Source organism: Telopea speciosissima, chromosome 1, assembly GCF_018873765.1.
Source record: "Telopea speciosissima isolate NSW1024214 ecotype Mountain lineage chromosome 1, Tspe_v1, whole genome shotgun sequence".
NCBI lineage: Eukaryota > Viridiplantae > Streptophyta > Magnoliopsida > Proteales > Proteaceae > Telopea > Telopea speciosissima.
In genome coordinates, this window is record NC_057916.1 from 40,875,392 (window position 1) to 40,947,480 (window position 72,089).

The 72,089-nt window shown below is 41.9% G+C and overlaps 1 protein-coding gene and 2 long non-coding RNA genes across 3 annotated transcripts in view; all 3 read right to left on the reverse strand.

Moving 5' to 3' along the window:
* Positions 1 to 29,195: 29,195 nt before the first annotated feature.
* LOC122648726 lies at positions 29,196 to 39,284 on the reverse strand. Its single transcript, XR_006331122.1, has 3 exons — positions 39,274 to 39,284; positions 34,869 to 34,873; positions 29,196 to 29,432 (listed from the first exon to the last, which is right to left on the reverse strand). It is a non-coding gene; the product is annotated as an uncharacterized LOC122648726 (long non-coding RNA).
* A 2,691-nt stretch (positions 39,285 to 41,975) lies between these two features.
* Positions 41,976 to 42,386, reverse strand: LOC122649570 (uncharacterized mitochondrial protein AtMg00810-like). The gene has a single exon (XM_043842773.1). It carries the CDS (start codon positions 42,384 to 42,386, stop codon positions 41,976 to 41,978), a length of 411 nt encoding a protein of 136 aa, XP_043698708.1.
* Positions 42,387 to 61,344: 18,958 nt separating this feature from the next.
* Positions 61,345 to 72,089, reverse strand: part of LOC122648864 — a 23,496-nt gene continuing 12,751 nt past the window's right edge. Inside the window, exons 2-3 of the long non-coding RNA XR_006331138.1 lie at positions 61,866 to 61,868; positions 61,345 to 61,356 (exon numbers count right to left, since the gene is read on the reverse strand). This is a non-coding gene — a long non-coding RNA (uncharacterized LOC122648864). The remainder of the gene's footprint in view (positions 61,357 to 61,865; positions 61,869 to 72,089) is intronic.

Genomic DNA, 72,089 nt, shown 5'->3' on the forward strand with positions numbered 1-72,089 from the left:
GAGAAAAAGAAAGGAGAAGAGGAGAAGAAGAGGAAGAAGGAAGGAGAAGGGAGAAGTATGGTGGAGCACAAACTATCATCATCAACCCTTGGTGAGTCTCTTTCTCTCTCTATCTCTCTCTCTCCATCTCTCTTTCCCTAATTCTATTACCTAGGGTTTGAATCGGTTGAGCACACCTTGAGTGCTCCATCTACTCAATTGGAAGGCCATTAATGGCTGGCCTTGTGTCTCGTGGGGGTAAATAACCTCACATTGAGCCTCTCTCCATCTACATCTATTCCTATTAACTAGGGTTTTGGGAATGAACTACCACTGATGGATCATTACTTACCTAAGTAAAGAAGCCATGAATGGATAGTATCATTCTTAAGTAATGAGAGCCAATGAACCCTTATGATTTCTATTTCACCTTAAACCCTTCCCCATTGATAAGCCCTAAGTGGGGTTTTACCTCCATTTATGGGTTTCACCAATCATTTATGGAAAACCCTAGGTGTGAGGTAGAAATCGATGAGTTTTCTTAACAAGGAAACCCATCTAAGCGTTGGATTCATGAACCCATGTGGGGGATGGCACCTTTAATGGAGTGGAACTCATAGCCAAGAACCCCTAAATAACCCTAAGAATACCCCATTTTACCCCAAGGTAAAACCATTCTCAGAATGGCATGAACAGCAAGACTGGCACATGGACAGGCACATGCAAGTGCTGGTCCTTGAGAAACTAGATCTGCCGGTGGGAAGTCCAAGAGGGACAGGCACATGGACAGGCACATGCAAGTGCCAGTCCCTGAGAAACTAGATCTGCCGGTGGGAAGTCCGAGAGGGACAGGCACATGGACAGGCACATGCAAGTGCCAGTCCCTGAGAAACAAGATCTGTCGTCCCTGAGAGGGACAGACACATGGACAGGCACATGCAAGTGCCAGTCCCTGAGAACCTAGATCTGCCGGTGGAGAGGGACAGGCACATGGACAGGCATATGATATAGCCTTGCTGTATGTGTCGGTCCTCTATTTTAGCCTTGTTTGATAACTTATGGGGCCCAACTCTTCTAGCCCTAAGGCACTAATCTCTCCCCACATTGTATACTCTCTTTAGGTTGACTGACCTGGCTCAAGGGCGTATTAGTACGTGGGACAGTGTACTTGGCATCGAACGCAGATTTAAAGAACTCCGTACTGACGATTGACTGAGAATCAAGATGAGTGAGTTAAGCAAACGTCTTAATTTATGGAATGTTTGTGTGTTGTGTCTTGCAAATGCCATTCATGCATGTGTGCTGTAATATATAATTATTGGTAAGATATAGGACGATAAGATATAGGACGATATAAATGTTTAGATGTTGATAGGACTTTACATTCTTGTCTTGCGATATTATTTATTTTATTACACTATGGTGCAAATGGTATTGGATTTAGTTATGGGACTCGGGTGCCAGTTGGTGCTGGACCTGGGGATTCCATAATATGGACTCACTCATGGCATGTAGATCTAGGGCTTCGGAAGCGGGATCCAAGTGTCGGTGGGTGTTGGGCTTGAGATTATAGTACTTGAAATTGCATTAGAGTTGTCCATTGCATTAGGTGGAAAAGGGATGGTGACCGACCGACTGCCTTCGGTATTCACATCTCGTACTTATATGGGCTAGAGGGGAGAGAGGATAGCCGGCCGATCGTATTTCGATATCTATGGACTCGGCCTCTGGCCTATTCACATGCGTACCTCACTCATACAATAGGTGAATGCTGGCTAGGATAAATGTTTACCCAGTACTATGACCCTTATCGACAGGGGGTTAGGTATTGGTCAAATCCGTGGGTTTCGACCGTTATTCGGGTATACCCACCTGAGAAGTTCGGGCACCGACCGTGTTTTGGGCCGAACGCCAGGATGGGATTTGACTTGGGGGTTTGCGTATATCTCTTGGTGGAGACCGGTACGGCAGGCTTCCAGCTCAACTTGGGTTTATCATTGCCGGTATACCATCCGTTTATGGTACCGATGTTGGGGATACTACCTAAGGTGTTGCTATAGTACTATACCTGACTTAGTTGTGTGTTAGGTGGATAACAATAAAACTATACATCATCATTCATTCATGTAGCATGATTGTAAATTGTATGCGATGTATGGCCTACCTTGGTGGTATAGGACACCTTGGTATCCGTCCATCATGTATGGTTTGCAGTCAACCCCATTCATTATTACTATTGTGTATGCTTGTGTGGCTTAGCCACTCATTAGGCTCAGTTGGAGCTCACTCCTTGAGGAAACATATTTTTAGTTGATGCAGGTACATTCGAGCGGGACGGCGTAGAGTTTAAGACTCCTGAAGAAGGTCATGAAGAGTGGTGGACTCTGGAGTATGAGGATCATGGACCGGAGTGCTACTGTGAGATGTGTCCACAAGGGAACAATGATTCTTAGCTGGTGGTCATCTTTTGTTACACTTTGATAAACTATCTTTTGTTTCAAAGGTGTATTCCTTTTATTCCTTTCTTGATAGGTGTATTTATTATACAGTGATAATACATAGATCCTATTTAGAACGAATTGTACTTGAATGGGTAAACTTGAATAGATAATATTTTATATGTTATCACCTAGCTTCTGCTAACTCTGATGTTATTAATATTAATCCTTTCCTTTTACCTATTATTTGTCATTGTGAATGAGTTAGTCTTGGATACTGCATCAGTGATTCTGGTGGTTGGAGAGCGTAGTTGTATGCTCCGGTTGCATTTCCCATGGTTCAGGGATGGGGGTGTAACAAAAAATCTCTGGAATACCTGCTTATGTCCTATTTGATTCGGGATCCACTCATAGTTTTGTATCAAGTACCTTTGCTACTAAATTGAATGTTGTGTCTAAAGTTTTGAATTACCGGTTGTGTGTGTTTACACCTTCTGGTGGAATGATAGAGACATAATTAATTTGTGAAGCTTGTGATGTAGAGATTATGGATAGAAAATTGACTGCAGACTTAATTCTATTAGAAAATGAAGGATTTTGATGTTATAGTTGGAATGGATTGGCTAGCAGCATATCATGCAAGTGTTCTTTGTTTTGAAAAGAGAGTGGTCGTAAGACCTGTGAAGGAACCAGAGTTTGAATTTTCTGGGATGATGATAGGAACTCCGCCATCGATGATAATTTCGGTGATGCAAGCCCGAAAGTTGTTGAGGCAAGGATGCCAAGGATTTTTAGCTTCAGTTGTTGACACTGAAGTGAAGGGATCAGTTTTTACTAATGTACCTATTGTGAGGGATTTTTTGGATGTGTTTGTGTAGGATTTGGTAGAATTGCCACCCAAAAGAGATATGCAGTTTTCTATTGAGTTGGTTCTTGGTACGATGCCAATATCCAAAGCACCGTACCGGATGGCTCCAGTAGAACTAAAAGAATTGAAGAATCAATTGGAAGAGTTGTTGGACAAGGGTTTTATATGGCCTAGTGTTTCGCCGTGGGGAGCTCCAGTCCTTTTTGTCAAGAAGAAGGATGGTACCATGAGGATGTGTATAGATTATAGAGAATTGAACCGGGTAACCATAAAGAATAAGTATCTGTTACCTTGGTTTGATGATCTATTTGATCAACTTCAAGGAGCAAGAGTCTTTTCAAAGATTGATTTGTGATCAGGATACCATCAATTAAGAATTAAGGAGGATGATGTCCCAAAGATAGCATTTCGGACGCGATATGGACATTATGAGTTTTTGGTTATGCCATTCGGGTTCAATAATGCCCCGGCAACCTTTATGGATTTAATGAACAGAGTGTTCCATGACGTACTTGATCAGTACGTGATTATTTTCATTGATGGTATTTTGATTTACTCTAAGTGTAAGGAAGAACATCAGGAGCATCTGAGGGTAGTATTGCAGACACTGCAGAAAGAGAAGCTTTATGCTAAGTTCAAGAAGTGCGATTTTTGGCTTGACAAGGTTGTGTTTCTAGGTCACATTATCTCAGTAGATGGCATTACGGTAGACCCCAGTAAAGTGCAAGCTATGATGGATTGGGCTAGACCGACAAGTGTGACTGAGATTAGAAGCTTTCTTGGTTTAGCTGGTTACTGCAAAAGGTTCATAGAGGGGTTTTCCACCATTGTTGTACCATTGACTAGACTCACTAGGAAGGGAGTTCGATTCGTATGGTCTAAGGATTATGAAAAGAGTTTCCAAGAGTTGAAGAAAAAACTGATTTCTGCCCCAGTGTTGTCTATTCCACAGGGAACGGGAGGTTTCGTTGCGATGCTTCAAGAAGCGGGTTAGGGTGTGTACTCATGCAACATGGAAATGTGATAGCTTATGCTTCAAGGCAATTGAAGGTTCATGAACAAAACTACCCAACCCATGATCTAGAATTGGTGGCAGTGATCTTCGCACTGAAGATATGGAGACACTATTTATATGGTTAGAGGTGTGAGATCTATACCGACCATAAAAGTTTGAAGTACATCTTCACCCAAAAGGAATTGAATTTGAGGCAGAGGAGATGGCTAGAATTACTTAAGGATTATGACTGCAATATCAACTATTATCCTGGTAAAGCCAATGTGGTGGCGGATGCACTGAGCAGGAAGTCCCAGGGAGTGATGGCTGCAATGTTTACTAGCCAGCCTCATTTAATTGAAGACTGCAAAAAATTGGGTTTGGAGATGGTGACTAGGAATGCCACAGCCTTGTTGGCAAATTTGATGGTTCAGCCTTCTGTTATTGATCAAATAAAGGAAAGGTAAAATGAAGATCCATTCTTGGAGAAGGTGAGGAAAGAGATACAAGAAGGTAAACGGATAGACTTTTCTATTGCAACAGATGGTTCTCTAAGATTTCGAACCAGATTGTGTGTGCCAAATATTGAAAAATTGAAAGAAATACTACTGAAGGAAGCACACTGTAGCCCATATACCATTCATCCTGGAGGCACCAAGATGTATCAAGACTTGAAGGAAACTTTTTGGTGGAACAACATGAAAAGAGAGATTGTGAAGTATGTGCAAAGGTGCTTGACTTGTTAGCTTGTGAAGATTGAGCACCAACGACCCTCAGGACTTCTACAAACTCTAAAAATGCCTGAGTGGAAGTGGGAGCATATTACGATGGATTTTGTCACATGGTTACCAAAGACTCCACAGAATCATGATGCGATTTGGGTGATTGTCGATAGACTAACTAAATCAGCCCATTTCTTACCTATTCGGATCAAATACTCATTGGACAGGCTAGCAAAATTGTATGTTGATGAGATTGTACGACTACATGGCGCGCCTGTGTCCATTGTTTCTGACAGAGATCCAAGGTTTACTTCACATTTTTGGAACTGTTTGTAAAGAGCTATGGGTACTCAGCTACTTTTCAGCACTGCTTTTCATCCCCAGACAGATGGACAATCGGAAAGGACAATACAAATTTTGGAGGACATGCTTCGAGCCCGTGTTATTGATTTCAAAAGAAGTTGGAGTGAACACTTATCATTGGCTGAGTTCGCGTATAATAACAGTTATCAATCCACAAGTGGGATGGCACCATATGAAGCCTTGTATGGAAGGAAATGTAGGTCGCCGATTTGTTGGAGTGATGTTGGTGAAAGATAATGAATTGGTACAACAGACTTTGGAGAAAGTAGAACTGATTTAGAAGAGAATAAAGACTGCCCTTAGCCGACAGAAAAGCTATGCAGATGTGAGAAGGAGGCCTTTGGAATTTGATGAAGGGAGATAAGGTGTTTCTGAAAGTTGCACCATTGAAGGGAGTTATGAGGTTTGGCAAGAAAGGAAAGTTGAGTCCGAGGTATGTAGGACCCTTTGAGATTCTTGAAAGAGTGGACCAGTGGCTTACAAGCTTGCCTTACCACCAGAGTTGTCCAATGTCCATAGTGTTTTCCACGTGTCAATGCCGAAGGAGTACGTTGGTGATTCATCTCATGTTTTGGACTACCAACCGTTACAATTGAATGAACATTTATCATACGTGGAAGAACTTGTGAAGATTCTAGACCGGAAGGATAAAGTTTTGTGGAACCGATCTGTCCCGTTGTTGAAAGTCTTGTGGAGGAATCATACAAGCCAAGAAACATCATGGGAGCTAGAATCCAACATGCGTGATGAGTATCTCCAGCTATTTGATGATCAAGGTATGTCAATTTCGAGGACGAAATTTTTTTTAAGGGGGGAAGGATGTAATACCCTGTTTTTCTAGGCATTTATGTTAATTTATTTTAATTTGTAACTTGGTATGTTATGCTTTATATTTTTATTTTGAGCCTAAAATTACAAATTTAATTAATAGCATATTGGTCATTAGTTTGTTTAGATGGGTCATAGGTCCAAGGTTCAAATCACCTATTAAGCAATAAGAAGACTTTGTGTTTTTTTTTTTATATTTTGTTACAAGGCGAGGTCCATTAAAGGTTTTATGGGAAGGACACAAAAAAAAAAAAAAAAAAGGAATTTAAGTGAAGGTGTGCAAACCGTTGATAAGAGGGGATGAGGCTATTATGTTAATGAGAAGATAAAATAAGGAAAGGAGAAGATATGGAAAGGCATAAGGGAGATTTCAAGGTTGGAAATAAGTTAATGAGAGGATAAAATAAAGAAAGAAGAAGATATGGAGGGGCATAAGGGATATTTCAAGTGGATAAAAATCAAAGAAAGGGAGATTAAAAGAGAGAGTCGTTCTAAGGGGGAGAGATAGGAGAGAGAAGAGAAAAAAAAAAAAAAAAAAAAGAAAGAAAAGAGAGGGAAGAAAAATCGTGGAAGGAGAGAGTGAGTGCTTTTGGAATTTGAGAGATCAAATTCTAGGGTTTTGTGAGAAGAGTTCCAAAGCTGATTTGAAGATTGGAGCTTGGAAGATGGTGGAGTGAAGGGCCAAAGCTAGGATCAAGACTTGGTTCTGCAACAAGGTAGGTTTCCCATCCTTGAATTCTGAATTTTTGCCTCTTGAGAGAAGATTTCCTAAATGCGATGCAAGAATAGGGCTTTGATGTTTGAGGATGCCTTATGAATTTTATACGGATTCGAGCATACACTATTCATGTTATATGGATGTTTTTCTAAATTTAAAAAATGGTATTGAAGCTTGGAAAATTCGGATACAAGAGGTGATGAGAGAAAAAGTAACTCATTTTCTTGTTTCTAAAATTTCTGGGTTGGACAGAACAGTAGCCCAAGATTGTTCATGCTATCTACCATAGTTAGGTATAGATTCATGGTCTTAAATAATTATTTGGAGTATACATATGTGTTAATATAATTTCCTGAAAATATCATTAATAAATAAGTTCTTTTGAGATGTTTATAAGTTCGTGCTCATAGACAGGTCACTATTAGGGTTATTTTCTGTACCCAAGATTGAGAGATGTGTTTGAGGTACTTATACTTTGAATTTTAATCTAAGTTTTGGACTGAATGAACTTTAATCAGTCTTATAAATCCTCCAAAAATATTGAGGACATTTGAGTTTGGTAGAATGGACTTATGATTTTTACAAGTTGATGACTCCAAATCTGTCTTAGTCAGAATGGTGTTTTTGAAATATTTGGAACTCTATGTTAGGATGGGTTTCAAGATGTAAGGTCCTATTATGAAATAAATATGTGGATGTTATCTTTCAGTAGCCACTGACGTTGTTCAAGATTAAGCATATTAAATATTTATTTTGTATTTTTATATCACTGTAGGTAAAACAGTGACATAGCAGCATTTTACAATTGATGATTTCCACTAGAAACTATCCTGGATTGAAGAGATTTTGAGCTTGTTTGAGGATCTGAGATAAGAACCCTAAGTTTTGGGGGTTTTCTTTGAAGAAGAAGGACCCTTGAAAGGCCGATATTAATTGGTCGATCGGAATGCGGAAGTGTTGGTAAGGAAGCATTGTTAATCGATGGTTAATATTGTAGATTGAATACATATATGTTTATGCAATGTTTATGGTGATATTAATACATGTATGTTTATGCAATGTTAATGGTGATATTTAGTAAAGATTTTTTGATATAACTATGTTAGGTCCTTATATGCTTGAATGTGGAATGATCTTATGGTTATTAATGGGAATGTAAATGGTATGTGATTCTATGAATGATGACTAAAAATGGTTAACAAAGGATGAAAAAGAAAAGAAAGTTATGTGCTGACGGGCACGGCCAACATACGACCCGATGCTCATGAAGTGTCTATGAAGATGAGTGTTGAGGCCATGACTGAACCCATTCTAGTGGTTTGTAACTGGAGCCATTTCGATGGTATGACTGAACCCATTCTAGTGGTTTGTAACTACAACTACTTCGATAGTAGGATGGAAATATACTGGAGAAAGAACTAAGACTGAAATAAAATGAAAAATGATGAAATGAATGAAATGTTACAGGTAGAATAATGATTGAAAGATTTATGGAAATCGACTGATTAAATGATTATTATTCAAATGATAAGAAATGATACCATGCTTATGGATAAAAAAAATGAAATTTTAATTGCATGTGTATTGTGAGCATGATTAGCAATGTTATTTCTTACTGGGCGATAGCTCATTCGTCGAATGATAATCTTTTTAAAGATGAGATAGGCATGGATAAGGGAAAGGGCATTGCTATCGTCGGGCAAGATGAAGACTGATGGTCTGAGGATCAATTTTTTTTTTGAGGCTATTACTTTGAAATAGATAGAACTCTGTTGTTGTAAAGGATAATTACTTTTGAAGGAGGATCTTGAATCCAGATGACTGTAATAATTTTGAAGTTCTGTTCCTCTCGGAGATTATGGATTGTAGACGTTAGACCCATCAGTACCCTATTTTAAGTTTTAAATCGTTATCTTCCGCCTACTATTATGTTCTTTAATTATATGCACTTTGCTTATGTTGAATGCTTGACCGAATGTTTTCCTATGTGGTCCCGACCGACTCTGGTGTCATGGGCCCCACCTAGTCCTTGGATTGGGGTCGTTACTGTTGCGTGTGGAAACCTCCGGTGCCCGGTTCGCCGATGGATAAGCCTGCAAAAAACCGAGTGAGCGCAAGAGAGCCGGTGTGGCTCCAGCCTAGGAATCTCCGACGCTCAAGTTAGGTCTCCAATGCGACAATGTAACCGCTAGTGAAAAGTGAAGTGAGCAATAGAGCTCCATACCTGGGTATTTATAGAGGGAGATGAGGCGGTTGGAGGAATCCTAGTATGGTAAGAGTCCTTGTTTGGTAAGGCTCTTCCTCGTGGAGCGGAGTGGAGTGGAGAGTTTCTTTCGGGGTCAAACTCTTATTAAGGTAAGAGTCCTAATGGGAGCGTGATTCGATATTGTGTAGGGATCGTGGCTCAATCCTTATTCTGGGATACTCGGCCGGTGCTGACGTGGCTCCGGATTCTTGGCAGGCTGTTGTGATGACCTTGGTGGAGGGCTCGGCCATGGAGGTCGGCTATGGGAGGCCGTTGTAATGATCTTGGTGGAGGGCTCGGCCTAAGAGCTCGGCCATGGAAGTCGGCCATGGGAGGCCGATCTCGGCAGTCACCCAGACCTTGATCGTATTGTGCATGCTCGGTCAAGGATGTCTGGTCGGCCTGGTTTCTAATTCAACGACTTAGCAGAGTGCTCGGCCCTACCATGCAATGTGACGGAGATCAGGTAGGCCTGGTTTTTGATTCAGCTTGGTTCGGTTCTTGGGATGACCCCGGCTCGGCCACGTGGCTGCTTCTGATTGGTGAGGTGATTTTATGTTGTATCATGGCCCCCCCCACTCATCAGGGGTCGGTCCAGCGCTGATGAGTGAAGTCTTCTGGTCAACTCGGCTGGTTCTTCTTGTGGTCGAGTCGACCTTACTTTGTCGACAACATGACGTTGTACGGTCTGACAGTTGAGCTGCCAGCGCCCCGTCGTCCGTCGCCAAAATGAGCTTTGGAATTCGAATCATCTTTTGATCTGGACCGTTGAATTATGCTGAGCTCTCCTTGGCCGTTGGATCAGTTCAACCCCAAGAGTTATAAATTGGCGACTCCTCCCTGTTCATTCTTCACTACTTCAAGTTGTTGACTTCTCGGCAAGCTCGGATTTCTCAGCTCTGTAGTGCTCGGTGCTTTCTAGTTCGTGCTCAGCTTGGCTTTTGCTTCGTTTGTGTTCAGCTCGTCTTCAGCCCTTGTTCAACCAGTAAGTCCTCTCCGCCCAGTATGTCAGTTGGTAGTAGTCATATGGGCGAGTTGCTCGTCGGGGTGGCAGAGGGCTCGAGTCCGAGCTGAGAGCTCCCCGCTCATTCTCCCACAGTAGACTTGTTGGGTTCAACTTCTGACGAGCCCGATGTAGTGGAGCCTCGTCAGGCCGATGTTGCCGAGCTTCTGTTGCCCTTGGAGTCCGGCCTAGTGGCCTAACCAATTCTCAGAGACTGAGCCGAGAGCTTTGGATCGTCCTCATCCGATGATGAGGAGTCAAGTGAGGGCGATTCTTCAAAAGTGGGGGTTGGTTCGGTCAGCTCGTCCGCTGACGCCCCTGAACCTGAAGAAGGGAGTGTCGGCACCATCCAGAGCACAATCACGGATGCCGACCTCAACTACCTCAGGACGACCTATGCCATCCCTGAGAACATCCAGCTCCGAGCTCCCAACCCAGGGGAGATGGTCTGCTGTATCAGGCCCAGCGAGGTGGCTTTGTACGAGCTGCCCTTTAAGTACGCATTCAGGCTCCCCGTCCTCGACCTAGTAGACCAGATGTTGGACCACTTCCACCTGTCCCCAGGTCAGCTGGTGCCGAACTCTTGGCTGGCCGTGTATGGCTTCTACGCCCTATTTTACAAGATAGGCCGAGGTGCAAGCATAGCGCTTTTCTCTCGGCTCTTTTTCTTGAAGAAGTCACCAGAGAAGGGGTGGTACTATTTCAGCCACCGATCTGGGAAGAGTACGGCCCTGGGCGGCCACAACTTTTTGGTCGGTATGCCGAGCTTTAATAAGTATTGGAAGCCTCGTTTTTTCTTTGCTTCCATTCCAAACAGCCCTCTTCGAGCCAAGTGGAAGGAGATCAACTTGAACTACGTCAACAAGGTATTGCTCCTGACTGAGAATGAGCTGACCTCGCTCTACCTGATCCCCCAGTGTTAGCCCCTCGACGTCCTCCAGCTCCAGGACGAGGGGTTCCTTCAAAGGTGGCATATGACCCCTGGTAGGAGCCCGAGTTTAGCCCATTTCTGTCGCCCGAGCTGACCCCTTTACTTAGTCTTTTTTCTTTTTTGGTTTGTTTTTAACGTTTTATCTTTCTTACAATCGTCGGCCATATTCCCCCAATACATTCAGCTTGGCTCAGGGCCGAGACCATTGCGGACCGAAGGAAGAAGAACGCCACCAAGAAACCTCGAGGCGAGTCTTCCAAGGTGCAGAAGGGCAAGGTGACGCTTCCTAGCCTAGCTGACACGGTGGTCGACCTCGAGGTCGAGAAGGATAGAGCCCCGCTGAGCCCCTCCCGGAGAGGGAAGGGTCGAAAGGGCGAGCTGAGCCCGCCAAGGGACTTCAAATGCCAGAAGCTCTCGGTCAATCTGTAGGGTGGTGGTCCTCCGCCCGTGGCCCCACCCCCCGACATTTCCAGGTATGTGCTGGGGAGGGCCTCGGCCAACAATGTTCCGCTGAGGCTGACCTAGCGCCTCTTCCCAGGGGACTTTGCTTTGACATCTGCCACGCATGCCAAGGAATGGCTGGACGCTGGTCGGCTCCTGGCCGACAGGGAGAAGCTCGAGGCGCTATCCGACCTCGAGCTCCTCTCTACTCTGTTCCAGGATTTTAACATGGTAAGTATTCTGTTCGGCTCTTGAGACTGGATCCGACCTGTGGAGTCTGACCTGACCTTTGTTCGGATGCTTTCTTACAGGGCTTCACCAAGGCAGTGGAGACCATGCTCCGCTTTGAGCGGCTCTTGACTGAGAACCACTCCCTAGGCGTCCAATGTAAAAAGGCTTACCAGGATGCTCAGGAGGCTGTTCAGAGGCGTTGGGAGACTCAAGAGAAGCTCACTGCCTCCGAGGCTGAGGTGAAGGGCTTTAAGGCCGAGGTGACTCAGCAGAAGGAGAAAGTTAAGGCTCTGCAGGCTCAGCTGGAGAAGGCCAAGGAGGACCTGGCTCTGGCTCAGGATGAGGCAATCAACGACTACTTCCTATCGAAGGAGTACGCTCACATATGCCATGAGATCAGGAAACCTCCTTACGCTGATGGTTTTGAGGCAGGCCAGGCTGATCTCTTGGCCGAGATCAAGGCTGCCTATCCCGATCTCAATCTCTTGCGCTTTAACGAAGATGCGACCACTGTGGCTGAGGAACTGGGAGATGTGGCTGGGGTGGAGGTTGCCCAGGCTGGCCTGGCAGAGACCGCTCCCCAGGACGAGGTTGCCCCTTCCGCCGAGGATATCACTTATAAGGAGGTTGCCGCCGAGGACCCCCTCCATATCGCCGAGCTCTAGGCTCCTTTTTTCTCCTTGGTGTATATGTCCCCCTGCGCGGGGTTTTGAATACACTTTTCTCTTTTTTTTTTTTCTTTTTTTTTTTTTAATGTACAGGGCCGAGCTGCCCACTTTTTGTAACCTTGCCGAGGTATCGGCCTTTAATGAATAGAACATACTTTTCTAAATTTGTCTAAGTGTTTGAGCTTGGCAGTTGTTTGTTGTCCTTTCTGTGGGAATTTGGTTTGAATGTTGACATTGAACTGCCGACCTGGCCTTGTAGCCGAGTTCAGGTCGGATACCCTTTGAGTCGTTATGCTACCGAGCCGTATCTATGGCCGAGCCCAATGCCTTGGAAATTCTTCTTAAATTTTGGTATTCGGTCGGTTCAGCCACGTTTATGAGGACCGGTCTTATGACTTGGTTGCCGACCTATGAGGGTCGGTCTTAGAGGTCGGCCAGGTCTATGAGGACTAATCTTACGACTTGGTTGTCGACCTATGAGGGTCGGTCTTGGAGGTCGGCTAGGTCTATGAGGAACAGTCTTACGACTTGGTTGCCGACCTATGAGGGTCGGTCTTGGAGATCGGCCAGGTCTATAAGGACCGGTCTTATGACTTGGTTGCCGACCTGTGAGGGTTGGCCAGGTCTATGAGGATCGGTCTTACGACTTGGTTGCCAACCTACGAGGGTCGGTCTTGGAGGTCGGCCAGGTCTATGAGGACCAGTCTTACAACTTAATTTTGGAGCTTAAAAATACGCTAAGTGGTGGAGAAAGACTTTATTTTATCGAATCAAATGTCGGGCCAAAGCCGAATACAAATATGCTCGTCATAAACTGTGCTGGGCAGAATACTTAAGAAAATTACTGAAAAAATTTCTTCAAATTTTTTGAGTTCCAAGGTCTCGGTACCTTCTTGCCCCCCGGAGTTTGCAAGCGATACGTCCCTGGGCGAATTTGCTTGGAGACTATGTACGGGCCTTCCCAATTTGGTGCTAACTTTCCTTGCTACCTTGGCTCGGACGCGCTAAGCTTTTTGAGGACAAGGTCTCCCCGATGGAAGTGCCGCTCTTTTACCCTTGAGTCATAGTACTTTGCCGTCCTCTGTTGGTATGTTGTGTTCTAGAGTAGGGCATTTTCTCGAACTTCGTCGAGGAAATCAAGGTTGGCTCTCAGCGCATCTTCATAGGTCTTCTCATCGAAATTGAGTACTCGGTATGATGATGCCATGACCTTGACTGGAGTGAGGGCCTCGGTCCCATATGCTAGCCGAAAAGGGCTCTCCCCAGTTGGCGTTCTTACAGCCATCCTATATGCCCATAGGACACTTGGGAGCTCTTCCACCCATCTTCCTTTGGCCTCATCCAACCTTCTCTTGATGCCGGCGAGTAATGTTCGGTTAGACACTTCTACTTGTCCATTTGCTTGTGGATGAGCTACCGAGACTGGTCGAAAGTCAATATAGAAGTGCTCGTAGAACTCTCGGAAGGCCGGGTTATTGAATTGTGTGCCATTGTCCTTGATGAGCACTTTTGGTAGTCCGAACCGGTAGATGAGCTTATCTCGAAAGAACTTTTCCATGCTCTTCTCGGTTATGGTTGCCAGGGGCTCAGCCTCGATCCACTTGGTGAAGTAGTCGATGAGCACAACCACATACTTTCGATTCCCTAATGTCGGGGTGAAATCCCTGAGAATATCCATCCCCCACATAGCAAAGGGGATCGGGCTCAGCATTGGGGTCAACTTTGTTGTAGGTCGGCTTGGCAGTGGTGCGAAGAGTTGACATTTCTCGCATGTCTTCACATACTTCATGGCCTCTTCTTGCATTCTCTGCCAACAAAATCCCTGTCGTAGTATCTTATATGCCAGAGCTCAGCCACCCATATGGCTCCCATATATTCCTTCGTGCACCTTGGCCAGGGTGTACTCAGCACCCTTCGGCCCGAGGCATCGGAGAAGGGGCACCGAGATGGCTTTCTTATAAAGTACTCCGTCGATCATGGTGTACCTGCCAGCTCGGACTTTGACTTTTCTTACTTCTTCTCGACTCTTCGGGAGCTGGTCATTCTCCAAGTAGTTTACAATGGGGTCCATCCAGGTCGGCCTGTCCTCCTCGATGTGTTTGATGCTTTCTTCTTGCAAGGAAGGCTTCTCCAGAATCTCAACGTATACTGATCGACTCAAATTTGGGAGGTCAGCCTTGGCCAACTTAGACAGGGTGTCGGCCACGACGTTCTCTTTCCTTAGTACTCGAGTCATTTCAAAGTTCTCGAGCTCAAAAATCATCTCCCGTGCTCGGTTCAGGTAAGCTATCATCCTTTCATCTTTTGTCTCATAGTCTCCGTTGACCTGGTTGACCATGAGTTGGGAGTCTCCTCGCACCTTCAGTCGATTTATGCCTATGGCTCTGCTGACTCGGAGTCCGGCTAGGAGGGCCTCATATTCGGCCTCATTGTTTGAGGCTGAGAACTTAAACCTTAGGGCATACTGGATGCGAAAGCCCTCGGGACTCACCAGGATGAGCCCTGCCCCGCATCCCCCGAGGTTGCTCGAGCCGTCGACGTTCATGGTCCAGGTCATGTCAGCCTTAGCTTCTGCATTGACCTCTTCTGCTGTCTTCTCTTCCTCAACCCTGAGGTCGGGCATTATGCACTCGGCGACGAAGTTGGCCAGGGCTTGTGCAATATCTTCTTGAGAGGCTGGTCGGTTAGCACTGATATCGGATGAGCTTGAAAGTATGGCCTTAGCTTTCTCGCGGCCGTGACAATGGTGAAAGCTATCTTCTCGAACTTGGAGTATCTTCTCTCGGCGTCGACAAGAACATAGCTAATGTAGTATATAGGCTTCTGAGCTCGGCCTTCTTCCCTAACCAACACCGCGCTGACTGCCACCGGGGTGGCAGCTAAGTAAACTTGAAGCTCCTCTTTTGGCTCGGGTCGGCTGAGAAGAGGCGGGTTCTCTAAGTATCTCTTCAGCTCTTCAAAAGCTTGTTGGCACTCGTCCGACCAGAAAAAGTCCTTCGGGTTTCGGATGTTTTTGAGGGCCTTGAAGAATGGCAGGCACTTGTCGCCCGACCTCGACATGAATCGTGCCAACGCCGCCACTCGCCCGTTTAGCCTTTGTACTTCTCGGATCGTCCTTGGAGGGCTCATCTCTTGGATGGCCTTGATTTTTGTCGGATTGGCTTCGATGCCCCTGACAAAGACCATGAAGCCGAGGAACTTTCCCGAAGTCACGCCGAATGCACACTTGGCGGGGTTCAGTTTCATTTGGTTCTTCCTCAAAACACCAAAGGCCTCTTCTAGGTCGGCCAAGTGGTGCTCGACCTTCAAGCTCTTTACTAACATGTCATCCACGTAGACTTCCATGTTTCTTCCGATCTACTTGTGGAATATATAGTTTAAGAGCCACTGGTATGTCGCTCCGGCATTCTTCAATCCGAATGGCATGACCTTGTAGCAAAAATTTTCTTGGTCAGTTCAGAATGTAGTGTATGACTCATCCTCCACATGCATCATGATTTGGTTGTAGTCGGAGTATGCGTCCATGAAGCTTAGCATTTCGTACCCTATCATGGCATCGATCAAGAGGTCGATCCGAGGTAGCGGGTACTCGTCTTTCAGACAAGCCTTGTTGTGGTCGATGTAGTCGATACACATTCTCCACTTCCCATTCGGCTTAGGGACCATGACGACGTTAGCCAACCAGGTCGGGAATTTTTCTTGTCGGATGAACCCTGATCGGCAAAGCTTCTCTACCTCCTCTTTGATCGCAGCTTGCTGATCAAGGGCATTGTTCCTTCTCTTCTTCTGGATCGGCTTTCGACTCAGATCCACATGGAGTCGGTGCTCGGCTATGTGCCTCGGTATGCCCGGCATGTCGGCAGCCGACTAGGCAAAGACATCGGCATTCGCCTTTAAGAAGTTTTTGAGCTGATTCCTTTGATCCTCGCTCAGCAATGATCTGAGCTGGACCACCTTTGTTGGGTCTTCCTCGCTGAGGGGGAATGGGGTTAGGTCTTCCATGGGTCATCCTCTCCTTTCGGTGAGCTCATCCAGCTGATCCTTAAGGAGGTGCTCAACGCACATTGCCATCCCTCGGACATTGCCTTAGTTTTGCTTGACAAAAGTAGCATAGCACTCCCGCACTTTCTTTTGGTCACCTCGGACCTCGTCGATACCGTTCTCGATAGAAAACTTCATCTTCAAGTATGTCGACGAGATGATGGCTTGGAGAGCGATCAATGACGGGTGGCCGAGTATGGCATTGAAAGCCACTACTGACCGTAGTACCATGAATTTGACCTAAATCATCACTTGACATGGAGCTTGTCCGATTGTGACCAGCAGGTCGATTGAGCCCTTGATGGTGGCGGCGGCTCCCGAGAACCCGTAAAGTGGGGTGCCCTTCGGTTTGAGTGCTTCATCGCTGAAGCCAAATTGTCGGTATGCGTCTAGAGACATAAGGTCCACGGAGGCGCTGGTATCGACCAATACCCGATGGACGGGTCTCTTCGTAATTTTTACCTGCACCACTAAAGCATCGTCATGAGGCAAACTTATACCTTCAAGGTCGGCCTCGGTGAAGAAGATCATCGCCAGTGGCTTGAGCTTCTTGGTGGGCATCTCAGTGACTCCGACGAACCACGCGTTTGCCTTGGCCTTTCGAGTAGACTCTTGCCCAGGCCCCCCAAGGATAGTGTATATGGGAGCTCCTTTGTCATTGCTCGGCCCGGACCCATCATCTTTCTTCTCAGCTCAGGCTTTATCCTCGTCCTGCTCGGCTTGCCTATTCTCGGACCTCGGCTAGGCCCTCTTCTTATGGTGGCCCCAGGCCTTCGACCTCCACGGTCATCTCGGCCTCCCTTGATGTACCTCTTCAAGTGACCTGCCTTGATCAGCTCTTCGATTTCTTGCTTTAGCTAATAGCAATCTTCGGTGTCGTGACCATTGTCTTTATGGAATAGACAATACTTGTTGGGGTTTCGGGATGACCCGGCCTGCATTGGCCGAGGACGGCGGGTGTATCTGTCACCCTGGATTTACATTAAGATCTCTTTCCGCGATGCGTTCAAAGGGGTGTAATCTGGACTTCGAGCTCGGTCTGACCTTTTGGCTCGGCGGTCACTCCCAGTCCTCTTCTCATCCTTCCTATCATCGGTGGCCGACCTCTTCTTATCTCCCTTGCTTTCAGTCGCCTTTCGCGCTTGGAGCACCTCCTCCATATTTACGAACTCATTACACCTTTCCAAGAGCTCGGCCATGTTTTTGGTTGGCTTTCGGGCTAAGTCCTTGATCAGGTCCATGTCGGTGAGTCCGTTGCTCATGGCCGTATGAGCCGTGGCCTCATCTAAATCCTTGATGTCTAAGGATTCCTTGTTGAAGCGGGAGACGAATGCTCGGATCGACTCGTCTGACCTTTGCTTCATGCTGAGGAGGTTGACCGTCATCTTCTTGTGTTTCATGCTACTCTGGAAGCGCATGACGAAGGCTCGGCAGAGCTGGGCAAAGCATGTTATAGAGTTCGGCAGCGACCAAGAGAACCATGAGGTCGCCGCGCCATTGAGAGATGCGGGGAAAGCCCGACAAGAAATAATCTCGGTTCCCCCATACATGGTCATCATCGCATTAAAGTAGTTGATATGATCTGTCGGGTCGGTCGTCCCATCATACCTGTCGAAAGGTGGTGGCTTGAACCCGGCCGGTAGTGGCACGGTCATGATTTCAGGAGGATAAGGGTGTCGTCCAACTAGTGAATAGGCATCCGGGGTCGCCTATTTCTTCAATCCCTCCACCTGCTCGGCCAAGTCTCGTAGCCGCCTTTCCAACTCGGTTTTAGGTGCTCGGCCGTTCAGCTCATCCACCTGGTGTAAATTGTCTTGTTCACTCGGCCTAGGTCGGCCATTTTGTTCTTCAGCTCGTGGTCGGTGTGGTCGGCCGTTCTGGTCGGCTCGGTCAGCACCATCCCTCCTTATTCTTCTTTCCACCTGGAAATTGGACCCACTAGGGCTCCTCTGTTGCTCTTCTCGGTGAGGCGGGCTTCGATGTCGGGGGCTATGGCGAGATCCTTCTCCTTGCCTCGCAACACGTCTCCCATTTGGCTCGTTCCCTTGTTCTCGATTTCCCCTCGGCTGCCCGTCTTCTCCGAGCCGATCGGAAAATACCAACCTTCTCACTACCGAGCCCGCTGGTTCAATTTCTTGCCCTACCCCCGGGCTTCGGTGATGCTCTTTCTCATCCCGTCAAGCTCCTCCACTAGGGCGTGGAGGAGGAGTCTTTTGACGAGATGGGTGTGATGACGCAGCCTGGCTCGGCTCAGCCCGACGCCGGCCACCATTCTACCGTAAGTTTCCCTCTACGCGCACCGGGGCTAGAGGGGGCGCGACCAGTGGTTGGCCCATCAGCCCACCCCAGGCCATCTGGGTCATAAAAGCACGCAGCATCTCGTTGGTGTGGAGCATCTACAGCTGCAAGTCCATAACTTTCCGGTTATTTACCAGGGCTTCGAGGTCCAAATTCTCCGGCAAGGCGGCGGCGGTGGTAGGCCCAGCCCATTCAAGTTTGGCTCGACCTATGCCTGGTCAGCCGCTGCTGTGTCGAGCACACTTCCACCATTCCCACCCTTTGGCGGGGGAATGGGGTTGGCCGCGGCGCCCGTGCTGGGCTGCACACCCCCTGCCCGAGGGGGTCTTCCAGTCGCTCCCTGCCGCGAGGCTTCAACGGGCGGTGATCGCCTCACTTGCACAACGGGTTGTAGCTCATCCCCACGGGAAGTCGAGCCATGCTGCCCTGATCTCGTGTGCACCGTTGTTGCTGCTCTTGAAGTTGGTAGAAACGACGATGACCTATTGATGTCGTTCCCACAAATGGCGCCAAATCATAACTTGAGCGTCAGAGATTCCTAGGCCGGAGCCACACCGGCTCTCTTGCGCTCACTCGATTTTTTGCAGGCTCATCCGTGGGCAAACCGGGCACCGGAGGTTTCCACACGCAACAGTTACATCACCTAAGGGAGATGCAATCAGTTTCCTCTTTGGGACGATTGCTCCATTATTAGAAAGCAAAAAAAGAGAGGAAAAGAATGCTATATTGGTGTGTGGTGGGCTGCCTCTGCGCCCAGACACGGGCGGATGAAATGTTGACTGTCACACCCCAATGGAATGGTGGAATTTCCTGGGGATGTGGCGGTCATTTCGCCTGTCCCTATATCTTGACACAGGGGCAGTGTACCGCATTCGCCCAGGTAGTGTTCTATTTCCCTTAAAAAATATGAGAATATGTTTTAAAGAAAATAAGAAATTCCTATAACACAATATAGTGGTAATTACTATCACTACCCTACACTTAGCCTATATTTACTAAAACTACCCCACCTTAAACTTCTTTTCTGAAACTACCCCGCTTTTAAACTTTTACATCTCCTTCTATCCTCATGTTTTTAAATACCCAGATTGTCGTTTCTTTTCACCTAGTAACCTGTTAATCTATTTAACCTACCATTCTTTTTCTATTTTTTTACTATTTTTGTCATTAAAGTAGTAAAAAATGAAAGCACCCACCCACTTCTTCTCTCTCCCATTTTTTACTCCATTCGTTTTTTTTTTCTTCAATTCTCTCTTTAATTAATTTTTTATTCAACATTTCATCCTCATCATTCTTCTTCGAACAGACGTATTACCCATATCGGGTGATACGTATCGGTTTTGCTAGTCACCGATACCGTGCCAATACCTTATTGATAACACGATATGGACAAGGGGTAAAATGGTCAGAAAACTCATTTTTAAGGAGATTCAGGGGTAATTTTGTCCGATACAACCGATCCAGGCCAATACCGTATTGATATCGTATCGGTTTTGTAGGTTACCGATACCCGTTCCGATACCACTAAAGCCATGGAACAGATCGACTCTCTTCAAAGCACCCCACTTCTCTCTCTTCCTCTTTTTATTCAATTTACCTTTCCATGTTTTTTATTTTTTATTAACCTACATCACGATTCTCGAGTTGTCACTCGTCTTCTCCCTCTTCATATTCGTAGAAGCAGAAGGCAACCCTCCCTCTCCATTACAATTGATCTCTACACGACCATCTTCATCTCTCTTCAACCTTGCAGCCATGGGATAGAATGGCACAAGATCAATCATCGGATTGTCTCTACCTTCTTGACGATTTCAGTTGAGAATCCATGAAAGATGAATTGGTTTCAAAGAAGTGAACACACTTATAATGGAGACGTAGGAGAAGAACTGGATCACGGTGAGGATCAGGTTGATCTGTTCGAAGAAGAACGATGAGGATGAAAATGTTGAATAAAAAATTAATTAAGAAGAAAAATTGAAGAAAAAAAACCGAATGGAGTAAAAAATGGGAGAGATAAGAAGTGGGTGGGTGCTTTCATTTTTTACTATTTTAATGACAAAAATAGTAAAAAATAGAAGAAGAATGGTAGGTTAAATAGATTAGCAGATTACTAGGTGAAAAGGAAGAATAATTTGGGTATTTAAAAACATGAGGGTAGAAGAAGATGTAAAAGTTTAAAAGTAGGGTAGTTTCAGAAAAGAAGTTTAAGGTAGGATAGTTTTAGTAAATATAAGCTAAGTGTAGGGTAGTGATAGTAATTGCCCCTACAAGTATATTAAGTGTTTCTTCGTCTTCCAGTTTTTTCTCCCCTTCTCATTGGTGTTACCTGTCATCTCACTTGTTGAGCAGTGCCAACGATGCGGCCACTAAGAAAGCCCTCAAATTGTGCTTCGACAAGTATTCTTATGCCTACAACTCTGTGCAAGAGTCTCTGCGGGACTTAGGTTTGGACTGCTTCGATTATGCATCTATTCACGTCTCTGCTGCCTTCGACTACCCCAACACTTGTCACAACGTCTTTAGATCAGTAAGGTCCTCCTCCTGCTCTGGCATATCCGACAGAGCTTGCGCATAGAGAAGATGCTTGGAAGCATATCTGTGATGTTGCTCTAGGGATTATTGATCTTTTTCTTTGGAGCTTGCCACATCTTCCACACCCTCTCTGCCCTGATACCACCGCCGATACCGTCAGTCATATCCCTACCCTTTTCCCTTTCCCTGCCCTGAAGCTCTACGCTTTGTGGTTTGTTGGGGGGCTTTTTGCCATTGCCGGCAAACAATCTCTTTTGTTATGATCCAAATACTAGTTTCAATCTTTGGGTTCTATATGGACAACACCCGAGGGGTTACCAGAGGGTTTTCTTTTCTCTTTATTTGTGTGTTTGTAGGTGATGCCGACTTTGGTACTGATGGCACCATGGTTATTGTCGGCTCGGATGATCCAATGGCCGTTCAATCTTCACTAACCACCTCTGGTCGTCGGACGATGCTCCACTCGCCGATCCAGCAGATCTGTTCGAAAATAGGCTGTGGCAGGAATTCTGGTGGTCATCTTGCCGTCAATCGAAGTTCCACTCGCCGATCCATGAAACCTTTGCCTATCCTACATGTCTGTTTGAAAGTAGGTTGTGGCGGTATGTCGGCACGCGTGGGCAGTGTGGATTTGTTCTTTTTGGCACGTATGGGGACCCTTTTATTGGCACGTTTGTGCATGTGCTTAAACTTAGCTGTGTTTATAGTCTATTCTCTAGGAAAGTGTTTGTGAATCAACCCATAGTTTGGATGACCCAGTCAATGGCATGTGAGACCGGGTCAATTTCCACTCCTGGTTTTGGATACCGTATATCCATACCTCATATTTGTCATGTTCTCTATCAGTTTTACGTATTGTGTTTTCCTTTGTTTGGCGTTGGACGTGCATGAATGAATAGCCTTTCTATCTACCCCAAAAAAATTATGTAAAACACAACTATTAATTTATGACAATTCATTTTTAATTTATGACAATTCATTTTAAGAAAAGAACCATTAATGCATCCTTTTATTTTAAGGAAAGAACCATTAATGCCATCCTTATCTATAATCAATTACCATTTATGAAATCTCGGTTTCGACTTCTTTCTTTATTTCCGCCTATTTTCTTACTATTATAAATTAGTACTCACATACCACATGTATTGTCTAGTGTCTTACAAAACACTTAGTGCCTATGGCATCATATCAAGTGGTTTTATCTCTCTCTATGTCACTTGCTTTGGTTCCATTTGCTCTCCTTTTGGTTGGTAATGGAGTGGTAGAAGGTCCGGAGGGCTTAGCCAACAACGAAGACTCAAAGTTGGAGAGGCTGTTACAGATTATAAATAAGCCTGCAAAAAGGATCATTCAGGTATAATGAAAACTTATTCAAATGCATGTCTTCAACTCTTAACAGTATTTGTTTTTTTTTTTTTTTTTTTTTGTTTTGGCATAAGGAAAAATGACTAACATAATGAAAGGTGCTAACCATGCTAGGAAAGAATTTTATCCTCTCAAGTGTGGTGCACTAGACAGTGCACCTTTAAAATGCATCAGATACAGTGCATCAAACTTGAGACTTGAATTTTTATCAAGTGCAGTGGCCTCCATCCGATGCACTTTAAAGATGCACTACACAAAATCCAAAGATCAGTCTAAACAAAATCAGATGGCTTTAGCAATACTAGCAGTTGGCAATGTTTAAACACCCAGAATCAGGATTCAGGTTGGTCTTGACCGATTTTGGTCCGAATCAGATTAGGACTGATCTAAACTTGGTAAAAATCGGATTAAAAACATCCTAACCATAGTTTTCATACAGAATCAGCCCTATCCGGATTGACTAGGATTAGGATCATATTTCATCCATTTTAGGTTCTATCAATTTGATAACAACTATTTCCAACATACGTAGAGCTGGAATGAATATGCATACATCACCCCTATTTGTGTGGTCGCTCTCAGCTTGTCCCTTCTACTTGGCTTGGTATTCTACTCTTGCAATGGATGTTTGGACTATTTCTGATTCAGATTGGCTGGCTGGTCCAATATTTATATCCTTGTTCCTTAGGGCAACAAAGTTCTTAGATCTACCAAATTAAATGAATTTCAAGCCATTAAAAAATAACAAAACTACAAGAATAATCTCCCTGAAAAATCCTCCATTCTCCTTTTGAAGAGCTATCATTCATCTCATCCATAATAACTCTTTTCATTGAAAATAGTATGTCACACTTTTTTTTATTGCAAGTGTTTTAATGGAACCTCTATAAAGGTATTTAAAACTTTGACACCCTCTTTTAATTGTCACTTGTCATATTCTCAATTGTTCTTTAAGATAGGGGTGCCTAGGAATTTTTCTCCTCTCAGGTTCCTGACTGGGTAGGGAACCTGAGAGGAGAACGATCTGGGTGCCTAGGGGGTGCAAGTTTGGCCAAGTGAGCCTTGAGCCGCCATAACCCTCCCAGAGTCCGAACAAGTTTTGGGCCAGATTTTGCAACCCTGAGGGCGGGTTAGGGTTCATTTATTCAAGCCCGAGGGCAAGGTTGGGTTGGGCCGAACCAGGGTTGAGGTCTCGGATTGAGCCTGGCCCTACCCAGTTATTATTGTATGGGAAAGAGAATGCTACCTAGTCGCATAAGACATATGGCTGCACAAAATGACCACTTTGCCCTTAGGAATTTTTGTCTTTTAATGAGGGTGCGGTGGTCATTTTGCACAACCCTATGTCTAGACATAGGGGTGGCATGTCACACGGGACGAGGTAGCGTTCTTTTAACCTTATTATTTCATACATTTAACATTATAACTCTTTTAACCCTTAAGCCTTTAGGGTTCTCATTTCCCAACATTCAATTTCATTTCACTCTTTACTCTTTACTCTTTAGTCTTTAGGTTTTTTCTCAGCTTTGTTCTCTCCCTAGTCCCACTCATGACCAAACTTCAACTTCAAGCCGTCAAGCCTTCAACCTGATCCTGCAAGTTTTGGCAACACAGTCAGTCTCTCTCTCTCTCTCTCTCTCTGGTTTAGAGAAACAGAAACTCAAGGCTACCTGATGCAAACGAAGACAATACCTCCTTTGCGCATCTCGATGATTTGCAGTCCGCCATCTCGGCCATCACCCCTTTTTGCCCATCGAGATCTCTGTTTTTTGGTTGCCCCTGCATACCCCAACCGACTGCCCGCAACGCCCAGCATTCTCTGTGTCACTTCTGATTCTACCAATTGTCTTCACCTTTTCTTAATGTTAAGTTTTTTTTGCTTTTTGATCAATGGGACTTGGGAGAATATACACATCACTGATTACAATTACAATTTGCATGCATTTTTTAGAGATTTTAAGATGAGGCAAATGGCAAAACAGGGTCTGAGGTCAGCCCGGCCCTGAATTGCAAATCAGAATCAGGGTCAAATAGTCAATCAGGGCCAACTTGGCCCGGCCCATCCTATCAGGGCCAATTGGGGTGGGTATGGGCTGGGCCTGGGTTGAGGTTTTTAGACCCTGAGTCAGGGTCAGGACAGCCTTGAGCTTAGCTAAGGGGATTTAGGTTTGGGTTGAAGTTTTAAAAAACCCGACCCAGTCCGGCCATGTTACAGACTTTGTAGGTGTCCAGGATTTTAAAAAATAAATTGGAAGTGACACACTCAAATTATGTCATTTTCAAAAGGCATCATCTTTATACTTATTTTCAAATACATATGGACATGACACTATTACCTTCATTGAAAAAATTTATCTTAATAAAAGAGTAAAAAAATAAAGTTACAATTTTATTTGACACATTAAGGGTTGTCAATAAGAAAATATATATTTTTTTTAATTTCTCCCATCAATATGATCTAGAGAAATTATTGACAATATGGTAGCTAAATTGATGGAGTTTTTTGTTCTGAGAGACTAAAGAAGGTGATGTTTATGGTTGTGTTGATATCAACAAACAACCTGCTTTTGATCATCCTTTGCTGAAAAATCATACCATTCAGGTTTGCGTTCTCATCTATTTCTGTTTTGATATTATTTAATATATCAATTAAGGACCCAATTTTTATGCATGGCGTGTACATAAAACATGGTCCTACTTTTCAAGCGTGGATGGGGTGGGAGCCGAAGTAAAGTAACAAACCCTCTCTCTCTCTCTCTCTCTCTCTCTCTCTCTCATCCAACAGTACATTGAAGGCATATGACGGTATACGTAGACGATCTAGCGTGCATAAAATCTTTTTCCATAAATTAATGTGAAAAGGTATACAAGATTCATATAAACTTTCTTAGAGATTGAAGAAGTAATCAGGATCATACCACCTAACCCCTGAACCAAAGTACACAAATCGACTCTACTAAATCTAAGAATCAAACCCCATTGTACAAAATACAACATCATTACCCTCTTACAACTCATTGGAATTTAATTGTATATCCTTTTATGTTGTGTCTAGGTTTCTACTTGTAGTCTGGGAAAATTTTCTATTGAGTTTGTGAGATATGCATTGTAATGGATTATATCATCCATGTATTTGAGCTTTTGAGTTTTTATTAATAAAACTCCTAAAAATTGTGGATTAAAAATAATAATAATGACTTCTTTCTCTCTTGATAGTAAATAAGTTAAGAGTAAATTCTATGCTTGTTAGGTTTCTTCATATGCGAGTTGCATATATTGCAATTTCAATGTAGGTTAATTAATTCCATTTTTATTATTTTATTGATTGATTTCTTTAGTTATAACTCTTAATTATTGATATCAATGCATGTTGTTGACTACATCTATTTTATTTAGTATTATTGGTTAATTGATTTAAGATGAATACTAAGCAATGTTGAAAGTTGATCTTCAATCAGGTATGTTGAGTGCTTGACACCTTTCTAGTTAATTGTAGAAACTAAAACCCTAACTACAAACAAAGAGAACAAATACAAATAAAAAAAACAACAAACAATCGCAACACAAAGATATACATGTTTTTGTAAGATGCCTACATCTACAGTTCGATAAGAGTGCCTTCACTAGCAATGCAGAAATAAGGTTTCAGAATGAGTTCTCTGCTTCACGCCTTTCCTCTTGTACAAAATGATTTTTCGCCACCTTAAACTCATGCCCACAAGAGTATATCCATATAGTAGTTGATCCATTTTCTCATAATACAAACACCAATCCTCAACAATCTCTACATTGCCTTGAATTTGTAGAGCCCTAGGTAGATAACTTGTAGATGCCTCAATCCCCATGCCTCAATAAAGGTACATAAATGCATCCAGACATGCATAGATAGGGTGAATTCTTTACTATCAACAATGAGTAACATTAATCAAGTCCAACAAAACTTAAACTTCTATGTAGTGACTGGTTTGGTTAGAATATTTGCAAGATTATCATTTATATGGATTTTCTTCAAATATATGTTTCATTTTGATACAAGCTCCCTGATCTTATGAAACCTCGCATCAATGTGCTTTGTATTTGCATAAACACTTGATTCTTTGCGTATGGTAATCTAACATCACAATGCAACATTGTGCCTTCTTGCTTCATTCCCAATTCACAAACAAGACCAGTCAACCAGGTTGCCTTCTTGGCAGCTTCAACTACCACTACATACTTTGCCTTTGTCATCAATAGGCCAATTATAGTTTAAAGCGTTGCTTTCCATGAAATGGGTCATACATACCCTCTACTAGACCTTTGTCTAAATCATTGGTATAGTCTAAATCGACATATCCAGCCCATTCTATGAAATTTCCCTTTCTACTAAACATAATTTCAAGATTTGTTGTTTTACTCAAATATCTGAAGATCCCTTTAATTGCATTCCAAGGATCCTTGCGAGGGTTACTCATATATCAATTCATTCATAGTTGGACATGGCATTTCAAGTACCTTGAAGTGGCTAGCCAATGGAGTGCTAACAAACCTAGACTTTTTCATATTAAAACGTTCTAGAACCTTTTCAACATACCTCTTCTGAGTTATTGAGAGTTTTCCCTCATTTCTATCTCTAAGGATCTCTATACCAAAGATCCTTTTAGCCGCACCTAAATCATATATTTCAAACTTGAAACTCAACATGGGCTGAAGAGACCATGTGTTTCTTGGCAGCATTTAATATGTCATCAACGTAAAGCATAAAGAAAATAAAGGACCTATCATCAAGTACTTTGACGTAAACACAGTAATCATACTAACTTCTTAAATATTCGTTCTTCACCATAAAAAAATCTAAGCGCTTATACTACTGCCTAAGTAAAACCGTAAAGTGATCTCTTAAGCATACAAACATGATCTTCTTTTCCCTACACCTTGAAGCTCTCATATTTCACCATACGAATCTATTCCTCCAAATCACCACAAAGAAACCTTGTCTTCATATCAATTTGTTCTAACTCTACACCCATGCCTACAAGAGTGTCCATACACTGGCTGATCCATTTCCTCATAGTACAAGACATGAATCATCAACACTAGCAACCTGACGCAAATCATATTAAGTTGGAACCCTTTCAATGTGAAGTCAAAGTTGTCAGAGTTATGGGCTTGAATCCTTTTCTAAGTGGTGACTCTATAAATTAATCTAAAGGGTTGACAAAAAAATTTAATCTGGGCCTGCTTAGACTTCTCTGCACAAAAAGTCACTGTTCTTTTATGGGTACGTGAAATACACATGCATCCCCTAAATCGTCCAAAAAATCCATATGCACCCCTTGATAATTCCACGCTCCCCCTACTTTTTAAATTAATCCCATTTAAGTCTACGCCGTTAATATCAGGCCTTAAATGCTAATGGATTTGAAATTGAAGAATGTAATGTACAATTAAAACCTCGCTAGGGCATAATTACCACAATGCCCTTATGAGTAGACAAACCCATTCTCTTCCATTTTTGAGTAGAGCAAGAACGAGGAAAGACCAAAATGCCCTGATTGTCCCCAAATCATCTACTTCTTTTACAAATGTAGATACCCAATACTACCACCACCATCACCACCATTGCCGCCACCACCACCACTACCACCAACCATCACCCTCCATCACCGCCCTCTTCCTCTTCCTAATCTTCTTCTATTTTTTCTGCTCCACTTTTCTTTGCACCACAGCCGACACCACTTCCCTTTCTCCTTGCATTTCCGAAATCTAATCTAATTAAAACCCTCAACCCAAAGAACTCACCCCAAGGTAATTTTCTGCCCAAACGGCAAATGGACAAACTCCAGCCCTAGCCCCAATCTATAAAAACCCTAACCTTAAGAGAAACCCCCAAATCAAGATTCGATTTTTGGAAATTCTTGAAAACCCTAACCAAGAAAACCTCTGAAGAGACGATGAGGAGGAGGCAGCAACCCTAACCAAGAAACACCTGAAGAAAACGGCTGCAAGGAAAAGGAGGAGTTTGAAAAATTGATCAACTTCACCAATTGAAAAAGACAACCTCAGAAATTCCCTTACTCCAATCACAATAACAGATTGGAATACCAAGGGAAATCCACTAGATCTTAAAATTAACAATAGTCATGTCATGCTCCAAGAATTCATCCATCAGAAAATTTTGGAAGAAGGAAGGACCAACTGGAGCAATGGGACTAAATTCGGTCTGGGAGATCTTCCATGAACAAGAATTTGAACCCCAGTGCCCATATATGTTTGCCATTCACAAATAAGCTATTGGGAACTGTCGACAATTAGGACAGTAGAAGTTACAGAGAACTACCGATATATGTTTCCCTCAGATAGATTAATTACACAGAGAAGTTGAACATAGGTTATGGCTTCTTTGCACTGTAAAGCAACACTTACTAGTTCCTTCCAATGACTCCCTTTGTAGAATAATCAATCATAGTGAAAAACCCAGAACTTGCATACACTATTGGGCAATCTGGTCTGGTGCCATCTGATACAACAAATATCTGTTGTACGTAGTGTAGCCAATGCATCCTTCAGCTCTTGTGAGACTCTCGGGAACTCCGAATCAGATCCAAATTCTTCAGATAACCTTATAAATTCCATGGATTACTCTGCTGAATTTTTGCCTTTATCTCCGACGACCTTAGTCCTACTGCTTTGGGATTGCCTATTGCTAACTCTGAATTGACTACCAACCCCCATTCTGCAGCCCTTTCGGCCATGGAAGCATCGGTTAGAATCTGATTAAATTGATTCTTCCCCAAATTCTTGAAAAATCTAACCAAGAAAAGAAGAAAGGGTAGTTTGGCCTCTACCTCCTCCTCTCATCCTCGACTCTACATTTGTAAAAGAAGAAGATGATTTGGGGAAGATGAGGGTTGGGCAAAAATGTCTTTTCAAATTGCAGGGGTGACGGGTAGTTTGGCCAATAAAAAAAATTTAATGTCTAACATATGATATTCACAACATGGACTTAAATATGGAATAATTTGAAAAGTAGGGGGTGTGCAAGAAATTATCAAGGGGTGCGTATGGAATTGTCAGAATCTTAGGGGGGCATGCGGAAGTTTTGAACGATTTAGGGGGTGCATGTGTATTTAACCCTTCATTTATTAATGACTTGGATGAACTTAAAACATTTGATTCAACACAGTTCCACTCCTTTGGAAATTTATATCCAACTGTATCACTCCCTATTAAAACTCCTAGAAAAATGACATTCTATGGTCACCAATAATCTACTATATTCATCTATACCACAATTTCAAATGCTCTTTGTTTTGTATTTTTCTTTCATTCATTAATAGACCTTTTAGCGGGAAAAATTCTCTTTGATACCACAGTTTATCCCCCCTAATAAACATAGATTATATAAAATATAATTACACCAGTTACATTTGTATGAATACCAGGAAACATGTTTTCTATATTAAATTATTTATTCCTGTTCTCCATCAAGTTAGAATCAACTATTGGAGAGGAACCATACTATGCTTTGCTTTGACCTAATTTTTTTTATTGATGTATATGTTATGGGAGAAGGATAGGCACACTTCTCACGTAAAGCACCAATAGGGGTGTGGGATGGGGCATCATGCAGGAGGGACATGGGGTCAGTTCAAAGGGTATAGAGAGAGAGAGAGAGAGAGAGCATTTTTCATATCTATAAACATCGTTTAATTGTCACATGTCATAGTGGCTCTCGCAAATATATACAACAAAAAAAGTTCTCACTTTAGTATAAACTCACTTTTACTAATTATGTTGTTTCTTAGAATTTCTTTGGAATAACTGTAATAGTTAATTTTAAATTTTGTTGACAAATATGTTGTAGTTACAAGTTCTAACTCTTTCTTATTTAATTTGAAATAATTATATTATATGTTAACTATTTGGAAATTTATTAATCATTTCAAAGTGTTTACTTAACAGATGAAACCTAGTTCTTTCCTAAAAGAAACTACTTCTTTTCAAAAAACAATGCTAGATAATGTTGCATCACATATTATACCTTTAAGAGATAGTTGCACAAATGAAGGATGTCCAGCAGAAACAGTTCCCATAAAAAGGATACAAAGAGAAGATCTGATAAGAGCAAAGTCACTTTCAAAAAGACGTAATAGAAATTTTAATCCACTTTCAAATGACCCAGCTCAATTTCATGTAAGTTAACTCTGCTAAGTGAGGCTTTTTTGTTTAAAATTTTCATTAAGAAATTTTATTTTCAATGATTTATTAGCATAATATTGTTTCACGTAATTAGGTTGCTGTCTTCAAAACCGATGGAAAATTCCATGGAGCTGGCACCCTAATGAGTATTTACCGCCCAAATGTTTTAATGGATCAATACAGTGAAGCTATAATGGCCCTAGAAAGTGGTTCTACTAGGCCAATCAATATTATACATGCTGGACAGACGATAGGTCAGCAGTTCCCTAGTTCATTAATAATACATTTTTCTATAATTTCATTCGATTAATTTCTTTTATATATATTTCCTCTCCAATCTAATGGTTAGTTTATTAGTGTTCCTTTTGTTGACTAATTCATTTTACCAAACTTTTAAGTCTTCATAATTTGCTCTTTTATCTTGAAAAGAAAATCTAATAGTTAATGATTCACTTTCTTCGGTCGATTGTGCATGACCTACAAATGGATGCTCAGGGTTGACCCCATTTCCGTGTTTTTTGATCTTGCTGTTTTTTGTCTGCAAGTCAGTTCCTCCTATTGATGGCATTGCTGAATGTGAGAGGGACTAGCTTTGCTCCTTGTGTTTGTAGTTTCAGGCGGCTTGCCTGTTTCTCTTTTTGGTTGAAATTTTTTAATTCTTTCTCCTTAATACAAATCATCTTTTAGCGAAAAAAAAAAGGTAACATTGTTTATCGAATTGAACCTATAAGCTCAAACAAAATTTGATATTAACTGCCATAAGACCAAGATTTGCTTTTTATTTATTCACTTTATTTGGTAATTTGTATTTTATTTTGGTTTTATAGTTGCCAAACGAAGTTAGGTTTTCTTTTCTTCGTTGTTGGAATCTTTGTTTAGTTAATACATAGAGCAAGGATAGGGCATTTTGTTTCATCGTTGCGGGACAATTTTCTTCAACTCTATGTTTCTACTTTTAGCACTTTCTACTCTTGTTAAATAATACATTTTTTCTATATTTTCATCTCCAAATTAATGGTTAGTTTATTGGTGTTCCTTTTGTTAATTCATTTTATCAAAGTTTAAGTCTTCATAATTTGCTCTTTTATCTCGAAAAAGAAAATCTAATAGTTATTGTTTATCGAATTGAACCTAAAAGATCAAACAAATTTTGATTATAACAGCCATAAGATCAAGATTTGATTTTTATTTATTCTCTTTAGCTAGTAGTTTGTATTTTAGTTTGGTTTTATATATAGTTGCCAGACGAAGTTAGGTTTCCTTTTCTTTCACTACAAGAAATATGACTTTGTAACGATCGAGAGAGCCATACCTTGTAACGCTATTCAAAGCTTTAAACCCAAAAAAAAAAGCTCAACAAAACCCTGAAATGGAAACATTGCACACAACCTTAAATAGAGTAGGTGTTTTTCATCTTAAAAAAACCTATTAAATATAACAGAGCTCATTCCTCAAAGTAAGCCTATAGGAAGGGCTTTACTATAATTGAAAGAAGAAAAAAAAAATAGAAGGGTTTTACCCCTGAAATGCAAAACCAGCCCTATCCATCCCATAAGGCCCCCTTGAGATTAGCCATATGGAAAAGCATTAAAGTATGTATCTCAGCTTTATATTCCACCATGTATAACACTTCCCACAAGCAATGATAACACTTCAATTTAATCAAGCCTCATTTTGCCGCAGCCGTCGTCTACCACCAATAAATCATAGATCATTAATATGTTTTTGAGAAAGGGCATATCCAGGTTCCTGCCACTACAGGGTCTGGAAAGGGTCATAACGTACCCAGTCTTAACCCCACTTCGCAGAGAGGCTGTTTCCAAAGACTCGAACCATGACCACAAGGTCTGGGATGGGTCATAATATAAGCTGAAAAGAAAGATGGTAGGTGTTTCCTGATCTTTTTGCTCCCCTTAATTATATGACATTATAGTAAGGAAATGATCTCAAGGAGATGCATGGACATGGACTTAATAGTCCTTTTCCATTTTATACAGAAAATATATCAAAGTAACTTGTCCTTTCCAGGAAGCAGGACAGATACTGCATTAGCATACATAATAGAGAGCACTGCAGGAATGGATAAATTGAGTTGCTGCCACAAAAAAATGGGAAAGGGAGAGTAAAACACAACCTGTAGACCCAAATTAGAGCAAGAAAACTAAAAGTTCCAGTCAACTTCCATATGTTTAATTTAGCATTCGCTCACATTATTTGCTCACAAGGTGCTTCCTCACATAATGTGTGTAAGAGACCTCAGCAACTTATTTAGAAGTTTTGTTCATCTCTATAATGTTAGATATTTGACCAGATACTGGGACGAAAAAGGAGTGATGTGTATATTTCATAGAAATTTATATTTAGTCCTTTTGCTAGAGTTCAAGATTTATGCTCTTAAAGAAGCTATAATAGTATAATTGATGGTCGCATCTAGCTAATGCTACAACGGAGTCTTGATAACTCCAGAGAGTGCACATAGTATGAGCAGTAGTAGGAACAAATGAATATTCTACAGAGATATCCAAAGCTTCCCATTATCTAGAAGCCTTGCACCACGTGGTTCTCATCACAAGAGATGTGAGGGGCATTACTGACAAGGAGAGCAGCATAGCATTTGAGACTTCATTTAACTAAAGGACTACAGGAGTGAAGCATGTGGATTAGAGGACTCTAATTAGATACAAAGCGATCATGATAATTATTCTTTTAAAACACCTGTCAAGGTTCTTTAACCAGTACACTTGAGCGTAAACATTTATTAAGTATGAATTGCCACCAAAAAAACCTACATGGGTTTTCTGCTAAAATTGCATAAATCAGCAATGCTGATCAAACAGTGATTCAAAGTATTGAGATTCTAGAAATTGAAAGTTACACAAAGAGTATGATTTATTGGAATTAGAAACATTTTAATTTAGAGACATTAGGAGTTCTCAAGGCCAGTCCATTCCCATTCAAAGCCATATTCTCTGCTAAAGTGTAAGCTCTCTAATCAATTCTGAATACCTCATTGACATCTTTGTCTACCATTCTATTTTAAAGCTCAGATCTTCACCATTGTGCTCCATTCCAGAGTTGCAGCCAATAGTCTTCATTAAACATGATCAGATTAAAATTCGAATGAGTATACTCATTCATCTTAACAACCTTTCCTCTGTTGGAGTCAAAAAAAAAAAAGAAGGGGTGTACCTAGTGCATGAGGCTCCTCTGTTGGAGTTAGTAATTTGAAATTTGATATTTTGTTTAGATTCGTGTGTGTGGCTTTTAGAATCCAGCATGGAAAATGATGTAGATAGAATGTTCTCCAAGCAATACAGCCCCATGAAGAAGAGGACCAGGCTCTCCATAGCCTATGGTTCCTCAACTGAACCAATTCTGGTTCAGGCCATACCAGCCATGGTCTGGGTGTTTTTTGGTTCACCCAAAACCAGAATCGTGTGGATAGAGTTTCTATTTTAGTTCCAATATCTTTAAATTAGAAACTTTCTATTTTAGTATTGTTGCTGTAAAAAGGAAACCTGTCTTCTACATATAAAGAAGGTTCCTAGTAGTTTCTATTTTCTATTCTTTAAAATTTTAAGTTGTCTTAGTGTCCAAGGCATCCCAATTCTATGTGCGGGGACTGTTCAAGACACTTTCTATTTTCTGTTTCTTTCTAGAGGCAACTAATATCCTCTATCTATTGTAAGGGGCCACAGCGCCTTCCCCACATTTTTGAAGTTAAATAAAAGTTTGGGTTTGTGCGTTTCTTAGCTGTGAGATGCTGACCTAGGCCATAGGTGAGAGGCCTTGGCATATACCCTTCCCTTTCTTTTCTTCCATTAAACGCTTAATCCCTACAACTGTTCCTTAACCTACTGGAGTTGTGTTGCTGATATATTGTGAGTTCTGACCTTTTCTTGGAGTTCTATTGCTGAAACTTCTCCTTCCTTATATTTCTCAATCTGTCTAGCAGATCTTTGAGATTATTTGGATAGTTCCTCCACCATTAGTATTCTTCCATTGACCAGAAGTTGAACCACATCCACTAGTTAGTTCTATTGAAAATTAGTCAGTTACTAATTCCGAACCTACTTACTAATTTCAGAACTTTGTCTATATTTCCTAATTTAACCATTGGATCTCAATCACACTTAAAGGAGTTATTCATCCATCTTAGAGGCCTGTTCGACCTTGTTCCCCACCACATCTGAGTTCTGATTTATCAGATATCAATAGTTTCCAATTCTGGTCCTGCAGTCCTACCTTGTGGGTAGATTCTGTACTTTGTTGTTTTTGAACCTAGAATAAAAAGAATTATATTAAATAAATGAATCTTTAATTTTGGGTTACCTGGAGATTTGTCTTGTTTGGAGATTGTTAGGAGTGAAGGAAGAGAGGAGATTCTGTGACTTGTTCAAAAGAGAAAACTTCTGAACTTTTCTATGGAGTTTTAGGTGGACTAGGGCAGTTTGGTATTTATCGTAAGAGCAAGGATCATATTAGAGATTGCACCTCCTATGCCGGGTGATCAGATACATATGATTAATACAAACTATATTTATATATTATTGTCCATTAATTGAATGCTTGTTACTTTCATCTCTATCTGCAGGTAAAACATGTAAGATTGTACAATGATTTCAGTTTGTTTATTAGAGATCAGGAAATACTGAACCCTTGGCTCATTTACTACTAAGTAATTAGCCTTCAAGCATCGATGATGCCGCTGCCGATTATATTATTGAAGTGGCATTGTTCTATAATGAGGCAACAGTTGTTCAAGAGGTTCTAAACAAGTTACAGTTAATTTCACTGCTAAGTATTTTCACAACTAAGCCTAATGCCATAATCAAGTACTGCACAGATTAATGATACCTCCTACTTTGATTTAACAACCAGGTGGAGCAAGAGGAGAAAAAACTTAGAAATAGAAGACTTTGGGAAGTGCCTCATCCATGGTTTAATGTTTTTATACGAAAATCACAAATAAAACCATTTAAAGACCTTCTGCTCAAAACCATCTCTGCCATTCCCCCCTAATGGACCAGTGCTAATCTACTCAATTCTTAGACACTAGTAAGAATTAAACCCAGAAATGCTTATAGCTTTAAACGATATACAAATGCATTAAACCCAGAAAAAATTAAGCTGTACAAATGCTTATAGCTTTAAACATATACAAAGCTTTAAACCCCCAAAAAAAAAATGCTCAACAAAACTCTGAAATGGAAACATTGCCCTCAACCTTAAATAGAGAGAGAGAGAGAGAGAGAGAGAGAGAGAGAGAGAGAGAGACAAACCTTGCAGAGAGAACTCTGTTTCCACCGTAGGCAACTGCTCAGAGGGGGGAGGCGGACAGTAGAGAAGGGAGTGGGAAGGTTGCAGAGATGGGGGAGGCGATAGTAGAGAAGGGGTTGGGGCTAGGGAATCAAAGAGGTGTGAGTCCGATTGGGGGTTAGGGTTTCATGATGAGAGAGGCTTTCGGAGCTGAAATTGTTGGTGGCAGGTTTGAGATCGAAAATGTAAAACTCATCCGAAAAAGGAGGTACTCCAGTAGCAATGGCAACAGGCTAGGAATCACCAGAGGGAGGCCTTCCACTTCGATTTCGTGATGACGATGAGGAATAGAACTCTGAGGAGCTAGCGTTTGACCGCTGATCTCTTCTCCGTCGTGCGGGAATGGGGTAGAGATGGTTGGCTATAGAGGAAGAGAGAGAGAGAGAGAGACAGATTTCTTGAGGGAATGGGATAGAAGAAAGCGGGAAGCTGGAAACTAAGGAGCCCGCTAAAAATTTAAGGCAATCTAGCGACGGTATCTTTCTGACCGTTGTTAAGATGATATTTTCTACGACGGTATTTTTAGTACTGTTGTTAATATTTCCGCGATGGTAATATGTACCGTCACCCAATTAGAGTTTCCACAACAGATACTTAAAAACTGTCGTGGAAAATAATATTTTACTATCGTTGTAGAAAATGATATTTGGCTACGGACCATATTTCTAACCGTCGGAAAAAATAGAATTTCACGATGGGAAAATATACTCCATCGCCCAATTAGAGTTTCCACGACGGACACTTAAGAACCGTCGCGGAAAACAATATTTTGCTACGCTACTATATTTACCGTCGTAGAAAATGATATTTGGCTACGGACCATATTTCTAACCGTCGGCAAAAATAGGATTTCTTATAGTGTTTGTTGTTGGAATCTTTATTTTAGTTAATACATAGAGCAAGGATAGGGCTTTTTGTTTCATCTTTAAAGGCCAATTTTCTTTAACTCAAGTTTCACATTCAAAATACATAACTTATATGCTTAAATGCTAGAACTTTCACAAGAGATATCACTTTGTAGTAATTTGAAGAATAAATTTATATTACTATGTAATCAGTGATATAGAGAGTTATTGAAATATTTAGATTCAAAGATGAGAATTTGCTTTTATGTTATTATTAATATAAAGTTTATAAATAGTAATAAAGGTTATTTTTTTTGCTAATGATCAGCAAGGTATGTATTGATTATAAAGGAAAAGTGTTATAGGTATGACTGGAAAACTATCGAAAAAAACTCCGATCTCTACCATTTTACCTTTGGCTTAACCATCAGCAAAATGGCAAAAACCTAGAAAACTTCACAGAAGCTATGTGAAACAGTCGAACGCCCTTGACTCAAGAACAACCTTAAGTAAACCTGTAGTATGGGCGGTCGAGCGCTTCCCAAGAAGTCGCCTGAACTATGAACTGAGGGGAGACATTCCAAATAGTAGAAGTTATAGATTTGGCAGCATGATTAGCTAGTGCATCCGCAGCCACATTCATTTCCCGGTAACAGTGGGTGATTCTCCACTGTATGGAGTCAAGGAAAGCAGTGACCGACCACCACGTCTGCATGAAGCACCATGGAATCTTGCGAGAAAGAATGGATGAAACCATAGCTGTCGAGTCGCTCTCAATACAAAGCTTATCACTATTTAACTCCTGAGCTTGTTTTACTCCCACAAAGAAGGCGCCCATCTGAGCCATGAAGTTAGTGCCCACTCCCTGATAGGATGCAAAGCATCTTATAGGTGACCCAAGATAGTCTCGAAAAATCCCACCTGCTTCTGCAGACCCTGGATTACCCAAGGATGACCCATCGATGTTTAGTTTCCACCAGCCTATGGGGGGCTGCATCCACCTTACCTCCAAAATTTCCCTCGATGGAGATTTTTCTATAGCAATGTTGAACTTCCTTGCCAAAGTAAGGTCCTGGACCGACTTGATTTGTACCCCCTTAACGCGGGAGCAATCCGCAACCTCTCTGAAGCATATTTTCACCACTTGCATTGGAGTTCGTTTCAAATTATCGTACCTTCGCCTGTTGTGCTCCATCCAGATTTGATTGCAAACAACAATAGGTAGTACCTCCCATATTTTGGGAAGAGGGACCACCTTAGATTTTCTGCGCCACCAAGATAAAAGAAGCTCAGTAGAGGGGAACCTACACCAATTCACATTAAAGAAATATAGTATTTCCCTCCAAACATGACCCAAGAAAATGCAGTCCAAAAATAAATGGGTCTTTGATTCACAAGCGGTAGCGCAAAGTTCACATCTAGAGGCCAAAGGCACAGCCTTGCGACACACTTTGTCGTCACATGAGCAAGTCGCCAACCAAACACCGACGCGCGATGGAGGAGATCCCGATGCCAAATTGCCCAACCCCATGCAAGGGTAGGCGCCTTCGCTCTCAACACATCCCAGGCAAACTTAACAGAGAAAGCCCCTGGTTTTGTATGAGCCCAAAATCGCCTGTCAGTTCTATAAGAGATTGAGATTTCCAAACCTTGGATCACTGTGAAGATATTTTTAAGGGTTGCGGCCCTCACCTCCGAAAAAATCCAATTGTCCGCCACCCAAAAATCAGAAACCAAAGCAGATAGGGAACGTGGGATCTGGGCTAGAAGCAACAATTCTTCAATACTTTGGCCACCCACCCATTTGTCAGACTAGAATTTGATGGAACTGCCGTTACCAACCGCCCACCGCTCGGCCGATTCAACAAACTCCCAAACCTTACGGAGACCATCGACTTTCAAAATCCTCCTCTCAAAAAACCTGTGAAAACCGAATTATCTGTCTTAATGGCCCAAGCAAACTTGGCTATCAATGCCAAATTCAGATCGCGCAGACGACGAATCCCAAGCCCCCTTTAGACTTTGGCTTACACAAACTATCCCATCGAACAGTGATGGCTTTAGACTGATCCGCTTCCCCCGACCAGATGAAGTTGCGAATCCACCTCTCCATGATGTCGATTGTGCCCGCTGGCCAAAGGTAAACGGAAAAATTATGCACCGGGATACTTCCCATTACAGATCAAATCAGTTCAATAATACGCCCTGCCATTGATAATAGTCACCCCTTCCAGGAGGCCAACTTTCTCTTGAACTGATCGACAAGGGGTTGTATAACCTCCCGTTTCACTCAGCCTTTCAGCAGTTCAACCCCCAAGTATCTGGTTGGGACAAAACAAATCGGGATTTGAAGAACCAATGCCAGCCGTTGTTTACGAGCAACAGAGATGCACCCTAAAAAAGCTTTGCTCTTTGCTAGGTTTATCACCTACCCGAGTACTCCCCGTAGACCTCCAGGAAGTTTTTAACCCTTTATGCATTCACCAAGTCTGCTTTCATAAAAATAAAGAGTTCGTCAGCATATAAGAGATGGGAGGGAGTAAAAACCTAGCGAGAACCTGGTAGGGCTGTGATCCACCCCCTATCACGAATCACACTAAGTCCTCTGCATAGGACTTCTTTTGATAAAATAAATAGAAGAGGGGATAGTGGGTCTCCTTGTCGCAAACCTCTTTCCACCCCAAAAAAACCGGTGGGTCCTCCATTAATAAGCAAGAAGATCCTGGTAGAGAGCAGGATTTGGAGCACCCAAATCCACAGCTGAGAGAAACCGAACGCACATAGAACGTCAAATAGGAAACCCCATTCAAGAGAATCAAAAGCTTTTTGGATGTCCAGGTTCATACCCATACCACCACCCCTGCATTTAGCTGCCATCAAGTTCGTTAACTCCGAAGCCACCCCTATGTTCTCGAAAATCACCTTGCCCTTGTAGAAAGCTCCTTGCTCTGCCGAAATCGACTTGTGCAAAATCAAAGATAACCTAGTTGCCATGATTTTTGGGATAATTTTGAAGAAAAAATTCCCCAAACAAATAGGCCAAAATTGCCCCACCTTATTTACATTCTCAACCTTTGGAATTAGGCTTAAGAAATTGCAATTCATCCCTTTTGTATCCACTCCTTCCCGAAAAACATTTTGGATTCCACGGTAGATGTTCATGCCAATAAAATCCCAGCAAACTCTGAAAAACGTGCCTGGAAAGCCGTTTAGGCCCGGCGCACTGGTAGGGTCTAAGTCAAAGACCGCTTCTCTAATTTCCTCCTGAGAAGGGATCTTGGCTAGCATTTCTTTGTCTGCGTCAAAGACCAATGAAGGGATCACTACAAGTAGATCAGTATCTCTGGTAAACACCCCATGTTTGAAAAAAATTTCAAAATGGGCCACCATGCAACTCCTACCGCACTGGCATCCATCAAAACCATGTCGTCCTCCTTTTTTACTCTAGACTAGCCTTTGTACGAGAAGTCCACGACATCTAGTAAACTTTGTATGGACTCTAGACTAGCCTTTGTGCGAGAGACTTCATGATCAACATGGGGAAACACCCCTCTAGCCCATTCTCGAAGAGGACCTTTGAGGCGCTTCAATTTTTTTGCTATCTCAAAAAGGGGGGAACCCAAAACCGGCTCAGCCTAAGAACGCTGCAAAAAGTGTTGAAACTCCTCGTGTTCCATCCATAAACGCTGCATGGGAAATGACACATTGGTCGAGCGAGGCAAATTATTGCATAGAACCAAGATTGGGGACTGATCAAAGGAGCCCCTAATCAAAACCCGCTGCAAACTACCATCATATTGCTGCCACCACGCGTCATTGTAGAAACTGTGGTCCAGAACCGCCTAAACATTCCCCACTTTTCGATTATTGGTCCAGGTGAACTTGTTGCCCAAAGAGGGGAGCGGCGTCAGAGAAGCTAAATCAACCATTGCTGCAAAGTCTTCGGCTGATCCCATGTTGAACCGCCCAGGTTCTTTTTTTTTCATTTGCATATAAGTAGGAATTGAAGTCGCCAATCACTAGCCAGGGGCAGGAGATCCCTTCTAGCGACACCAAATCACAGCAAAGATGATGTCCAGTCACCCGCAAACAACTAGCATGAACCACAGAAATGAAGCTTTTAATATTGTTCACTTCAACCTGAAGAGTAATGTGCTGATCGGACTCAAGGACAATTATTGGCATCGACAGTCCCTCCTTCCACAGAAACCAAATATTCGATAGGTTGTTCACTCTTTTATTTGCGATGATATCTGAGTTCATACTAGCCGTGGTGAAAAAATGCCTGGGACATTTGTCTGTCCCTGTTGGAATTAGTAAGTTGAATTTCATTCCTTGATTGATCTCTCTAATAAGAGAGTTTATATAGTAGTACATTACAAAGGATCCAATATGGATTTACATGGAAATATATCACATAAAATATAGAAGTATAGAAGGAGTGATTCACTGAGTTGCCATTCATAAGAGGTTTCCATATCACATGTGGGAACCAAATTGACTTGCCATTCTTAGTAGGATTCCATATCACATGTAGAGATCTTCAGCCAGGATTTTAGTCACGTGCGTTCTCTAAAGGAGAAAGACATATATACCCTTGATACACCCCCTTAAGGTGGAGATTCAGGAACGCGAATCTTTAGCATGTCTCGAAGAAATCGAAACCTGACAGTACCAAGGGGTTTGGTGAATGTGTCAGCAAGCTGGTCCTTGGTAGACATAAATTGGACCTGAAGTTGGCGTTTGGCAACACGATCCCGCACGAAGTGGAAATCAATTGCCACATGCTTCGTGCGGGCTTGAAAGAATGGATTGGCCGAGAGATATGCCGCATCTATATTATCGCACCAGAGTATGGGTGGACCCGATAAGGGGAAGCCAAACTCGCAAAACAGAGACAGACTCCAGCCAAATTAACTCCGCAAATGTGTTAGCCAGAGATTTGTACTCAGCTTCAGTCGATGATCAAGCAACAGTGCGCTGCTTGCATGACGTCCAGGAGATAAGATTAGGTCCAAGAAAAATAGCAAATCCACCTATGGACTTCCGATCTATACTGTCTCTAGCCCAATTTGCATCAGAAAATGCCTGAAGAGACCTAGATGAGGAACGATCAAACAGCAACCCATGAGTTCGGGTGCTTTTCAAATAGCGCAGAATCCTCTTGACAAGCTGCCAGTGGGCAATAGTAGGTGAATGCATAAACTGGCATGCCCGATTAACCGTAAAGGAAACATCAGGCCTAGTGAGTGTAACATACTGTAGGGCCCCAACAATAGATCGATAATCAGTTGGATTGGGCATGGCATCACCCCCTGAATCAAAAGGCTTCGTGGATGTGGATATGGGAGTTGACACAGGCTTGCAATCACTCATGCCAGCCCTATGTAGCAGATCTGAAATGTACCTAGATTGGCATAGTAACAACCCCTTCGAATGGGGCACCACTTCAATGCCCAAGAAAAAATGGAGAGGCCCAAGATCCTTGATCGAAAATTCATATGACAACTATTTGAGAAGAGTGGCAACTTCATTGGAGTCGTTGCTTGTGAACAATATATCATCCACATAAATAAGAATATAATAGATCTGGCGACCAAAGCGACGTATGAACAGAGAAGTGTCCGTCTTGGAGCCATGGAAACCAAGCTGTAGAAGACATTCAGAGAGACGTTGGAACCACGCATGCAGGGCCTGCTTGAGACCATAGAGGGAACGCTCAAGCTTGCATACATAATGAGGATGGTTGGAGTCCACAAAGCCAGGAGGTTGGGACATATAAACCTCCTCTTCAAGCCGGCCATGGAGGAAGGCATTGTGGACGTCCAACTGACGAATGGGCCAGCCCTGAGAAACTACAATAGAGATAACACTGCGAATGGTGGTGGGTTTAACTACGAGGCTGAAGGTCTCGCCATAATCAAGACCCTGTTGATGATGAAACTCCTTAGAAACCAACCAAGCCTTATAAAGCTCAAGAGTGCCATCTGCCTTTCGTTTAATACGGAACACCCACTTACACCCTATGAGATTTTGGTGGGGTGCAAGAGGGACCAATCTCCAAGTACCATTGCGGATCAAAGCATTAAATTCCTCAGACATAGCCACACGCTACTCTGAAACCTTAGAGGCTTGTGTAAATCAAGTAGGCTCAACAGAGACGTCAGTAGCACTATTAACCGTCAAAGCACGAGAACGAGTGTTAATCGATTGGGTGGTGGCATAGATATCTTGGAGAGGGCGGTACTTGGCCTGCGGGGAAGGAGGCGAGGGTGTTGGTGAGAGGTTCGGCAAGGGTAATGGGGAGTGGGGAGGGGTGCCTTGGGGCAGCGGGGTAGGGAGTGGGGAAGGTGACGTCGGTGGTGATGGTTGGCATGGCAAGGGAATGCCATGGGAACAATTTGGAGGTAACCGAACAGGTGTAGCACCCCACGGATGAGTAGGAGGAGAAGCCGTGGGTGGTGGTGGACCAAGAATGGATGTAGAGAAAGGAAAAACGGTTTCATCAAACCGAACATGACGGGCGATGATGAAGCGACCAGTAGATGGATTGAAGCAGTGATAAGCATGATGGGGAGGACTATAACCGAGAAAGACACAGGGGAGAAGACATAAAATCCATCTTATGATGGTTGTAAGGAAGAAGGTAGGGAAAACACAGACAACCAAACACACGTAAAAAGGAATAGTCAGGAACCTTGTGAAAGACAAGTTGAAAAGGGGAAACACCATTGGAGACCGAAGATGGCATCCTGTTGATGAGAAAGACAGCGGCTTCAAAAGCATAATGCCAATAAATTCTTGGAACATTGCTTTGAGCAAGGAGTGTGAGCCCAGTCTCAACTATGTGACAATGGCGGCAATCAACATTGCCCTGCTGTTCATGAGTATGAGGTGCAGACAAGTAATGAGAAATGCCCAATTGAAGAAAGAAGGAGGGAAGAGTGCGAAACTCCCCACCCGTCTGTCTGAACCGACTTAATTTTACGCTTAAATAGGCTTTCAACAGGGGCTTTAAATTGAATAAAAATGGTAAAAACATCAAACTTGCATAGAAGAGGATAAAACCAAATGTATTTAGTATTATCATCCACAAAAATAATGTAATAACGGTGACCATTACAAGAGGCAGTAGGAGAAGGCCCCCAAACATCACTAAAAATAAGGTCCAAAGGAAATAAACTACGACTACCAGTAACAGGTAAAGACAGGCAACTAGCTTTCCCCATCTGACAAGCACTACAAAGAGAACTAAAATGAGAAGAAGTGCAAGGCAAATTATTTAAGCGGAGCATGGAACGGAGGAGACACTCATGAGGATGACCAAGACGATGATGCCACATAGCAAGAGAAGTAGAGACAACGACATTTGCAGATGGAGGAGAAGGCAGATCCAACTCATAAAGACCACCCTTACTCGGACCAGACAGTAGAATTGACTTGGTGACCTGATCCTTCACAAGAAAATGAGACGAGTGAAACTCAAAATAGACATTATTATCACGCGCAAATTGATGAATAGAAAGCAAACGTTTAGAAATTACAGGAACATGCAAAATATTATTTAAACACAAAGAACAATTAGAAATAGTGGGAATAGATGAATGACCAAGATGTGAAATAGGCAAACCCTTACCATTACCAACACGAGGCTGATCTGATCCATTGTATTCTTCATACTGTGAGAGAGAGTGAAGGTCAGGGGTTACATGGTGAGTGGCACCCGAATCGGGATACCATGGTAGCGAGTGGGAGGGGGGTGGTGTAGGCAGTAGTGGCGGATTAGCATTGCCGTAGGGAGGTAGGGTGGTGGGATAGGTGTAATGGGCGGTAGGGTAAGGGCCGGTGGGTGGGTAGAATAGTTGAGGGAAATTGGGGTAGCCTTGTTGTTGTCGATAAAAACATCGATCCGTGCCATGATTTGTGCGACAGCATATGGTGCACCAAAAACGGCCATAGGGCTGACCACCACGGCCTCTACCACCACGACCATGACCACCGCAGTTAGTTAGGGCAGCACTGGAATCACCACGCATGGGCGTGCACTGAGCAGTGTTTGCCGATGGAGATGTAGGAGCAACAGCAGAGGACTCAGTGTGAGAGAGTTTGTTCAAGAACGAACCATTGAGGAACTCAATAGGGTCCGTGCGTTTAAGTAAACACGACACCATAGGACGAAATTCTGCCTTGAGCCCCCTGAAGATATGGAGATTAAACTGAGTGGGGCAAAGAGGTTGCCCAGATGCTGCAAGTTCTGCCGCAATAGCCTTGGCACGTTGTAAGAACTACGAAATAGACTCATCGGGCTTCTGTTCCAAGTCTTATAGTACCATGGACAGGGACATGATGCGACTCTCAGAGGGAGCAAAGAAGGCGGTGCAGAGTGTGGTCCAAATTTCACGACTACTACACTTACCAAGCACCAGAGAGAAGACCTCTTCAAAGAGAGAGGCAAGGAGAAGACTGCGGATCATAGAGTCCTGACGCCGCCAGTGAGCGGTAGCTGCTGGATCGGTGGGGCAGACATTGGTTCCATCAACATCACCAAATAGATCAAGGTCATCATAAAACGGTTCTATCTAGGTCTGGCAGTACAGAAAATTCTTCGATGTTAATTTAATGGAGATGTAATGATGTGCATTAGGGAAGGAAGGTAAGCTCGGCAACTCAGTGGAAGAGGAAGAGATGGCGCCGGAAACCGTGGAGGAGAGAGCACCTTCCATCATGGTGTAGAGAAAAAAAAAATTTAGAGGATTAGGGCACTTGTTGGAGTTGTGGCTCTGATTACCATATTGGAATTAGTAAGTTGAATTTCATTCTTTGATTGATCTCTCTAATAAGAGAGTTTATATAGGAGCACATTACAAAGGATCCAATATGGATTTACATGGAAATACATTACATAAAATATATATAGAAGTATAGGAGTGATTCACTGAGTTGCCATTCACAAGAGGTTTCCATATCACATGTGGGAACCAAATTGACTTGCCATTCTTAGTAGGATTCCATATCACATGTGGAGATCTTCAGCCAGGATTTTAGTCACATGCGTTCTGTAAAGGAGAAAGACATATATACCCTTAATAGTCCCAATCTTTGGCTCTACTAAACACAGGAAATCTGGCTTACTCTCCTTCACAAATAGTTTTAGATGCGCACGTGCCCTTGTGTTCCCAACCCCCCTTATATTCCAAAAGAAACATTTCATAATCACTGAGAACATGGGATTGCGCTGCGCGCTGCTGGAGCGCCTTCATGTTGGTCACCAGCCAAACCCTCATCAACTAGTCCCACCTCTGTCGCATTTTTACCACGTCATGGCCCCGAGATGATATTTGCACGCTCTATGTGCTTCCCCGTACCTGTCGGTAATGAGTGACTTCCGTGAACTGGGCAGCACCCCCTTGCTCGGCCTCTGGAGCAGGCTCTGTATGCACAACCACCGCCGTTCTGCCGTTGTCTCGACTTGAGACGGAGATGGGAGAAAGAACGACATCTAGCTGGTCTCCTTCCCTTAGATAAATTGAACCAACCCGGTTTGAATCAAGTTGATGGGCTGCCACCTCAGTTGGGTCAAGCCGAGTTGCTGACGCAGGCGCCACATCGTCGAGGAGATCGAAACTGCTGCTTGCGTGATCTTCTAAACTTGCAACTGCACGGTTGAGTGAATCTGAAACTCTAGAGAAAGGGGATACGTGCCTAGGTGGCACACGGTTGTTATTAGATTTCTCCTGGATTTCCTCCCCCAAACAGCCTGCTCCCGAGAAGTTAGCCGCTGATACTGCCACGTGTGCCTCTCTTTCCAAAATGGAAAGACCTTCGTCCCCAGCAATCTGAACCTCCGTCGACCCGACCGGAGCAGGCCTTGGGCGGCACACCCTCTGTTGACACCTAGTATGGTCCTGTGTATCCACATAAACCGCACCTGGGATTTCAGCCTCTGCGGGTTTGCCTTTCACTTGGTCCTTGCAAGAATCCCCCCGATGCCCATAACGGCGACATACCGAGCATCGGGACGGAGGATCCTCGAAGACCACAGATTGCTTGAAAACGAACATCTCTGAAGAGCCTTCCTGTTCTCTCTCGACGTAGACCTCTTCCACACAGGTGATCGAGTCGTCAATGTCCCTAGAATGAATCTTTTGTTCTTTTATCGATCGCAATAGGCCTCCCTACTGCCTTTGCAATTGATAGCAAGACATCTTCATGTCAGTATTCCTGTGTTAGGTTTGGTATGCAAATCCAGGTTAGCCTGTGAGTGATGGTTTGATCATCAACCTTGAAATCTTTCCTCCATTGCTGGAATCTCAACAACTAGCCATCTACTCGAAACAGACTTCGCCTCCAAACGTTTGTCATTTCCTCCTCGTTGAGGAAACTAAATATAACAAAACTCTTGCCAAGAGACTTCATGAGAACTCCCTCCTTCAGTCCCCAGCCCCTAGCGGCCTCTCGAAGCCTATCCATCGAAGTAAACCGGAAGTTCATCCTCCCCAGAAGTGAGAACCTAGGCTTTTCCAGTTGCGCTACATACGCCGCTTGGGGGATCTTGATTCTCATTAGTGATGCATCGCGCACCGGCGAGGGTAGACTCACAACCTCCGGTAGTGTAGATCTTACTACAGAAATGAAAGACTTTGGAAGAGCCGCTGCCTCCTGGGCTTGATGGTGCAACACCGAGAAACCAAGGAAACCCCCATGATCGACCCCTAGTGCAAGCTCGCCGGCCCAAACCGCCTTCCCCATGTGCTCCACATAAGTCACACCCCCAGGCATTCCCAAAAGACGGCCCCATAATCGCAACAATAGTAACAAATGTAAATATCACACAATTTCTTTTACTTATTCATTTTAGTCCAATCAACTATTGTAAAACTTTATCCTTTTTACATTGGGATTATTTAAACTTTTGAATTATCATTGTATAGAGTAATTATTTTCTCTTAAATTTTCTAATTTTCATGTTGTTTATCAGGTAAATCCAATTTTATACAAGGATAATCTGACACGATCATTTGCACTTTGGAGTGTATGTTTTCAAAATTTCTTCTTCTTCTTTAATTACTCAAACCTCCCACTTATTTATAATAAAAATTAGTTATTGAACTAGTGTATAATTTGTTAACTTTTCTATTTCTTTTGGTTTTCAATTGTTAAAGGTGGATGGTTCCCCTAGAACTGGGTGTTACAATATTATGTGTCCAGGTTTTGTACAAGTTAATACTAACTATCCCTTAGGCACTCCAATTCAACCAATTTCACAGTATGGCGGTGAACCGACATATACATTTCGAATTCTTGTTCATCAGGTAAGGAATTTATTTCCATTTATCTATTGCCCAATAGGAAATTAGAAGGTTAAGATTTTAGTTTATTGTAAAAAGATTAGTATTTGTCTTTTCATTTGTGTAGTTTGTGGAAAATCTACATTATAGGAAGGCAGGAAACATCTAGCCTTACCCGTTACTCAACATAAAAGTATTAATATTCATACTTTTCACACTTCGTCTGTGTTTTGTATGCATTCTTGGAATGCATTCTAGGTCAATTTTGCATTCTCGGATGATAAAAACAAATATTTTTATCATCCGAGAATATGAACGACCCAGAATGCATACAAAACGCAGCCTTCACCTCCCTCAACCCCCACAAAAAATAAATAAAGAAAAATAATTGTTTAGATAAAAAATAAATAAATAAAGAAAGAATAATAATTGTTTAAACCAAGATAATAACAACAGATCTGAATTTATCTTCATATAAAAATTGCCACAATTCAAAGATATAAACAAAAATGAATCACAGGAAAAAATGACATTGTGTGCACAAGCAAAATCAGCTAAACCATATGTCACTCTATTACCCTCCTAGTAGATGTGGACAAAATAAAGATTCATATGCAAAAGAAGCATCAAAACCTCTTTGACCATATACAAACATTGTTAATTGAAGCCTTGAAGCAATGCAATCATTGGATAACTAAGAGTGAAAATGTTTGATTACCCAAACATTTTTCTAAATATATTTACACTAATTGTTTATATTATTGTTTGAAATGAGCCTTACCATGTAAAACTCTTGTCTATCAAGTTGAGTCTTACTTTACCCTAGATGTATTTATCATTGCTATTGCACATTATAGATAAACTCCATAATTTAAAGTATGACAAATTAATAGTCCTCTTCCAATCACATGCTTTCTTTGTTTGATGTATTCCATGCTCCTCTATTTATATTGAGGTTCCATTAGTCTATTCTGCAATAGTCATTTAATTTTGATTCCATACCAACTTTTATTTCCACTTATCTTGTGTAAAAGAGATTTTTTATTTTTTAAAAGTAGTATCTCTTCATTAAATTTTAATCTCTCATTAAAAACTTTATTATTAATCCCCTAAAAAAGGCTGGACTCATATTTAAACTAATGATTCGGAGAGGATCAGATTGGATCATTAGTCCATATACTGGGGAGGAGATATAGAGCTTAAGCAGAAATAGTCGTCGTCTTCCACTCTTGAACATACCCTAGTTGCGACCGTAGTCAAGTTACACTCATGAGTTTACAAAGGTTGTGATGAATGCAAGGAATGATGCAAGGATGCTAAAAACAATAGTCATAGCCTTACAGTCGACGTGTCCCAAATGTGACCAAAATCTAGTTACATACATGAACATTCGAGATTGCGATGAATGCAAATACATGTAGATTTAAATATAAATGTATAAACATCTTATCCACAAGCATATTTACAAGTATACCTAGAAAAACACCTGATCGGATTGAAACCCTAATCAGAGTACTTAACTAGTGTATTAGATAATCTACAACTATTTTTAGTTGAATTTTTAAGGAAGATTAGAAGAAAACTAGTGTATTAGATGATCTACAACTATTTTTAGTTGAATTTTTAAGGAAGATTAAAAGAATAACTCACTTACATATTAAAACTAGTAAACATCCACGTGCATTTGCATGTATGGCCATATGTTTGGGGAGAGGGAGAGTTTTTGGAATAGAGAAATTACTTGGCAGAAGGAGATCCACAGAGAGAGAGAGAGAGAGAGAGAGAGAGAGAGAGAGAGAGAGAGAGAGAGAGAGACCATGGAATGAACTTTGGAGAATGAGTAGATAAGAGATGGGAGGGGAGTTCATGGAGAGTGTTTAAGGAGATTACGTCTTGAGATCAACAATATTGTCTTATAATTATGAATATTTCGGTACTAATAAATCTCAAGTGTTTTTTTCTACTTCAGGAAGTTCTTCTTTTGCAGTTAAATAAGAATAAATATCCATAAGATAGAAGCATGAAATGCGGAATTGTTGCAATTGCAAAGAAGAAACTCTATATGTTCCTTGAGGATAACGGACTCATTTCTTTCATATCATATTTGTTGTCTTAAAGCATGGAAGTATAAACATTTGGAGAGAGAAGTCCAACAACAGTTCAGAAAGGAAGTCTGTTGCTTGAATTTGAAATCAATCATAATGCAAAATCAATAATATTACAAAATTCTCAAGAAAAAAGTGTAATGTGTTTCTCTTCAACATTTGAAATGAACAAGGAGTAGAACAATTATACCCAAAACTATTTCCTCTTCCGAGACACAAGAATACTGTCAATAACTTGAAATCATAATATAGGCCCACAAGTATTCACAACCAGTGCAAAAGGAAAGAGAAGAAAAGTAGGATCACCAAATAAATATCTTAATCACGTAGATGTCTGACATACAACACTACCTCATTATAATTGTACAAAAAAAACAAGGAAATTGTGAGCGAATTACCCAATTTCTTTTAAGGCCTTGTTTGAATAATGTATTAGCTTTTGAGATGCAGAAATCCCTTTTCAAGTCAATGACCATTTTTCATACAAGAAACCTTAGATTTACTTGGAACTGCAGCTGCAATCTTCTTCCATCTGATGACAACATCTTTTGGAAAGGCCTTCAGAGCATCAGAAGAGCAATATCTTCATCAGAGCTCCAATTCAAACGACTTCTGTTTTCTTTATAAAACTCCTAGTGAGAGAAAATTCCAGTTATAATCCCTGTTTTAATAGAAAGTGCAAGCTAAGGTCCATGAAAGGAGAGCACGTTTTTTGAAGGTGTGTTCAAGCCTTGTAAATTCCCAATCTACACGATAACAAGATCAAGAAAAGAAAGATCAAATGGATACGATATATTTCTCTGAGAGAATCTTTCTCCTACGAGTAATAAAATGAGTGTTCTTACTATGGGGATGGGAGTAACAACATGCTATCTAATGAAGAAAACAGATGACAATGGAGCAGCTGCAAAGACCTAGAAAAGCTTTTGTTTCCTCATTCTCGGGTATGTAACCATTGGAAAAGGAAATGAGAGCCACACAATTTGTTAATAAAAAAAGGTAACAATGGGTTATGATTCTAAAAATTAAAACCAGAAACCTCCTTAGTTTGAGGTTTTTTTTTTTTTTTGTTTGCTAAAGGATCATTGAATTAAATAGAAAATAAAATCAGCAGTCACAACAACCAACCATAAGCGAAATTAAAACAACCCCAAACACTCCGGGGAGCTACACTCAATTACCAAAACCGATATCTCGGCCGACCCATTGCATCCTGAGCCAAATGCTCCACAATGTGTCTAGGAAGAACACAGTTGATCACTGAAGAACCTGATTTCACTGCCTGTTTGGCCAAGTAGTCCGCTATGGGATTGGCCTCCCTGAAACAATGAGTTATTTTCCGGTTACAAGAGTCCAGATATGGTTTGAGAACCATCCATCTCTGTCGAGCAAACCATGGGATGTTCGAGGACTGAATAGACAAAACCACTGAAGCCGAGTCGGATTCAATCTATAGCTCTCTAAACCCCATCTCCCTGGCACTGAAGAGACCACCAAGAAGGGCCTCATACTCCGCCACATAGCTGCTAGAGATCCCCAAGAACCCGCTAAAGGAAAAGACCACTTGCGCTTGGTGATTCCGGAAAACACCTCCCGCACCTGCCCTTCCAGGGTTCCCTAGAGAGCTACCATCAATATTTATTTTGATCCAAGTAGATAGAGGCTTACACCAGAACACCTCAGAGATGTCATTAGAAGACGAGGCAGAGGTTGCCAGACCTAGAGATTTGACACAGCTCAGGTCTTGAACTGTCTTGACTCCCTTAATCACCATCTTACAATCCTTTATTTCTCCCTTAATAATCTCAAGAATCTGCCTTTGGCCTTAGTTTGAGGTTTCAGCCCATAACAAGATATGCTATTGAAACTGGACCTACAACAAGATTACCTGATCACCCAAGGATAAAAGAAAGAAAAGGAATCTTTAGTTGTGCAATATTGCTTTTATTTATGTTTCTATAAGAACAATGTAGACAGCATCAATTACAGGTGGTAAAGTGCATGAGTCATATCTTCATCATTGGAGCACTATTGAGAGATATCGACAGAAATATCCTTCCTTTCTTAGTCACCCACATGTGATAATAGATATCCACATGTGAGTTCCAGGCTATGGTCTCATCTCTGTTGACAAGGACCGATCCAATATCATATGATGACCTTCATGCAATGTTGTTAAGCCATGAGTTCCTCCATGGCACCTCTCTCAACAAAGTTACAATGACCGACTCTACATCCAGCGGATCCTCTCCATCTGCAAACATTGTGCAACGCTCCTCTCCTGGCCCTTACGGCTCAACATCCCCTCAACGTGGTGGTCATGGTGGTAGGGGAGGCAGGGGCCGTGGTGGTCGTGGTCGAGGTTTCCAAAGTTCCAACTTGGTCATTTTTGGTGTTCTATTTGTCGGTGAACTAATCACTCAACAGATCGGTGTTATTATCGTCAACAACCTGCATTTGCTCCTCCCAATCAACTTTCTTACCCATCTATACTTACTGCCAACTATACCTATCTCACACACATGGCCTATGCAGCCCAACCATTGCCCTACCATCACCCCAACCCACCACTATTACCTAACCCATCACCGCCCTCCCCTCTTCCTTGGTACCCTGACACTGGTGCTAGCCATCATGTCACGCTTGATCTACATTCTCTATCGCATTATGATGAATATAATGGTCAGGACCAATTGCATGTTGGTAATGGTAAGGGTTTACCCATCACTCACATTGGATCTTCTTCTCTGCCTTGATGAGTGCATATAAAAATTAAATTAGGGTTAAGTATTTTTCAAATAAATATTGATGAGTGGATATAAAAACGACAAGACCAACCAAAGCTCATAGATTAGAAAAATGTGAGAGAAAAAAATAGTGGAAGTACCTCTAGAAGTCATGAGTTCCAAATAATTGAAGCATTATGAGCACATAAAGTTGTACTTAATTAAATAATGGCTCAGGAAAAAAGAACAATAACAATAACTAACTACAATTATACAAAAGTGCATGACATACGTACGTCTCACGTAAGAAGGATATATAGGACCAACCATTATTGATTAATGGAGGTTTTAGGGATTATTGTTTAGGCCAAAAGGAGCCACTCCCACCACAGTGATGTGGTCAATTTCAACCACTTTGATCTATATATATTTCTTCTAAAGCTAAGAAAGAAAATCTCTCTCACTCATATAATGCATGTATACCGATGAAATTATGCTCACTGCATCAATCCAAACATTTGGCTAGGGTTGTCAATTAGCAAAGCTAGTGAAGTTTCGAGTTAGATTTGCGGCATCATTCATGCCAATCATAGGATTCTAGCCTTAAAATGGGCTTGATTATGGTGAGACTTTTAGCCCAGTCATCAAGCCCACTACGATCCGTCTGGTTCTCTCCATCGCTGTGTCCCAAGGCTGGTCCATTAGATAACTGGATGTAAGTAATGCATTTTTGTATGGTGTCTTAACTGAGGAAGTCTACATGACTCAGCCTCCTGGGTTTGTTGATACATCTCATCCAGATTCGGTCTGCAAATTGCATAAACCACTATATGGATTGAAACAAGACGGATACATCCTTGTGTATCCGACACATAGGTGGTCATGCCTGCTATATTCTCATTTATGTCGATGACATTATCATAATAGGCAGTGACACTGCCATAATTGATTCCCTCATGCATCAGCTTTCTGGAGAGTTTTCAATTAAAGATCTTGGCCCTCTACATTTTTTTCTAGGCATTAAGGTGGTTAAGAATTCTCGTGGAATTGTCCTGACCAAGTCTCGGTACATTTTTGATTTATTGAAGTGCTTAGGAATGGCTGACTGCAAACCGGTCAAGACACCTATGGCCACTATAGATAAACCATTTGATTCAGGGGGTGCTCTTATGTCTGACCCTACTAAATATCAGTCTGTTGTTGGAGCTCTACAATATGTGACACTCGGACCGATGTCAGTTTCTCGATCAATAGGGCATGTCAGTTTATGCACGCTCCAACGGAGGATCACAGGCAACTTGTTAAAAGGATCCTTCGTTACCTTCGAAGCTCACAGTCCCATGGCCTTCTCATTGAGCGTTCACCTAGCCACTCTCTTCAGGCCTTCTCCAATGCTGATTGGGCCGGTGACAGTGCAGACCGTAAGTCCACAGGTGGATTTGCTATTTTCCTTGGGCCCAACCTGATTTCTTGGACCTCCAGAAAATAAAGAACTGTGGCACGCTCTAGCACAGAGGCCGAGTACAAGGCCCTAGCTAATGCGTCGGCCGAACTTATCTGGTTGGAGTCCCTTATGCATGAGCTTCGTTACTCGGTGGCTGGTCCGCCGATCTTGTGGTGCGACAATATTGGTGCCACCTATTTGTCTGCCAATCCTGTCTTTCATGCGCGTACCAAGCACGTGGAAATCGATTTCCACTTTGTGCATGATCGTGTCTCCAAAAGGCAACTGCAAGTCCAATTCATCTCCACCCATGATCAGCTGGCAGATACACTCACAAAGCCACTTGCTTTGACGTGCTTCACTTTCTTGAGGGACAAGCTGAAGATTTGGCCCACTGATTCTCCACCTTGAGGGGGTGTATTGAGAGATATCGACAAAAATATCCTTCCTTTCTTAGTCACCCACATGTGATAATAGATCTCCACATGTGGTCACAATATCTTACCTTATGAAACACAATCCCTTGTATATGTAAACCCAATATTTGATTGTAATCTTTTTGTAATCTCTTCCTAGTTTAGATTAGCTAGGATCTCTCCCTTGTATTGTGTTTATATACTCTCTAATTGAGAGAATCAAATCAAGGAATACAATTGCAAGTTATTAAGCACCCATTAGATAACAAAACTATACATGCTAGATCACCTAGGTTCCACAACTTGTTCTAATTTCTAAATCCAATTAGCATTCAGAGGCATGTTGTGGCACAAAATAAAATTCTTGATAAGATCATCATCTGAACTCACATTCTTAGGAAACACCATTTAATGACAACTATTTTTGTCAAGAAAATCTCTTGTTTAGACAATTCTGAGTTTATTTTTAGGAATAAAATGTTAGTTGCTATTCCAACTGTATTCTTTCTAAATAGTGAGATTCATGTCAAGCAGGAAACTCATAAATTCAACATTGCCCTAGCATCCAAAAGCAAGCATTAAAGGGTTGGCTAGCAAACAATAATAATTTAAAGACAAATAGGCAATGGAACCATGACTGGTTTTAGAAAGAAAAATCTGGACTGCAAATCCATATACAAAGGTAGGGGGTCCAATTAAGTACCTCTAAGAAAGATGTTCATCCATCGTTAGTCAGTAATGTGGTGTTGGCTAGGATTACTTAGTACTGCACACCCAAGAGTGGTTTGGGATGCGGAGCAGCTATTCCGCCCAACTCCCTAACCTAATGCGACACGAGGTCTGGTAATACCCTTGTTTTTCTTTTTCTTTTTTTTGTTTTGCTTAGAATCATCAAATGTTTTCGTTGCATCAGGGAATCGGATAAGGGCAATCAGTATGGGCTACTGAGCTAATGAGTTAACCTATCCATAAGGTCCTTGCTGCAAGCAAGAACTGGGAGAGGGCAGACTTCCTCTTGTTGTTGTTCATGTAGTTGATCCTGTAAATCGATGTTGGGCCGAGGGCCCATCTGGTCCACCCACATGGGGCAGGCCGGTTGAGCCAAAAACGAGAGAGAGAGATGGACGGTCACTTAAGTGATCGATCCCTCCTCTGATTGGCCTATCCCAGGGTTTTAGCCTATATATAGATATAAGGCATAAACCCTAGGAGTGCATCAATTGATTAGATCTCTCCCTCTTTCAAGTTCTGTGTTTTCCTAGGGTTTCCATCATTGCCTAGGGTTTTGTGGTGTGGAGTTCTCAGTGGAGAAGCCTGTAGAGATTGCGTTGTGCTCGTAACTGCAAGCCGCCTTCGATAATCCCTTCCGCTACATTTCCACTCTGTTCAGGTAAGGTCTAAACCTCTGAGATTAATGGATTGGAATGCTCTTAGAATGCATGTTTCCCTAACAGTGGCATCAGAGCCATTAGGGTTTGCAGTTCACATATGGTGCATTTTTTTTTAGAGATTAAAAAAAAAATATTTTTGAAGATGCACAATCAGATCTCTTTCTTTCTTCTTTCTTTTCTTTTTTTTTTTTTTTCCTTCTTCTCTGTTCTTCGCATTCGATGAATCACATGGAGGCTGCGACACTTGACACACAGCGAGGCAGCAGCACGTGGCTGCTACCGCGGCTGTGTGTGAGTGCACCCAAGAGAGGGAAACCGAAGGGAAGAAGGGGAGGGGCAAGCAACGTGCGACTGCCATGACCGCGTGCGCGCAGCAGGCTACTGCCCCAGCTCTGCTTGCGGCTACAGCCATGCTCGGAAGCGCCAAGCACGGCCTACCACAGTCCACGTTTTATAAAAAAAAAATAGAAAACAAAAAAAGGAAGAAGCTGCTGCCTAGGCAGCAGCACGTTAGACCCAAAACAGAAAAGGGGAAGAAGAAGAGAAAAAGAAGAAGAAGAAAGAGAAAAAAAAAAAAAAAAAAACCCTATTTTGTTTTGTTTGTTTTATTTTAGTTATAAAACAATTGCATATATGATTGTATCTTGGTTATAACTATATGCATAATATGGGCGTTTTGTTTCTAACAAAATGCATATGATATGGTTTTAACTACATGCATGTGGTATGGTTCTTATTATATGCATATGCTTTATTTTTGTTATGCATGCATTGGGGTTTGTCCATGATAGCTTATTCATGTGGTTTCTTTATTGAAGCATATCTTGGGTTTATGTTTTTTTTTTTGTGGCCCCTAACAAATTTTGGGGATCTCCCCTGTAGGGTTTCTCGTTTTTGGGGGCCATTTTATTTATGTCATGTGCACCCCCCATTAGCGAGAAATCATTTTGGGAGATCCATGGGAGAAAAATGGGAGATAGGGTATTGCCCCAAATCATCCCATATTTTTTCCATGTGTATTGGAGATCGCCCAAGGCCACTTTGTTAATAAAGAAACATGTGTTCCCCCTATTGCGGTACAGACCTATTTGACGCTGTCATTAGGGTATCGCTGTCAAACACCCCATTCCATGCACACCATGTGTTTTGCTATTTTTTACATCTTCATGTGATGGATTTGATACTTGTCAAGTGACGTGTTTATTTGGATAGCTGTGCGTTAGAGTTAGTACCTGGAAGTGATACAAAGTGCAGTGCTCGCCGATAGTTTGTAGTAGGATCTTGAATGCAAAGAGCCGGTTGTAATTTTAATATTTTTTGAGAAGCCATGTAATGGGAACTACTGCACTGCGTATCACAAACACGTACCGACTCGACATATCACTTCGAGTACCAAATTTGGGTCTCTTGCGTGAGTCCCTTGCGCACCCGATGTATGGCGCATTAAGCTGTGGTTAGGAGATTCTTGGTTTTTCTCCTACATTTGTTCAAAATCAATTAAAGTTATACGTCCCCAGACCCATACATTGTGAGATTTGATTACCAACTTAGCGAAATTTTTGGTCTCACCGTGTAGGGAAGGGTACCATTAATTTTAATTAGGGTTTCTTGAACAATTTTTTGGTTTATGGATGTATACTAAATGTCCTCCCTTGCACATTGTAGTGATGGCCTCTAAGAGTGTTGTTGCCAATCTTAACCAAGGCAACAAGTTGGATGGCACCAACTATGATATGTGGCACAGAAAGGCCAAGTTCTTGTTGGATGAGCAAGATCATCTTGAACACCTGACCACTGAGATGGCCCTACCCGAAGTGGGTACTACTGCCCATCACCATCAAGAAAAAGAGGCTTACAATAATTGGTTTCAGAGAGATCGTAGTGCGTGCTTTCTTATGTTAAGCACAAAGCACGATGATCTTATCGGCCAGTATGAGAAGTGCGAGACTGCCAAGTCCATGTGGGACTAGGTAAGGCTCGACTATGGTGGAATATCCATGACTAAACTTAGGTCCATGACCTTGAAGTTTGAGATACACCGTAAGGACCCCAAACACATTATGGTTGAACACCTCGGGGTCTTGAACGACATGATCCAAATATTAGATGATGCTGGGGTACACCTTATCGATGAGCAGCATGTACAGGCCGTCATCAGGACGTTTCTTGATTCTTGGGGGCAGATAAAGATAGGTCTGGCACATAAGGACACTGTCAAAACATTTAATGACATTGCCACTCATGTGGAACAAGAGGCGGAGCACCTAGAGGCGACCCAATCACATGCCCTTATCGCCCAAATGGGGCAGCGCAAGAATGGGTCTAAGCGTGAGAGACAGAGAAACACTGGGAATCAGGATCAAGCTCAGAAAGCTGTGCCAACTAGGCGTAAGACCACCAAGCGCCGACATGGCAAGCGAGGTGGAAAGAACGATATCACCAAAGTCAAATGCTATAATTGCCAAAAGATGGGGCACTTCGCTCGTGACTGCACTGAAGTGAAGTAGGTACCATTTCTACCTCTCTATCCTTGTACTTTTGTATGTACACACGTTTTGGTAATCCAAACCCAATCTGATTGGATTGTGGATACAGGTGCAACAAGACACATAGCGCGAGATCGAGGGGGGTTCGTAGATTATAGAAAGATTCTACATGGTGCCTAAAATATATACATGGGAAATGGCACTAGTGAAGTAGTTCGAGGAGTTGGTACCTACCAACTCACCTTGCGTACTAGACGCATCTTGCTACTTCATGATGTGCTATACACACCAGAAAGCCAGCATAATCTACTTTTTGTTACTGCATTATTGACTTTAGGATATTCATTTATTTTTTATGGTGACTCTTCTGAGATACGATTGGATGGTAGTAGTTTTGGATATTGTAGGATTGAGAATGGTTTTATTAAATTAGATTTGATAATTCCTATTGTTTTCTCTTCATCTTTTGTAGTTGGTTCTAATGCTAGTCCTGATTCAATTACTTGGCAAGCTAGACTAGGACACATAGGTAGAGATAGGATGGGATGGCTAGCTCGAGAAGGCCTTCTTGGCTCACTCGCTAAAATCAACCTACCGACATGTGAGGCCTGTTTAACGAGTAAAGCCCACCAAAAGTCTTTTGGAAAGGCTAAACGGGCAACCCAAACCCTAAAACTTATCAATTCAAACATCTGTGGACCAATGAACGTGAAGGCACGTCATGGCGCTTCCTATTTTCTCACCTTTATCGATGATTATTCACGATATGGTTATATGTATCTGATCGCTCACCGTTACGAGACGCTAGATTGCTTCAAACGCTTTATAGCAGAGGTTGAGAATTAGCAAGGCACGAGGTTAAAAACTCTATGCACTGACCGAGGATGCGAGTATCTATCCGATCAATTTAAAGAGAAGTGTGAGGAAAAAAGAATCACTAGGCAGCTGACTATTCCCCACACTCCACAGTAAAATGGTGTAGCAGAGCAGAGGAATAAGACACTTTTAGATATGGTTAGATCGATGATAGCGCAGACTAACCTCCGAATATCTTTCTAGGGGGATGCTATGTTGAATGTTGCCTACGTCCTTAACCGCGTGCCATCACAGTCAGTCCCCTCCACTCCCTATGAATCATGGAAAGGCACAAAGCCCACTTTGGGGCATATGCGACCATGGGGATGTGCAGGATATGTTCATGGTACCTCCCATAAGTTTGAGAAACTTGGCCCTAAAGCTAAAAAGAGTATCTTTATAAGATATTCCGATACCTCGACAGGCTATGTAGTGTACGGTGAACATCAAGATGGAGGAATGACAGAGAGAAAGTCCCGCGATGTGGATTTTTTAGATATCGATTTTCCTAGCATTAGTGACGCTAGTAAAGACCTTGATCTTTTCGAGATAGAGACTGATGAAAGTGTCTCACCTACTCTTGGCAAGGGTGAGGAATTAAACACTCATCAAGAGATCGCCAGAGAGGGTGAGAGTGATCATCAGCCTAGTGGGAATGCGCTACCTAATGAAAGCGCACAACCTGCGGGTCAAGAACCCTCTGCGTGTAAGTGCGTATGTGGACACATTCCCCAATGTCATTTTGAGATTGAAGAGGATGCTTCCCTCGTCTGTGTCCCGAGGGATGAGGATGAGCTAGCCTTAGTGAGTGAGGCGCTCTCTTCTCCAGCTAAGGAAATGTGGCAAGCTGCTATGGAAGATAAGTTGAGTTCTATGAGTAAGAACCATGTCTGGGAGTTAGTTAATCTTTGACTTGGGCGCAAGGCCATCGGTAACAAGTGGGTCCTAAAGGTCAAGCGAAAGGTAGATGGATCAATTAAAAAGTATAAGGCAATTCTTGTGGCGAAGGGATATACCCAAAAGGAGGGTATAGACTATGCTGAGATGTTCTCCCTTGTGGTGAGAATGGCCTCCATACCCCTCATTCTAGTCATTGTCGCAAAGTTGGATTTGGAACTCTATCAAATGGACGTTAAAACTTCTTTTCTCAATGAGAACTGGACGAGGAGATCTTTATGGCTCAGCTTGTGGGCTTTAAGAAGAAGGGACATGAGCGTAAAGTATGCCATCTCAAACGTTCCATCTATGGCCTTAAGCAATCGTTCAAGCAGTGGTACATTAGATTTCACCATGCCATTACCACCGTGGGTTTTGATATGATTGAAGAGGACCACTGTGTGTATGTTAAACGGTCCAAGGCGGGGTTTCTTATCCTTTCCATGTATGTTGATGACATCTTGTTGGCTGAGAATGACATTAAAATGATTTTCGCCACTAAAGAGTGGTTGTCCTCTTTTTTAGATGAAGGACATGGGTGAGACCAACTTTGTGTTGGGCGTGAAGATTGTGAGGGATCGCACTAGGAGACTTCTTAGTTTGTCTCAAGAGACTTACATAAAGAAAGTCTTGGAGCGGTTCTATATGAGCAACTCGAAACCCTTTGACACTCCAATGGACAAGGCATGCACTTTGAGCCTAGACCAATGCCTTAAGAGTGATGAAGAGAGAAACCAAATGTCCAAAATACCCTATGCAGCGACAGTAGGCAGTCTGATGTATGCGATGATGTGCACACGTCTAGATATTTGATTTACCGTTAGCATGGCGAGCCGTTACCAGAGTAACGTAGGGCTAGCTCATTGGCAGGCAATAAAGAGGATACTTCGAACCTACGTGGCACTACAGACCTCTCGCTCACCTTCAGTGGTTCAGACTTGAGACTGAGAAGCTATAGTGATGCTGATTGGGCTAGTGATAGAGATGGCGTACTGTAGGATTAAGCGCTTACCAATCCCCCAAAAGATGCCTTATGAGGGAAGGTGCAACTTTAATTCTTTATTGCACACCAGCCAGTGCACATCGCTCCCTCGCCCGAGCTGGGATCTGGGCAGAGCATTTTAGGTCACTCCCAATAATCCCCCTCCCAAATGCACGTCCAATAACAGAGCACCCATGGCACCGGGGAGACTCAAACTTGTGATCACCTGCTCTGATACCAATTGTAGGATTAAGCGCTTGTCAATCTCCCAAAAGATGCCTTGTGAGGGAAGGTGCAACTTTAATTCCTTATTGCACACCAGGCAACGCACATCGTTCCCTCGCCCGAGCCAGGATCTGGGCAGTGCATTTTGGGTCACTCCCAACACGCAAGTCCACTTCAGAGTATGTGTTTATCCTGGGAGGCGGGGCTATCACTTGGAGTAGCAAGAAATAGACCTGCATTGCCCTGTCCACGATGGAGTCAGAGTACTTCGCATGTTCAAAAGCAGTACAGGAGGCCGTTTGGCTCAGGAGGTTCTTACAAAGACTTAGCATTTCTGCTCACTCAGACGACACTGTGCTTATACACTGTGACAGCACGACAGTGCTTACATTTATGAAGGATCCCAAATTCTATGGTAGAACCAAGCACATTGACATTAGTATCACTATATTCGAGACATGATAGCGCGAGGTGAAGTGGTTCTACATCATATCTCCATTGGCAATATGTTGGTTGATTCTTTGACTAAGCCCATTGCCAGAGATGTTTGCCTAGTTTAGGTTAGGAACTTGGGACTCAAGCGGATTTGATATATATTTGCTTAAGGAACACTTTATTTGTGATGGATAATTATCTGTATTTCTCTTACATTTATTGATGAGCATATATTTGTTTGAGTAATCTTGTGTGTATACATTCATTGTTTGTAAAGATGTCACCAGGCTTAGAATCGACCCACTCACACGGGCGATTCGTCTCAGCACTAGGGTGTAGCGAGCGAGATGAACCCATGAGCATGTGTGCTCTATGGCACCTTAGTTAGAACTAAGATGAGACCTTTGCTTGGTCCAACTTGGAAGGTACCACAATTCTAAGTAGCATGTTAGAAGCCAGATGTGAGGTTCTGGGCAGAAACCATGAGGGTGACTGTGCTAGAGACTCAGGTTAGGCGCTGAGAGTAGCAACTAGACTAAGATCTATATGGTGTTTATTTATTGCGAGTGACATGCCCACCCTAGTGGGAGTTACGCCATTGCATGCACATCATACTGCATGTGCTCATGACGGTCGATAGTGAGAGTGACCGAATGGATCCCTGCTTCGTCACTATGTGTGCCACGTGGATTATATTAATCCCACAGTACCCTTATTACCTAAGACAATGTCATGAAAAAGACACCCAATGACACTACTTTGACGTTTGCCTTAGGACCACAGATGATGCGGTCCAGTGGGAAGCGATTGGGAAAGCTATAGGGGATATTTGGATTGACATGAGGGGCTCAGGGAAAACCATTAGACGTTACACCTTTGTCTTATGACTCATTGCCCGGGCAACATGTCATATTTGTGATCGACGTAGTCATGAGTACATTACATACCAAGGATTAACACTGCTCATCATGAGCGGTTGAGAGTGTTTGATCGGGTATAAGTAGATCGTTTGGGGGATTTTGAGACTTTTAAGAGTGATGTACTATGTTGGCTAAATGGAAGTTTGATATAGTACTCCTACCTTGTATCATCTCGATAGGTCGCACGCCCCATTACCTGTATAGAGGATAATGCGGAATAAGAGAAACTTGAATGCATAATATATGCGCCCTATGTGGGCGAGTGGGAGGTGTAAATCGGTGATGGGCCTGAGGCCCAGTTGGTCCACCCACATGGGGCAGGCTGGCTAAGCCAAAAATGAGAGAGAGAGAGAGAGAGGGACGGTCACTTAAGTGACCGATCCCTCCTCTGATTGGCCTATCCCAGGGTTTTAGCCTATATATAGATATAAGGCATAAAGCCTAGGAGTGCATCAATTGATTAGATCTCTCCCTCTTTCAAGTTCTGTGTTTTCCTAAGGTTTCCATCGTTGCCTAGGGTTTTGTGGTGTGGAGTTCTCTGTGGAGAAGCTTGTAGAGATCGTGTTGTGCTCATAACTGTAAGCCGGCTTCGATCATCCCTTCTGTTGCATTTCCACTCCGTTCAGGTAAGGTCTAAACCTCTGAGATTAATGGATTGGAATGCTCATAGAATGCATGTTTCCCTAATAGGTCCTATTTGTATGCCTTATTTTAATATGTTTATAGGGTGTTTATGGTACTCCTAATGGTATCCTAATCTATCTAATACTTATAAATGGCATCAAATACATATAGATGCCTTTATTACCACTACCCAGTATGGAGCCAACATTGGTTTCAGGTACAGAGGGCGAACCGATTCCACTACCCTCTCGACAAGAAGGACTGGATTTCTAACCCCTGTAGTATCGAACTCCTGACCTAGTAGGGCCGGCACATCATCTGAGTGATAGGCGTCAATGACCACCTTCTTGTTATGATGCTTGAAGTTGTTTTCAATCAAGCACGTCTCTTGGTATTCTACCTCCGTTACTCCACTCCGAATGCACCTTACTCAGTAAGGCCTGCAATATTAGCTCCCTTTTGAGTGGTTACGGGACAAGCTGGTCGACAAACCAATAGCTTACACATTCATATGGTTATCAAAATCGTGTAACCAGGGGATTTTTGGAGTAGAGGAGTCTTCTATATCATGGTTATGAAGGTGAAGTCAAGATTACAAAGTCACTTTCTATCATCAATCACCGAGAGTAGAAAGCTTTGATTTTGTTGGCCCAACTCGCTGTTGGATTCGAATTGTGTTTGAATGGAACATATTTGGAGTTTGTCATGTTTACCATTTTTACCAATTTTTTTTTTGGGGGGAGGCGAAGCCAGATACTTGTGTGGAGATGAATATTGATGTTCCACTTGCCGTCTTATCACCACTTTATCCTCTAAAAACCTACCCCTTCACCGAAGCTTCTGGCTTTCCGTCAAGGTCCACCCGATTCCTATCAGTGTAACACATCACCTTCCACTGTCTCTTTCGACCCAAATGCATGGATCAGATGCATGAACTACAATGCTATGGTTTAATGTATAGGGTTTATGATATGATATGAGCGTAGGAGGCCCCATGCCCGATCGAGGCTTTGGTAAAATGTATTATTGACATTATCAGTGTAGATCTTGGGTTACATAAATATTTTCCATGCATGGCTTAGTGAAATTTTTGCATTCCTTCTAACACTTGATGCCAAATTTCTAAATCGAAAAAAAAAATTTTCTTTTTTCTAACACTTCTATTCTTTTGTTAATGATAGGATATTGTAACTGGGAATTGGTGGTTGAGTTCTATAAATGATAACGAGCATAAAGGATATTGGCCAAAGTCTATATTCACTAGTTTAGCTGACAGTGCTTCTTTTGTGGCATGGGGAGGAGAGGTCTACAGCCCTAAGAATAGGGTATTGCCTCAAATGGGAAGTGGTCATTTTGATCCTAAAGAAGAGTATAAATCAGCCTACATGAATTATATTAAGGTTGTCAGCAAAAAATTTAAACTTGAAGTTCCTGACAAAGTAACACCAGCCAGAATGGATGATCCCACATGTTACAAGGCAGAATATTATGATGACATTGGTGGTAACTTAAAACAAATAGTAATGTATGGGGGACCCGTATGTCATCGTTGAATGTTGTTCTCTAATGTGTAATTAGCAAATAAATAAAATTCTCATTTAGTCCTTTTAGTATCTTCAGGATCCTGTACAGACACTCTGAATTTAACTTGCGTGTGTGTGTGTGTGTGTGTGTGTGTGTGTGTGTGTGTGTGTGTGTGTGTGTATGTGTGTGTTTGTATGTGTGTGTGTGTGTGAGAGAGAGAGAGAGAGAGCCTATAAGGGGCTCATACGTGAGCCATCCATGCAAAACATTTGGGTCTTCAATTCTATCTAGCCCATTACCTTCCATGGGGCCTTCATTATCCCTCTCTTATTACCTTCTATTGCATGGCCCATTTTATCATTGCATATTAATGCTTCCTATTCGATATTACAAAGTCTGATTCGGATAATGTGGTTTCTAATCCTTGTGAGGCCACCAACTGTCCAGATTATGCCATGCAAACCTTAATCCGAACAAGGGGATAGGTCATTCTCTCATGTGTGCCGATCCCAAGGGTCACAATCAACCATATAAATATAACACAAAACATGGCTCAAATCATTCATACAAACACTGTGGAAGTGATACAATTAAAGACATTCTTAAAGTTATATACACTAGTGGCTAACTACATTTATACATTAAAACATTTCTTACATGATTCATATGATTATATACAAACTTTACCAGAAACATAAACATATATACATTAGACTGTTCACCAACAATTAAAACATCTACACAAAAGACCATTGAACTCAATATAAACATCCTTTCAAAATACATCTGAAACGTCATAACATCATCAAGATTCTCCGCTTTCATGACCATATGCCGAGTAAACCCCTTTTATAGTCTCATCATCAGTAAAACATCAACTTAAATGGGGTGAGCTTGCGCCTAGTGATCAGGTACTATAAATATTACATACACATGCATATACAAGATTATAAACTTTGCAAGCTTAAATGGCAAGTTAGCATATCAAAATTCATTTCCAATTACTTATGTTAGTGCATGACCATTTAGTGGTCTACCGAGTACACAACAAGCTAAAGGTGGTAGTTGACCTCGTATCACTGTTCTACTCTTGTTCCCGGTCACTGTAACTTGGGGAGGATGATGCAGTAAGAATTATAAATGGACTCTACCCCCTTGCATCTAGGCACCGGAGCTCTGGGAGGGAAACCCTCAGCTATTTAAACATCATACTAGACTAGTCTTCTCCCGTGTGTTCAGACATCGTAGTCCTAGGGGAGGACAAGCTCAAGGTCATAACATCTTACTAAACTCATCTTCTTTCATGTGTCATGCACCGTAGCCTCAGGGGAGGATAAGCTCTAGTTAGATACTTTTCACTAGTCTTACCTTCTCCCATGTACCCAGGCACTGTAGCCCTAAGGTAGGGTAAGCATAAGGCACATTGTCGGCTCTCATCCAGTATATAAACCCCTACTAGAAAGGGGCGGTAGCCACAGGTTGTATTACAAATTACCATTAACCATACACACATACATCTCTTTCATTCATTATTTCATCTCTTCATTACTCTTTTCATTTCATAAATCATTCTTTCCTTCTCTCATTATAACATGTATAACCATTCAATATAACGTTCATTGCAACGCATATCAAACTTCATCTCACTTTCATAGACCGTATACATATGATCATTTTGGATAAACTTCGCATGTCATACTTCACTCAACATCCAAATATTATCATGTAAACATTTAGGTGGTGTTCTTCACGATGAGCATGCCAAGGTGGTTTTTTCTTATAGGATCCTAGGTGTTACGACAAACTTTGAAGCAGAATTTCAAGCATTTATTTTAGGGATGGAGCACGCTAGAGATAGGGTTTTTTCCAAAGTCTGGATAGAATGTGATTCTGTGGAGGTTTTGCTTTTCGTGTCCTATAAAAAAGTCCCCTGGTTTGTTTGGCAAGCTGGTGTGTTCTCTAAGCATTCCTTAACTTAATCGATTAGAAGATAATGAACTATTATCGTGAAGCCAACCCTATTAATGACTTCTTGGCAAAATCAGCAGAAAGACTACAAGTTTTATTGTAATGGATGCCCAATGTAGACCAAGGTTTCGGGTGTTTCTGTTAGGGAAATGCAAATGGCCCTATACACTTCAAGTCATCCTCAAAATGACATAGATGTTTTGATGATAACAAAATAAGACCATCCTTGGACTAATGCTTGTGTTTAAGTTATTTAGATTTGAAGCATAGCACCAAGTGAGGAGGAGCATACACAAGAATAAACACAAGAGTGTATACAAGATGATTCCAAAGATAAGGAAGTCAACAAATCAAACTTTGAAGACTAAAGCACTTTGAAGATTGAAGATTTGAAGACTTTGTATTTAAACATGTGTAATAGTTAAGTCACAATTGATGTAATGCACACACGCACGCATTCATCCATTTAGAATGTTCTTAGGAGGTGATTTGACCCCTTAGACATGTGACTACTGAGTTTTGGACCCCCCCCCCCCAAAACCAAACCCTTTTGGAATCTTCCAAGTAAGTCCAAATAAAGGACTTAAATTTCAGCAGAAATTTGATGAACCAACATACCGGATCAGTGTTGGTCTCAGGGAAATGGCCACAGTAGCCCTCCGGAGTATACTGGATTATGATCCAGCATACCGGATCCTTTTTGGCTTAGTTTTACCCTGATCCGGCATACCGGATAGCCATCCAGCATACCAGATCAGTGTATTACTGTTATGATTTGACCGTTAATCCCCTGTTCTATATGAAAATTAGGTGATCCGGCATACCGGATTAACATCCAGCATACCGGATTATATATGGCTTGTAGAATCCTATCCTTACTTGGATTCCTTAATAATTAAAGCCTCTTAGCGTATAAATACTCACTTGTTTAAGGCTCTAATCATCACTATTAATCACAATCAAGAGCCTCCATAAACAAGTCAATCTCAAGTGAGAATTCAAGTACCAATCCAAGGCATTCAATCTCACTTAGCTCCCTTCATACATATTTGCATTCAAGCTTCATAGTTTAAAAGGTAGCACATATTTTTTACTAAGGTTTGAAGTAAATTCTAAACCCCTTAGTATTTTATTTTACTTTGCATAAGTTGTTGTTGAGTCCTCTTGCTCGGAATCAAGAATAGGTCAAGTCCTCTTGCTCATTAACTCAAGAGTAGTTTTATTGATTTCTCTTGCTCGCTTCTCAAGAGTAGTTGTACGAGTCCTCTTGCTCTTACTCAAGATTCTTATAGTGAAATTCTCTCTAAGTTAAGAGGAGTGGACGTAGGCACGTGTTGGCCGAACCACCATAAATCTTTTGTGTCACTCTTCTAATTATTACTTGTTTATTGATTGTTTTTACTTGGTTATTTTCGCATATTTTTTAATTTTCCATCCTCCACCTATTCACCCCCCTCTAGGTGAATTCACAGTTTCCTCTTTGATTTTTCTTTTGTTGTTTTTTTTTTTTTTTAATATTTCCCTGTCGATGGCAATGCCGAAGGTGGGGGATTTAAATTCGTGTTTTTTTTTTTTTTTTTTTTTTTTTTTTTTTTTGTAGTTGTATTTGGCTTCTAGCCAGTTTAGTTTTTGTATACCTCTTCTCATTTTTCAATACAAATGATCTTTTAGTAACAAAAAGAAAAATTTTGAAGGCATCTTCATGACATTCATTCATGTAACAATTTATATAATTCATGCATCATATAGTAATTGCATCACATTATACAAATTCATATCATGCTTCATTCACAACATACGTATATTAGGTTACAATACTTAATCATATGTCCCACACCTCAGTACGCACAATCTGAGATCGAACGCCAACAATTGAGTAAGTGAGGCTTGAGTCACTCATTACCTATTTGCAAAACAACCTCTCAAAAAAGTGCCACAAACCTTAAGGAAGCCAAAAACTCAAGTCACAATGGGTTCATTCAAAACAAGAGAAACGCCAAACAGGGTTGCACTAGTCTCGCCGAATCCCAAGTAGCTCGTTGGTACCCTCGTCCAAAGTCTCTTCCCATAAACCCTGTGGAACCCTATGTAGGCAATGCTACGGTCCATGGGATCATGATGGTTCACCATGGTAAACCAATAAAAAATATGTTTCGAGTTCCCAACTCTTGGATCAATAGGGTTGTCCCTAGGGTTGCCCTAGGGCATCCTAAACTGGCTTGGGCATCCTATTTTTAATTTTTAGAGTTTTTCATGGTCGCCCATGGTGCCCTACTAAGACCCTATTAGGGTTTGGTATGACAAACCAATGCCTAGTCCATCTCTTTGACATCCCATAAAATAATGGGATCCGTGTCTGGAGCAGCCTAGTGGAAGCTACGGATCGGGAGAATCGAGAATGCTTTAATTCGTAATGGAGTTGATCAATCGAACAAGCACTACCAGTTGCAAGGGGGATACTCTTCTTGAGATCCAAGAATAATGTCTTAATTTTATTCAACTTTCACTACCTTCCTCCATTCATGGAGGATTACATATAGGCTTAGAGCTAAGTACATGTAAGGAAGAAAAGAAAAATAAGAATCCAATCTTCAATCAACCCAATATACTCTCTATCAAAAAATAAGAATCCAATCTTCTCTTCAATCAGAAAATAAGAATACAATCTTCTCTACAATCAGCCCAATATACTAAATCAGAAAAATAAGAATCCAATCTTCTCTTAAATAGAAATTCCCCGATCAGCAAGTTTGACACACTGTTGGAAATTTCAAATTCAAATCTTCCATGTATAGATCGTCATCCAATAGGAAATAGTTTTATAGAAGATTCAATGCTTCAATACTTCCATAATAAGAACCGCTTTAATTAGGAAACTATGTGAACCGAGGTTTCCATTAAAATCTCGTTCCAATTAGGAAAGTGTTTCTCCATAGCAGATCCTGCACTTTCCATAATAGGAACCTTCCAATTAATGTAGGGTATTGCTGAGATGGCTGATAGGAACTTCCAACAATAGAAGATGCAAAGCTGGCCTGCATCAATGTCATAGAGAAAATACATCTCTATTCCATCCCATGGAAGGACCATCTCATACCCAAATGTGCAGTGGAACATAATCGATTTGCGTTACTTTCACATCCCATGAATAATCATAAAATTAAAACAATAGAAATTAACATAAATTTCCTAACCTGATGAGCCTCAAGTGTTGCTCCTCGAATAGGCAATGGTTCTTCCTTCAATTAGCACTCGAAGTAAACAGATCTAAACCTCCAATGATGCAGCCAAGGTTCTTTAAGGCAATCCTAGATCCTCTTCAATTCCCTCAGTCACAGATCTAGGTTTTCAAAACCCTAACTCTCAAAAGTCTAGAGAGCTGGAAGAAGGGTAGAGAAGAGATCATAAGAGAGAGAGGGGGAGAGCCAAAATTTGTCCAGAGGGGGGGCAACTAAAAATGTGGAGCACTGGTACCCCCCCTCTGCGTTTTTTAGCTTTTTATAAAGTCAGGGTTTCTAAAACCCTAGATGGAAAAAATCCCAGTTAGAGTCTGACTCTCTGTCCCTTTGTTGGCTTTCCTGTTTAAACTCAAAGTGCTTCTAATTGGTGAAGAAGCAGAATCTAATAGGGAATGATCTAATTAATTAATTATTTTAATTTTTTGGATAATTACAATTGGCACCATATCCAGTAATTAAATAAATAACCAATTATTTTAGCAAATTCTAAATAACTCCTTACATGATAATAAATTATCATGTACAACCCCCCACTAATCAACACCATCATTATAGAATCTAGGGCATGTACACTAGTACTGCCAAACCCCATTCCATAGTACATGTCCATACAAGAGTGTCTGTGTATCTGATCGGGTCCCGCAAAACTCGATAAAACACTTTAATCAAATAATCATATATAATCTATTATTTTATATAAAATAGGTTTTACAAAAACCATTTTCAAAACGACACTGGATCCAGATTCCGATCTGACCATTCACAGACAACCTCAATCTTGGTGTTCCCCAATTGGGCAGTGGTGACCACGTTGAGTAACTCCCGCACTCATAAAGTATTCGTGCATTCCCAGAACACCGGCTTTGACTCACTTGAGTCTCAGTCATTGATGAACCAAAGAATGCGGTCACACTTTGCAGTGACAGGGTCCCCTCAGGTACAGGGTCTCGGTAACTCATGTCTATCCCATCCTACATCTAGCAGTAACACATGAGGGAATCGACAAAGTAGATTCATCGCCAATACACACATCGAACATGTGAGTACTCGCATTCGTACCCTAACATCACATGTCTAGGCATTACCCAATGCGACGACCATAGGATAAGGGTGCCCAGCCCAAACCCTAGTCCTGACTACCATTTTAAGTAATACTTATGGACACATAGTGCTCAAAAAGTTTATATCGCATGTGATAATATTAAACCAAAATGTATAAAGGTTGAATACAAAGTAAAACTGGATTGAACAGGACCGAACCAGTTTTGAGGAACACATAAATCCAACACCCTACTGGTTCCAAAGGCAACTAGTGTCCATCGGTTCCTCAATTGGCTTGCCGATAGAACCCGATGGCTCGCCAGATTGCCCAGAAACCCAGCACGAGGAGTAGCTCTGCATAGGGCTTTTGGAGATTCAGGAGGTTTCTCATGGGGGTACGTTTTACCTCAACTTACTATGCACCTCTAATGGAATAAATAACACACTAAAACTAATCCTAAACATTCATTAACA

Bases quoted from the DNA above. Each gene is read 5' to 3' on its own strand.
- LOC122649570 (XM_043842773.1), bottom strand. From the start codon at position 42,386: ATGAGTGATTGCAAGCCTGTGTCAACTCCCATATCCACATCCACGAAG.